Below are 72,089 nucleotides of genomic sequence, written 5' to 3' on the forward strand. Positions count from 1 at the left end.
TCATCAGTAGAGATAAGTAATGAGGCCGCTGAGTAGGCTGCCCAACAACAGTCGATGGCTTTGATGCTTCCCGGGCGCGCACGTGCAGCACCACTAGCTCGTCAGCTAGGGAGGCTCACGGGAGCCCTTAAGTAGTACAACAGGACTAGGCGCACCCTAATCCACCTCTCAGCTGGATTGCCCCTGTGCATACTGGGCCATGCAGTTCGTTAGTCTTCACAAGTGGAAAAGAAAGGGTTTGTAAGTTTTTTACCAGGTTTGGTGCACGTAGTTACTTGTAGTCTACAGACATCTCTATACACGAGCATGGACTCGTGTTTCTGTATCAATATCCTTCATCAGTAGAGAAAAGTAAGGAGGCCGCTGAGTAGGCTGCCCAACAACAGTCGCTGGCTTCGATGCCTCCCGGGCGGGCAGGTGCAGCACCACTAGCTCGTCAGCTAGGGAGGCTCACGGGAGCCCTTAAGTAGTACAACAGGACTGGGCGCACGCTGCTCCACCTTTCAGCTGGATTGCCTCTGTGCATACTGGGACATGCAGTTTGTTAGTCTTCGCAAGTGGAAAAGAAAGGGTTTGTAAGTGTTTCACCAGGTTTGGTGCAAGTAGTTTCTTGTAGTCTCCAGACATCTCTAGACATGAGCATCGACTCGTGTTTCTGGATCAATATCCTTCATCAGTATAGATAAGTAATGAGGCCGCTGAGTAGGCTGCCCAACAACAGTCGCTGGCTTCGATGCCTCCCGGGAGCTCAGGTGCAGCACCACTAGCTCGACAGCTAGGGAGGCTCACGGGAGCCTTAAGTAGTCCAACAGGACTGGGCTCACGCTGCACCACTTCTCAGCTGGATTGCCCCTGTGCATACTGGGTCATGCAGTTCGTTAGTCTTCGCAAGTGGAAAAGAAAGGGTTTGTAAGTGTTTCACCAGGTTTGGTGCAAGTAGTTACTTGTAGTCTACAGACATGTCTATACACGAGCTTGGACTCGTGTTTCTGGATGAATATCCTTCATCAGTAGAGATAAGTAATGAGGCCACTGAGTAGGCTGCCCAACAACAGTCGCTGGCTTCGATGCCTCCCGTGCGCGCTGGTGCAGCACCACTAGCTCGTCAGCTAGGGAGGCTCACGGGAGCCCTTATGTAGTACAACAGGACTGGGCGCAAGCTGCTCCACCTCTCAGCTGGATTGCCCCTGTGCATACTGGGTCATGCAGTTCGTTAGTCTTCGTAAGTGGAAAAGAAAGGGTTTGTAAGTGTTTCACCAGGTTTGGTGCAAGTAGTTACTTGTAGTATCCAGACATCTCTAGACACGAGCATCGACTCGTGTTTCTGGATCAATATCCTTCATCAGTAGAGATAAGTAATGAGGCCGCTGAGTAGGCTGCCCAACAACAGTCGCTGGCTTCGATGCCTCCCGGGCGCGCAGGTGCAGCACCACTAGCCCGACAGCTAGGGAGGCTCACGGGAGCCTTAAGTAGTCCAACAGGACAGGGCGCACGCTGCTCCACCTCTCAGCTGGATTGCCCCTGTGCATACTGGGTCATGCAGTTCGTTAGTCTTCGCAAGTGGAAAAGAAAGGGTTTGTAAGTGTTTCACCAGGTTTGGTGCAAGTAGTTACTTGTAGTCTCCAGACATCTCTAGACACGAGCATCGACTCGTGTTTCTGGATCAATATCCTTCATCAGTAGAGATAAGTAATGAGGCCGCTGAGTAGGCTGTCCAACAACAGTCGATGGCTTTGATGCTTCCCGGGCGCGCACGTGCAGCACCACTAGCTCGTCAGCTAGGGAGGCTCACGGGAGCCCTTAAGTAGTACAACAGGACTAGGCGTACCCTAATCCACCTCTCAGCTGGATTGCCCCTGTGCATACTGGGCCATGCAGTTGGTTAGTCTTCACAAGTGGAAAAGAAAGGGTTTGTAAGTGTTTTACCAGGTTTGGTGCAAGTAGTTACTTGTAGTCTACAGACATCTCTATACATGAGCATGGACTTGTGTTTGTGGATCAATATCCTTCATCAGTAGAGATAAGTAATGAGGCCACTGAGTAGGCTGCCCAACAACAGTCGCTGGCTTCGATGCCTCCCGGGCGCGCAGGTGCAGCACCACTAGCTCGTCAGCTAGGGAGGCTCACGGGAGTCCTTAAGTTGTACAACAGGACTGGGCGCACGCAGCTCCACCTCTCAACTGGATTGCCCCTGTGCATACTGGGTCATTCAGTTCGTTAGTCTTCGCAAGTGGAAAAGAAAGGGTTTGTAAGTGTTTCACCAGGTTTGGTGCAAGTAGTTACTTGTAGTCTCCAGACATCTCTAGACACGTGTATCGATTAGTTTTTCTGGATCAATAACCTTCATCAGTAGAGATGAGTAATGAGGCCGCTGAGTAGGCTGCCCAACAACAGTCGCTGGCTTCGATGCCTCCCGGGTGCGCAGGTGCAGCACCACTAGCTCGTCAGCTAGGGAGGCTCACGGGATCCCTTAAGTAGTACAACAGGACAGGGCGCACGCTGCTCCACCTCTCAGCTGGATTTCCCCTGTGCATACTGGGTCATGCAGTTCGTTAGTCTTCGCAAGTGGAAAAGAAAGGGTTTGTAAGTGTTTCACCAGGTTTGGTGCAAGTAGTTACTTGTAGTCTTCAGACATCTCTAGACACGAGCATCGACTCGTTTTTCTGGATCAATATCCTTCATCAGTAGTGATAAGTAATGAGGCCGCTGCGTAGTCTGCCCAACAACAGTCGCTGGCTTCGATGCCTCACAGGCACGCAGGTGTAGCAACACTAGTTCGTCAGCTAGGGAGGCTCACGGGAACCTTAAGTAGTCCAACAGGACTGGGCGCACGCTGCTCCACCTCTCAGCTGGATTGCCCCTGTGCATACTGGGTCATGCAGTTCGTTAGTCCTCGCAAGTGGAAAAGAAAGGGTTTGTAAGTGTTTCACCAGGTTTGGTGCAAGTAGTTACTTGTAGTCTCCAGACATCTCAAGACACGTGTTTCGACTTGTTTTTCTGGATCAATATCCTTCATCAGTAGAGATGATTAATGAGGCCGCTGAGTAGGCTGCCCAACAACAGTCGCTGGCTTCGATGCCTCCCGGGCGCGCAGGTGCAGCACCACTAGCTCGTCAGCTAGGGAGGCTCACGGGAGCCCTTAAGTAGTACAATAGGACAGGGCGCACGCTGCTCCACCTCTCAGCTGGATTTCCCCTGTGCATACTGGGTCATGCAGTTCGTTAGTCTTCGCAAGTGGAAAAGAAAGGGTTTGTAAGTGTTTCACCAGGTTTGGTGCAAGTAGTTACTTGTAGTCTCCAGACATCTCTAGACATGAGCATCGACTTGTTTTTCTGGATCAATATCCTTCATCAGTAGAGATAAGTAATGAGGCCACTGAGTAGGCTGCCCAACTACAGTCGCTGGCTTCGATGCCTCCCGGGCGCGCAGGTGCAGCACCACTAGCTCGTGAGCTAGGGAGGCTCACGGGAATCCTTAAGTAGTACAACAGGACTGGGCGCACGCTGCTCCACCTCTCAGCTAGATTTCCCCTGTGACTACTGGGTCATGCAGTTCGTTAGTCTTCGTAAGTGGAAAAGAAAGGGTTTGTAAGTGTCTCACCAGGTTTGGTGCAAGTAGTTATTTGTAGTCTACTGACATCTCTATACACAAGCATTGACTCGTGTTTCTGGATCAATATCCTTCATCAGTAGAGATAAGTAATGAGGCCGCTGAGTAGGCTGCCCAACAACAGTCGCTGGCTTCGATGCCTCCCGGGCGCGCAGGTGCAGCACCACTAGCTTGTCAGCTAGGGAGGCTCACGGGAGACCTTTAGTAGTACAACCGGACTGGGCGCAAGCTGCTCCAACTCTCAGCTGGATTGCCCCTGTGTATACTGGGTCATGCAGTTCGTTAGTCTTCGCAAGTGGAAAAGAAAGGGTTTGTAAGTGTTTCACCAGGTTTGGTGCAAGTAGTTACTTGTAGTCTCCAGACATCATTAGACACGAGTATCGACTCCTTTTTCTGGATCAATATCCTTCATCAGTAGAGATAAGTAATGAGGCCGCAGAGGAGGCAGCCCAACAACAGTCGCTGGCTTCGATGCCTCCCGGGCGCGCAGGTGCAGCACCACTAGCTCATCAGCTAGGGAGGCTCACGGGAGCCCTTAAGTAGTACAACAGGACTGGGCACACGCTGCTCCACCTCTCAGCTGGATTTCACCTGTGCATACTGGGTCATGCAGTTCGTTAGTCTTCGCAAGTGGAAAAGAAAGGGTTTGTAAGTGTTTCACCAGGTTTGGTGCAAGTAGTTACTTGTAGTCTCCAGACATCTCTAGACACGAGCATCGACTCGTTTTTCTGGATCAATATCCTTCATGAGTAGAGATAAGTAATGAGGCCGCTGAGTAGGCTACCCAACAACAGTCGCTGGCTTCGATGCTTCCTGGGCGCGCAGGTGCAGCACCACTAGCTCGTCACCTAGGGAGACTCACGGGAGCCCTTAAGAAGTACAACAGGACTGGTCGCACACTGCTCCACCTCTCAGCTGGATTGCCCCTGTGCATACTGGGTCATGCAGTTCGTTAGTCTTCGCAAGTGGAAAACAAAGGGTTTCTAATTGTTTCACCAGGTTTGGTTCAAGTAGTTACTTGTAGTCTCCAGACATCTCTAGACACGAGCATTGACTTGTGTTTCTGGATCAATATGCTTCATCAGTAGAGATAAGTAATGAGGCCGCTGAGTAGGCTACCCAACAACAGTCGATGGCTTCGATGCCTCCCGGGCGCGCAGGTGCAGCACCACAAGCTTGTCAGCTAGGGAGGCTCACGGGAGCCCTTAAGTAGTACAACAGGACTGGGCGCACGCTGCTCCACCTCTCAGCTGGATTGCCCCTGTGCATACTGGGTCATGCAGTTCGTTAGTCTTCGCAAGTGGAAAAGAAAGGGTTTGTAAGTGTTTCACCAGGTTTGGTGCAAGTAGTTACTTGTAGTCTCCAGACATCTCTAGACACGAGCATCGACTCGTGTTTCTGGATCAATATCCTTCATCAGTAGAGATAAGTAATGAGGCCGCTGAGTAGGCTGCCCAACAACAGTCGCTGGCTTCGATGCCTCCAGGGCGGGCAGGTGCAGCACCACTAGCTCGTCAGCTAGGGAGGCTCACGGGAGCCCTTAAGTAGTACAACAGGACTGGGCGCACGCTGCTCCACCTCTCAGCTGGATTGCCTCTGTGCATACTGGGACATGCAGTTTGTTAGTCTTCGCAAGTGGAAAAGAAAGGGTTTGTAAGTGTTTCACCAGGTTTGGTGCAAGTAGTTACTTGTAGTCTCCAGACATCTCTCGACATGAGCATCGACTCGTGGTTCTGGATCAATATCCTTCATCAGTAGAGATAAGTAATGAGGCCGCTGAGTAGGCTGCACAACAACAGTCGCTGGCTTCGATGCCTCCCGGGCGCTCAGGTGCAGCACCACTAGCTCGACAGCTAGGGAGGCTCACGGGAGCCTTAAGTAGTCCAACAGGACTGGGCTCACGCTGCACCACCTCTCAGCTGGATTGCCCATGTGCATACTGGGTCATGCAGTTCGTTAGTCTTCGCAAGTGGAAAAGAAAGTGTTTGTAAGTGTTTCACCAGGTTTGGTGCAAGTAGTTACTTGTAGTCTCCAGACATCTCTAGACACGAGCATCGACTCGTGTTTCTGGATCAATATCCTTCATCAGTAGAGGTAAGTAATGAGGCCGCTGAGTAGGCTGCCCAACAACAGTCGATGGCTTTGATGCTTCCCGGTCGCGCAGTTGCAGCACCACTAGCTCGTCAGCTAGGGAGGCTCACGGGAGCCCTTAAGTAGTACAACAGGACTGGGCGCACGCTAATCCACCTCTCAGCTGGATTGCCCCTGTGCATACTGGGCCATGCAGTTCGTTAGTCTTCACAAGTGGAAAAGAAAGGGTTTGTAAGTGTTTTACCAGGTTTGGTGCAAGTAGTTACTTGTAGTCTACAGACATCTCTATACACGAGCATGGACTCGTGTTTCTGGATCAATATCCTTCATCAGTAGAGATAAGTAATGAGGCCACTGAGTAGGCTGCCCAACAACAGTCGCTGGCTTCGATGCCTCCCGTGCGCGCAGGTGCAGCACCACTAGCTCGTCAGCTAGGGTGGCTCACGGGAGCCCTTATATAGTACAACAGGACTGGGCGCAAGCTGCTCCACCTCTCAGCTGAATTGCCCCGTGCATACTGGGTCATGCAGTTCGTTAGTCTTCGCAAGTGGAAAAGAAAGGGTTTGTAAGTGTTTCACCAGGTTTGGTGCAAGTAGTTACTTGTAGTCTCCAGACATCTCTAGACACGAGTATCGACTTGTTTTTCTGGATCAATATCCTTCATCAATAGAGATAAGTAATGAGGCCACTGAGTAGGCTGCCCAACTACAGTCGCTGGCTTCGATGCCTCCCGGGCGCGCAGGTGCAGCACCACTAGCTCGTGAGCTAGGGAGGCTCACGGGAATCCTTAAGTAGTACAACAGGACTGGGCGCACGCTGCTCCACCTCTCAGCTAGATTTCCCCTGTGACTACTGGGTCATGCAGTTCGTTAGTCTTCGTAAGTGGAAAAGAAAGGGTTTGTAAGTGTCTCACCAGGTTTGGTGCAAGTAGTTATTTGTAGTCTACTGACATCTCTATACACAAGCATTGACTCGTGTTTCTGGATCAATATCCTTCATCAGTAGAGATAAGTAATGAGGCCGCTGAGTAGGCTGCCCAACAACAGTCGCTGGCTTCGATGCCTCCCGGGCGCGCAGGTGCAGCACCACTAGCTTGTCAGCTAGGGAGGCTCACGGGAGACCTTTAGTAGTACAACCGGACTGGGCGCAAGCTGCTCCAACTCTCAGCTGGATTGCCCCTGTGTATACTGGGTCATGCAGTTCGTTAGTCTTCGCAAGTGGAAAAGAAAGGGTTTGTAAGTGTTTCACCAGGTTTGGTGCAAGTAGTTACTTGTAGTCTCCAGACATCATTAGACACGAGTATCGACTCCTTTTTCTGGATCAATATCCTTCATCAGTAGAGATAAGTAATGAGGCCGCAGAGGAGGCAGCCCAACAACAGTCGCTGGCTTCGATGCCTCCCGGGCGCGCAGGTGCAGCACCACTAGCTCATCAGCTAGGGAGGCTCACGGGAGCCCTTAAGTAGTACAACAGGACTGGGCACACGCTGCTCCACCTCTCAGCTGGATTTCACCTGTGCATACTGGGTCATGCAGTTCGTTAGTCTTCGCAAGTGGAAAAGAAAGGGTTTGTAAGTGTTTCACCAGGTTTGGTGCAAGTAGTTACTTGTAGTCTCCAGACATCTCTAGACACGAGCATCGACTTGTTTTTCTGGATCAATATCCTTCATCAGTAGAGATAAGTAATGAGGCCGCTGAGTAGGCTGCCCAACAACAAGCACTGGCTTCGATGCCTCCTGGGCGCGCAGGTGCAGCACCACTAGCTCGTCACCTAGGGAGACTCACAGGAGCCCTTAAGTAGTACAACAGGACTGGGCGCACGCTGCTCCACCTCTCAGCTGGATTGCCCCTGTGCATACTGCGTCATGCAGTTCGTTAGTCTTCGCAAGTGGAAAACAAAGGGTTTCTAAGTGTTTCATCAGGTTTGGTGCAAGTAGTTACTTGTAGTCTCCAGACATCTCTAGACACGAGCATCGACTTGTGTTTCTGGATCAATATCCTTCATCAGTAGAAATAAGTAATGAAGCCGCTGAGTAGGCTGCCGTACAACAGTCGCTGGCTTCGATGCCTCCCGGGCGCGCAGGTGCAGCACCACTAGCTTGTCAGCTAGGGAGGCTCACGGGAGACCTTTAGTAGTACAACCGGACTGGGCGCAAGCTGCTCCAACTCTCAGCTGGATTGCCCCTGTGTATACTGGGTCATGAAGTTCGTTAGTCTTCGCAAGTGGAAAAGAAAGGGTTTGTAAGTGTTTCACCAGGTTTGGTGCAAGTAGTTACTTGTAGTCTCCAGACATCATTAGACACGAGTATCGACTCCTTTTTCTGGATCAATATCCTTCATCAGTAGAGATAAGTAATGAGGCCGCAGAGGAGGCAGCCCAACAACAGTCGCTGGCTTCGATGCCTCCCGGGCGCGCAGGTGCAGCACCACTAGCTCATCAGCTAGGGAGGCTCACGGGAGCCCTTAAGTAGTACAACAGGACTGGGCGCACGCTGCTCCACCTCTCAGCTGGATTTCACCTGTGCATACTGGGTCATGCAGTTCGTTAGTCTTCGCAAGTGGAAAAGAAAGGGTTTGTAAGTGTTTCACCAGGTTTGGTGCAAGTAGTTACTTGTAGTCTCCAGACATCTCTAGACACGAGCATCGACTTGTTTTTCTGGATCAATATCCTTCATCAGTAGAGATAAGTAATGAGGCCGCTGAGTAGGCTGCCCAACAACAAGCACTGGCTTCGATGCCTCCTGGGCGCGCAGGTGCAGCACCACTAGCTCGTCACCTAGGGAGACTCACAGGAGCCCTTAAGTAGTACAACAGGACTGGGCGCACGCTGCTCCACCTCTCAGCTGGATTGCCCCTGTGCATACTGCGTCATGCAGTTCGTTAGTCTTCGCAAGTGGAAAACAAAGGGTTTCTAAGTGTTTCATCAGGTTTGGTGCAAGTAGTTACTTGTAGTCTCCAGACATCTCTAGACACGAGCATCGACTTGTGTTTCTGGATCAATATCCTTCATCAGTAGAAATAAGTAATGAAGCCGCTGAGTAGGCTGCCGTACAACAGTCGCTGGCTTCGATGCCTCCCGGGCGCGCAGGTGCAGCACCACTAGCTCGTCAGCTAGGGAGGCTCACGGGAGCCCTTAAGTAGTACAACAGGACTGGGCGTACGCTGCTCCACCTCTCAGCTGGATTGCCCCTGTGCCTACTGGGTCATGCAGTTCGTTAGTCTTCGCAAGTGGAACAGAAAGGGTTTGTAAATGTTTCACCAGATTTGGTGCAAGTAGTTACTTGTAGTCTCCAGACATCTCTAGACACAAGTATCGACTCGTTTTTCTGGATCAATATCCTTCATCAGTACAGATAAGTAATGAGGCCGCTGAATAGGCTGCCCAACAACAGTCGCTGGCTACGATGCCTTACCGGGCGCAGGTGCAGCACCACTAGCTCGTCAGCTAGGGAGGCTCACGGGAGCCCTTAAGTAGTACAACAGGACTGGGCGCACGCTGCTCCACCTCTCAGCTGAATTTCCGCTGTGCATACTGGATCATGCAGTTCGTTAGTCTTCGCAAGTGGAAAAGAAAGGGTTTGTAAGCGTTCCACCAGGTTTGGTGCAAGAAGTTACTTGTAGTCTCCAGACATCTCTAGACACGAGCATCGACTCATTTTTCTGGATCAATATCCTTCATCAGTAGAGATAAGTAATGAGGCCGCTGAGTAGGCTACCCAACAACAGTCGCTGGCTTCAATGCCTCCTGGGCGCGCAGGTGCAGCACCACTAGCTCGTCACCTAGGGAGACTCACGGGAGCCCTTAAGTAGTACAACTGGACTGGTCGCACGCTGATCCACCTCTCAGCTTGATTGCCCCTGTGCATACTGGGTCATGCAGTTCGTTAGTCTTCGCAAGTGGAAAACAAAGGGTTTCTAAGTGTTTCACCAGGTTTGGTGCAAGTAGTTACTTGTAGTCTCCAGACATCTCAAGACACGAGCATCGACTCGTGTTTCTGGATCAATATCCTTCATCAGTAGAGATAAGTAATGAGGCCGCTGAGTAGGCTACCCAACAACAGTCGATGTCTTCGATGCCTCCCGGGCGCGCAGGTGCAGCACCACTAGCTTGTCAGCCAGGAAGGCTCACGGGAGCCCTTAAGTAGTACAACAGGACTGGGCGGATGCTGCTCCACCTCTCAGCTGGATTGCCCCTGTGCATACTGGGTCATGCAGTTTGTTACTCTTCGCAAGTGGAAAAGAAAGGGTTTGAAAGTGTTTCACCAGGTTTGGTGCAAGTAGTTACTTGTAGTCTCCAGACATCTCTAGACACGAGCATCGACTCGTGTTTCTGGATCAATATCCTTCATCAGTAGAGATAAGTAATGAGGCCGCTGAGTAGGCTGCCCAACAACAGTCGCTGGCTTCGATGCCTCCCGGGCGCGCAGGTGCAGCACTACTAGCTCGTCAGCTAGGGAGGCTCACGGGAGCCCTTAAGTAGTACAACAGGACTGGGCGCACGCTGCTCCACCTCTCAGCTGAATTTCCCCTGTGCATACTGGGTCATGCAGTTCGTTACTCTTCGCAAGTGGAAAAGAAAGGGTTTGTAAGTGTTTCACCAGGTTTGGTGCAAGTAGTTACTTGTAGTCTCCAGACATCTCTAGACACGAGCATCTACTTGTGTTTCTGGATCAATATCCTTCATCAGTAGAAATAAGTAATGAAGCCGCTGAGTAGGCTGCCGTACAACAGTCGCTGGCTTCGATGCCTCCCGGGCGCGCAGGTGCAGCACCACTAGCTCGTCAGCTAGGGAGGCTCACGGGAGCCCTTAAGTAGTACAACAGGACTGGGCGTACGCTGCTCCACCTCTCAGCTGGATTGCCCCTGTGCCTACTGGGTCATGCAGTTCGTTAGTCTTCGCAAGTGGAACAGAAAGGGTTTGTAAATGTTTCACCAGATTTGGTGCAAGTAGTTACTTGTAGTCTCCAGACATCTCTAGACACAAGTATCGACTCGTTTTTCTGGATCAATATCCTTCATCAGTACAGATAAGTAATGAGGCCGCTGAATAGGCTGCCCAACAACAGTCGCTGGCTACGATGCCTTACCGGGCGCAGGTGCAGCACCACTAGCTCGTCAGCTAGGGAGGCTCACGGGAGCCCTTAAGTAGTACAACAGGACTGGGCGCACGCTGCTCCACCTCTCAGCTGAATTTCCGCTGTGCATACTGGATCATGCAGTTCGTTAGTCTTCGCAAGTGGAAAAGAAAGGGTTTGTAAGCGTTCCACCAGGTTTGGTGCAAGAAGTTACTTGTAGTCTCCAGACATCTCTAGACACGAGCATCGACTCATTTTTCTGGATCAATATCCTTCATCAGTAGAGATAAGTAATGAGGCCGCTGAGTAGGCTACCCAACAACAGTCGCTGGCTTCAATGCCTCCTGGGCGCGCAGGTGCAGCACCACTAGCTCGTCACCTAGGGAGACTCACGGGAGCCCTTAAGTAGTACAACTGGACTGGTCGCACGCTGATCCACCTCTCAGCTTGATTGCCCCTGTGCATACTGGGTCATGCAGTTCGTTAGTCTTCGCAAGTGGAAAACAAAGGGTTTCTAAGTGTTTCACCAGGTTTGGTGCAAGTAGTTACTTGTAGTCTCCAGACATCTCAAGACACGAGCATCGACTCGTGTTTCTGGATCAATATCCTTCATCAGTAGAGATAAGTAATGAGGCCGCTGAGTAGGCTACCCAACAACAGTCGATGTCTTCGATGCCTCCCGGGCGCGCAGGTGCAGCACCACTAGCTTGTCAGCCAGGAAGGCTCACGGGAGCCCTTAAGTAGTACAACAGGACTGGGCGGATGCTGCTCCACCTCTCAGCTGGAATGCCCCTGTGCATACTGGGTCATGCAGTTTGTTACTCTTCGCAAGTGGAAAAGAAAGGGTTTGTAAGTGTTTCACCAGGTTTGGTGCAAGTAGTTACTTGTAGTCTCCAGACATCTCTAGACACGAGCATCGACTCGTGTTTCTGGATCAATATCCTTCATCAGTAGAGATAAGTAATGAGGCCGCTGAGTAGGCTGCCCAACAACAGTCGCTGGCTTCGATGCCTCCCGGGCGCGCAGGTGCAGCACTACTAGCTCGTCAGCTAGGGAGGCTCACGGGAGCCCTTAAGTAGTACAACAGGACTGGGCGCACGCTGCTCCACCTCTCAGCTGAATTTCCCCTGTGCATACTGGGTCATGCAGTTCGTTACTCTTCGCAAGTGGAAAAGAAAGGGTTTGTAAGTGTTTCACCAGGTTTGGTGCAAGTAGTTACTTGTAGTCTCCAGACATCTCTAGACACGAGCATCGACTCGTGTTTCTGGATCAATATCCTTCATCAGTAGAGATAAGTAATGAGGCCGCTGAGTAGGCTGCCCAACAACAGTCGCTGGCTTCGATGCCTCCCGGGCGCGCAGGTGCAGCACTACTAGCTCGTCAGCTAGGGAGGCTCACGGGAGCCCTTAAGTAGTACAACAGGACTGGGCGCACGCTGCTCCACCTCTCAGCTGAATTTCCCCTGTGCATACTGGGTCATGCAGTTCGTTACTCTTCGCAAGTGGAAAAGAAAGGGTTTGTAAGTGTTTCACCAGGTTTGGTGCAAGTAGTTACTCGTAGTCTCCAGACATCTCTAGACACGAGCATCGACTCGTGTTTCTGGATCAATATCCTTCATCAGTAGAGATAAGTAATGAGGCCGCTGAGTAGGCTGCCCAACAACAGTCGCTGGCTTCGATGCCTCCCGGGCGCGCAGGTGCAGCACCACTAGCTCGTCAGCTAGGGAGGCTCACGGGAGCCCTTAAGTAGTACAACAGGACTGGGCGCACGCTGCTCCACCTCTCAGCTGGATTGCCTCTGTGCATACTGGGAGATGCAGTTCGCTAGTCTTCGCAAGTGGAAAAGAAAGGGTTTGTAAGTGTTTCACCAGGTTTGGTGCAAGTAGTTACTTGTAGTCTCCAGACATCTCTAGACACGAGCATCGACTCGTGTTTCTGGATCAATATCCTTCATCAGTAGAGATAAGTAATTAGGCCGCTGAGTAGGCTGCCCAACAACAGTCGCTGGCTTCGATGCCTCCCGGGCGCGCAGGTGCAGCACCACTAGCTCGACAGCTAGGGAGGCTCACGGTAGCCTTAAGTAGTCCAACAGGACTGGGCGCACGCTGCTCAACCTCTCAGCTGGATTGCCCCTGTGCATACTGGGTCATGCAGTTCGTTAGTCTTCGCAAGTGGAAAAGAAAGGGTTTGTAAGTGTTTCACCAGGTTTGGTGCAAGTAGTTACTTGTAGTCTCCAGACATCTCTAGACACGAGCATCGACTCGTGTTTCTGGATCAATATCCTTCATCAGTAGAGATAAGTAATGAGGCCGCTGAGTAGGCTGCCCAACAACAGTCGATGGCTTTGATGCTTTCCGGGCGCGCGGGTGCAGCACCACTAGCTCGTCAGCTAGGGAGGCTCACGGGAGCCCTTAAGTAGTACAACAGGACTGGGCGCACGCTAATCCACCTCTCAGCTGGATTGCCCCTGTGCATACTGGACCATGCTGTTCGTTAGTCTTCACAAGTGCAAAAAAAAGGGTTTGTAAGTTTTTTACCAGGTTTGGTGCAAGTAGTTACTTGTAGTCTACAGACATCTCTATACACGAGCATGGACTCGTGTTTCTGGATCAATATCCTTCATCAGTAGAGAAAAGTAATGAGGCCGCTGAGTAGGCTGCCCAACAACAGTCGCTGGCTTCGATGCCTCCCGGGCGCAGGTGCAGCACCACTAGCTCGTCAGCTAGGGAGGCTTACGGGAGCCCTTAAGTAGTACAACAGGACTGGTCGCACGCTGCTCCACCTCTCAGCTGGATTGCCCCTGTGCATACTGGGTCATGCAGTTCGTTAGTCTTTGCAAGTGGAAAACAAAGAGTTTCTAATTGTTTCACCAGGTTTGGTTCAAGTAGTTACTTGTAGTCTCCAGACATCTCTAGACACGAGCATCGACTCGTGTTTCTGGATCAATACCCTTCATCAGTAGAGATAAGTAATGAGGCCGCTGAGTGGGCTACCCAACAACAGTCGATGGCTTCGATGCCTCCCGGGCACGCAGGTGCAGCACCACTAGCTTGTCAGCTAGGGAGGCTCACGGGAGCCCTTAAATAGTACAACAGGACTGGGCGCACTCTGCTCCACCTCTCAGCTGGATTGCCCCTGTGCATACTGGGTCATGCAGTTCGTTAGTCTTCGCAAGTGGAAAAGAAAGGGTTTGTAAGTGTTTCACCAGGTTTGGTGCAAGTAGTTACTTGTAGTCTCCAGACATCTCTAGACACGAGCATGGACTCGTGTTTCTGGATCAATATCCTTCATCAGCAGAGATAAGTAATGAGGCCGCTGAGTAGGCTGCCCAACAACAGTCGCTGGCTTCGATGCCTCCCGGGCGCGCAGGTGCAGCACCACTAGCTCGTCAGCTAGGGAGGCTCACGGGAGCCCTTATATAGTACAACAGGACTGGGCGCAAGCTGCTCCACCTCTCAGCTGGATTGCCCCTGTGCATACTGGGTCATGCAGTTTGTTAGTCTTCGCAAGTAGAAAAGAAAGGGTTTGTAAGTGTTTCACCAGGTTTGGTGCAAGTAGTTACTTGTAGTCTCCAGACATCTCTAGACACGAGTATCGACTTGTTTTTCTGGATCAATGGTAAATAAATAATTAATTACCGGTTCTATTTTTCAGGATACTCTAATAACAGATAGCTCAATAAAATAAGAGTCAAGATTCGAGGTAGCTGAAGTATACAGGCTTTAATCAGACATAAAGGACAGGAACAGGACAGCCTGCATGGGAATGGGATGGCAGCTGCCGGGGGCAGGATCTGGGAATTGGCTAGCTTTTAATAACAGTGCACAATATTTATAGTTAAACAAATACATTATATTCAATACAGGGGGCGTAGCAGTAGGCGTGGTTTGTAGCAGTCGCGAAAGATAAGGGCAAAATGATGTAACAAGAAGGCGTGTACAGGGCGTATACATAGACATGTGATGTAAACGTAACAGAATATGTCATAAAAAGGGGCGGAAACATGGAGGGGGCTACCTGAGCAGCTGGGACCTCTAACCTAGTGGTGCGCGCAAACTGGCAATGACGTGTTACCAGGGAGAACTGGGGGCTATGACTTCTGCCCTAGAAGAGGAGACTAAAGTCTGGAGGGTCAGAGCGACATGTACCCAGGCATATCTAGTATCTGGTGTTTAGAGTACATGTTGATAGAATCCAAAAGTTATCAGGGCAAAGGCTAACAGACACTAAGACTGGTGCATGCATAATTCTGCATATAGTTCGTGTGCGAGGAATATTCTATGAATATAAATACAGTATTTCTCTTACATGGAGACATAAAGGCTAGACCATGACGGAAACTATTGATGTGATTCAGTAGCTTAGGAATGCAGAGAAGGAGGGCTGGACTGATAACTAGAAACATAACATACTCTTGGCAGACTGGGAGGCAGAGCCAGGCCGGGCCGGGCACTGCGAGGCATGAAGTAAGTGAAGGGTCAGGGATACAGGTGGGGGCTGTATCGCTCCTCGGAGAGGTTTCAGGAGACAGGAGCTGAATCTGAGTCCGGGCCCTTTTGAGGCCTAGAAACGGGGACAATTCAATGAATTAACGTGCACACTGTGAAACGTGGCAACGTAGGTTTACATAGGCCTAATATTCGTTGTTTTCACGAGGACTGGAAACTGGCATACTAGAGATGGACACAACTGTAATTGCGTCTTTAATCGATCAGAAAGGGGATACATGCATATCGATCATGCACATATGACATAACATGGGGAACACGTAGGCACATATGACATGGCAAAATTTACTTTTCCACATTCCCTCCTTGTGCCCTACGCTTCCATCAGGAAACATCAATATTCATGATACCATCTATCATTTCATATAGCATCATTTGCTCGTCTCGAATTGTCTTGGAACGGGATTTAGGACTAGGAATACAAGAGGTAGCACACATGCCGCAAATCGCAGGGCCACATTGTATACAGAGGCAGCAACTGAATATGATCATTACTGCAATACCTAGGAATGACAATACTTTCCATCCCCAGGCAGATATAATACTCCAGAGCCAACTGGACCATGTCCAGGTGCCTGGATTCTGGTGTAACTGATGGGCAATTTTATGAAGTCTGGTTATAGCTGAATAAACAGACGGCGCGTTATTAGGAATGAAAATGCAACAACTAGATCCGATGACTCTACATGCTCCTCCTCTATCGGCCAGTATGACGTCAAGAACGAGACGATTTTGGAGCACGACAAATCTCATAGCAGATTGCTCTTCGGTTAAGTTACCTAGAGCAGAAGTAGTCTCATTCACTACTGCTTCGAGGGTTCTGGTTAACCTACGTATTAACTTACTATTCTGGACAGGGCCTATAAAGAAGAAGAAACCTTTATTGAAGTCTTGATACTGTTCTAGAGTAGTTTCAGTTTGATCGACAATTGGGGACTCGATCTCCCTTCTATGTCTGACGTGTACTAGATGTGTGTTTCTATGATAATCAGATGGGGCTAGAAAAACTGGTGGCAGTAGGAAGGCAATGTAACATGTTCCATCCCAATCGAGGGGCAGACGAATATATGCGGTCTGACCACAAACAAAATAATAATGACGTGAGGCTTTGAAAATAGATTTCCCACTGTCACTATACTCGACAGTAGTAGTACAATCACTATGTCCTACATGTGCGGAACCATTCTTTCTGACACATAATTCGCCTTTGACTGGTAGTACTGAAATAGCAGGTAAGTCTGGAGTAGTATCAGACTGAACATTCAGGACCATAAAATTCGAAGAATAATTACCTAAATTATAAACTTCATTTTCTAGATCTAACCCTGTTCTATGGGGGAGACCTTGCTTGTCTGGAAAACATGTTCTATTCAGAAGGGACATATCATTGGAGGATGACGTTAACGTGGACCATGCTCCACACGAACCATTATGTGAAAACGGATAAGGAAAGAGTGGCAGAACTCCCTTCGGTGTCTGGAAAGGGGGGAGTCGACCACACACCCAACAATTAGTGGCATTGCTGGTCTGGTGTGAATAGTGTAACATTCGGATGAATGTATTATTACGCATAGCAAGACGATAGGATAGCTCGTGAGGAGGCAGATCACTAAATGTGTGCTCTACTGTAGCATTAGCAAACTTATTTACATGAGAAATTGGAAAACATAAATGTAATGCATAACTTGTGCAGGTAACCATTAAACTTAGAAACATTAAGAAACTTAAAATGACGATACATCGTATAGAGTTTTGACTAACTCTCTCACTATGGGGGTCTATCTCATACATGTCAGATACCTGTCTAACCGTTTCACCCGAGAGGGACTTAGACAATTAAACTGGCTGACTTATTTTACTAGACCTCAACTTTGCTTTATACTCCTGTTGCGGAGTTTCCTCTAACAGGGAAGGCTTGAGTTCAGAGTCTGTTTTTAGGCAGTCCTTAGAAATGGAACAGTCCTTTGCAAAAGATTTTTCACGAAGTCCATGGAATTTCTTGATATGGGACAGATGGACCCACCCCTTGCGGCCCTCCAACTTCACGGCCGTGCGGGTGGTCAGGAGAACAAGTCGCGGCTCCTTCCAACGAGGCTCCAGCGGACTTGAACGATCAAAGTTCCTTACAAGGACGAGGTCGCCTGGAATGACCTCATGCGGTTTCACTTCAGTATTGTCTGGAAATGCAGCGGCAACCTGCGAACGACAAGAGTGTAGGGCAGACATCAAGGAAGCTAGGTAATCTGTCAACATATTACTGGAAACATCTGTGATACTGCGGGGTCTAGGTGTACCCCACATATTTGGGGGGCGGCCGAATACGACCTCATAAGGGGACAGACCTGATCTGGAATGTGCAACCATCCTCATGAAGAATAAAGCAACTGGCAGGGCAACTAGCCAGTCTACACCTTTCTCTTTACAAACTTTCGCAATACGGACTTTCAGAGTTTGATTATGTCTCTCTACGAGACCGGCTGCTTCAGGATGGCGCACACAATGGAACTTCCACTGGTATCCTAACAAAAGGGAAACATGTTTCATTAACTCGGATGAGAATGGCTGGCCGTTATCTGAATACACGACCCTAGGGAGTCCATAACGGGGAAAGAATTCACGAACCAACTGCCTGGCAGTGGTCGCAGCTGTGTAATCTGGAACTGGAAATGCTTCTGTCCACCTGGACAAAGCGCATACAACTACGAGGACATACTTGAAACCTCGACATCGCTCCATCTGAATATAATCCATCTGGAGGACTTCAAAAGGGTGGTCAGGAGGTTGGAATCCACCTTGTTCCACCGGAACACTTTTACCTGGATTGAACTGACAACAGATCATACAGGTACGGACTTTCTGCTTGGCTGCAGCTCGTAAATGCTTATTGAACCAAACGTTCTGTATACTGTCTAACATGGCTCTTTCTTCTAGATGTGCTGGACTATGTGCGGTGTTAATAATGACTTGAACCATAGAGTCGGGGAGAAACCATGAGGCTTTTCCCTTCGTCACCCATCCTTGATCTGTCTGGACCCCTCCTTGTTCGGACCATTTCTTGATTTCTTCGGGAGTAGCATGTAACTGTATGTCTATGACATCTTGTGTAGGGTCCTTAACTGTCATACAAGTAGTCGGATCTAGAGTGAGTGTCTGTGTCGTGTTAACTGGAATGTCTGGGGTCTGAGCTGTAAGCTTGGCTGTTCGATCTGCTAGATCGTTACCCTGGGAAATGATGTCAGTAACTTTCGTATGTGCCTTGCACTTCATGATAGCAATAGCTGTCGGTAAATGTATTGCATCTAACAGAGCTTGAATGAGGAGACCATGCTGAATCTTGGTTCCATGAGAAGTCATGAAACCTCTCTCCTGCCAGAGCACTCCGAAGTCGTGTACAACTCCGAATGCGTAACGTGAATCTGTATATATGTTTACTTTCAGGTCCTTGGCACGTATGCAGGCTTGGGTCAGAGCAACTAGCTCTGCTGCTTGAGCAGACAGGGTGTCAATACGGTGTGTTTCAATAACTTCGGTGTCAGTAGTCACTGCATACGCGGCTACTAGTTCTCCTGTACTAGTTCTCATACATGAACCATCCACATAAAGCGTAAGGTCGGGATTAGGTAATGCAATGTCTGTCAGGTCTTGTCTTGGCTTAGTCATAGTGTTAATGACTTCCACACAGTTATGTGTGGCAGGATTTGAAGTAACTGACGGTAACAGTGTAGCAGGATTTAGAATGTTGCAGCGTCTGATTTCTATGTGTGGCTGGAACAGTGTCAGTTCATAACCTGTTAAACGTGCAATTGTCAAGTGCTGAGTCTGTGTTCGGTTTAAAAGAACTTCCACGGAGTGTGGAACTTGTACTGTCAGGGAGTGTCCTAATACTATGGAATCACTTTGTCTGATAGCTAGAGCTGTGGCTGGAACTGACTTGAGGCACGCAGGCAAAGCCTGGGCTACTGGATCTAGTGTGCTCGAAAAATAAGCACAGGGCTTGTACTGTCCGGCTTGATCTTGTGTGAGAACAGATAATGCAGTACCATCACGTTCTGTGACAAAAAGTGTAAAAGGCTTACTGTAGTTCGGTGTAGTTAGAACAGGTGCTTGGCATAAGGCTTTCTTTAATTCATTAAAAACAAGTGTATGTTCAGATGTCCAAGGGAGGACAGTCGATACGGCTGCCTCCTGTGTTGTTAACTGTATCAGTGGCTTAGCTAGAAATGCATACTGAGGAATCCATTGTCTGCAGTAAGAAGTGAGGCCAATAAAAGCTCGTACCTCCTTCTGTGTCTTGGGCTGTGGAAGACTCGCTATTAACTGGATACGATCTGGTGTCAACTGCCTACCCCACTTGGACAGCAAGTGGCCTAAGTAGATCACTTGCTGGACACAGAATTGTAATTTGGAAGGGGACACCTTGTGCCCCTGCTCGGCCAGAAAATACAGGACTGTAAGTGACGCATGCTCGCAGTCACGTTCAGAACGGGCTGTGATCAATAGATCATCGACATACTGGAGCAGGGCAGTGTCAGTTGGCATGTGAATATTGTCTAGCTGTCTTTTAAGTGCTTGACTGTAAATACTAGGACTTTCTGTGAAACCTTGAGGAGCTCGTGTGAATTTATAGCTCCTTCCATTTAAACAGAATCCGAAAAGGTACTGGCTGTCTGGATGAATGGGAACACTGAAAAATGCATTCTTGAGGTCTATAACAGTGAAAAACGTAGCTTCAGAATCAATAGCTGTCAATAGGGATGAAATATCTGGGACTACTGGGTACTGGGGTATGATACATTTATTAAGTTCTCGAAGGTCAATCACTAATCGATATACTGGAGGTGCATTTGGATCAGTGCGTTTCATGACTGGAATGATAGGAGAATTACATACATTGGAGTCAGTTTCTACAACCACTCCTTGAGCAATGAGCTCATCAATAATTTTGGATAAGGCTGTTACAGCCTCAGGTGGCAATCTGTACTGTCTGATTCGTGGCAAGACTATACCTTGCTTGAGAGTCACACGATGGGGTGTGATGTGCATAAAACCTACATCAGTTGGACCTTGCGCCCATAAATGCTGCGGTACATTTGATAGTCTTGGATCAAAATCACGCAATACATAGTGACCTTTAAAGTCACGCAAAAACAATCGGACTCCTTCTGGGGAACAGCATATCACTGCACCTAATTCTTTCAATGTTTTAATGCCTAATAAATTTTCTGGACATGCTTTCGTGAGTAACAAATCAGTAGTTCGGGACAATGAACCAACTTCTAGAGAAACTGGTTTTGAAATCTCGTTCACAATAGGCTTTCCTGAAAATCCAAGGGAAACATTTCTAGAGCCTGAGAGAGGAGCCCCTGGAACCTCGTCATGACTGATAGTAGTCCTACTTGCCGCTGTATCAATCAAAAACTTTCTGTCTTTCCCTAATACTTGACTGTGTACATAGGGACCCTCTTGATCTACAGGTATCTCGATGAGAGGCAAGCCTACCTCCCTCTCTAGGCTGTTTCATGAATACTGTTGATACTCTGGATACTCTGTCTGGGCATACTGGTACATCTGCTGTGTAACATGCTGTGTTGCAGCGATAGGCTGCGGTGCTGGAACTGTCTGTTGTGCATTCTGTGGTGACTGAGAAGTCTGTGAAACTTGTTCTTGTCTAGGCGGACGTGGTCTTTCTTTAGTCTTACCAGTTGCTATATTGTGTTTCAGAACTGCACACTCGTTTATAAAATGACCTGGCTGTTTACAATAATTGCATGTCCCTTTAACGGGAGCTGCAGGATGACTGGCTTGATTCGGACCCCTCTTCTGACTGTCTTGTGGAACAGATTGTGCAACTAATACTTTCATTTTCGTGTCTTTCATACGTCTTCTTTCGTGATCTTGCTCTTCCCTGATTCTATTCTGGTGATACTGGAGCATCTGAAGCATTTGTGACGGGGTACTAGCTTGCCAGGTACTTTCGACTTTCAAAACTCGATTTTTAACTTGTGGACTTGAATTCTCGACTAGTTTAGTAACAAAAAGATGAGGGTATGACTCGCTACTCGTCTTCAGACCACTGTTAATAATAAAACATTTTTCAAATCTAGAATAAAAATCACTAGTGTCTTCATCCTGTTTCTGTTTGCATGCTGAGATTGCATCCCAATCTTCCTTTTTCGTGGCTAGTAACCTTGGCAAAACTTGTATCAATAACTCGGGCAATTCTTTACATTTGTCCCCAAGACCGGTACCTGGTACTCGTATATTATCTTCAGCTTCTAGAGCTGTCCAATCTATCTTTTTCTCTCCCACCTCCCATTCTTTTTCCTTGAGTTTTTCATATACCCCTGCGGGCAACAGGACTTTTAGCATTTTAATGATATCTGGATACGTGTATTCTCCCATACGGAGCATGTCTTTTAATTCTCGATGGAACCCTGCTGGGTCTTTGTCGTGACAGGGAATTAACTTTTTCATCTCTAAGAGTTCCATCTTTGTGATAGGGGTGTAAACAAATACTCGTTGCATTTCACCACCCGCTGTCTTAACTGGGTGTACTTCTCGTAACGGATGCTGTCTATCTATGTAGAATGGTTTACTTCCTGGGGGTGAGACGTGAACAAAATGCGGATTCAGTAACGTTCTATATTTTTGGCGCTGTTCTAGAATGACACTAATTAAATCGGTACCTAAACCTCTCCATCTATATTGGAGTAACTCGTTCAGAACATCGTGTAACGGACCTGGGTCAGAATGTTGCCCCTCATACAGTGTAATGAGGTGCTGGATCATATACATACCCACCAGTCGCTGCTCGGCTGGGGGCAGTTTCAGAAACATTTGTGCCACTATTTCATCTGGAAAAGTGGTAGAATCAGTAGTCCATCGGACTGCTGATCGGGCTAGTTCTTGTTCATGCATAGTACTAAGTTCACTATAACCGATTCGTGATTTCAGAATGTGATCGGTAACTTGAAATACTTGTTCAAGAGAGCCTTGTTCTGGTGTTGGAGGAGGAAAGACTTTCTTGTGTTCTAGGCGTGAATGTCGGTCGGGAAGTCTAGATTTACCTACATACGCTATTCTGGTAGGATTCTCGACGTCTACCTCTTCAGTATCAGAGTCGTCTTCTTTCTCGGACACTTGTACTGCTTTGCGTTTCTCGTGTAACCTTATTATTTCCTTACGAGTTTTCTTGTACATACTCTCTATACTACCTAGTGTCTTGTGTCTTCCCTCGGCTATATGATCACTCCACTTTGTCAGGACTCTCATTTCGGTCGGATCTTTAGTCGGATAATCTTGTTCCCTTATTAAACAATTAATTAGAAACTTTAATAGCATGAGCTGAGTCTCAGCTTTCCTTAGAGACATGATTTCGCCAATACTTTCTGGATCCTCTCCTGTACGGATGAAACGATATATTCTGTCTAGATCTTCTTTCATATTCGGTAGGGTGTCCAAATACTCGGTCACCCGTCTTACGCGCAATGAATATATAACCATATTATCATCGCCTGGGACTGGATCATAACGGCATTCGGTAAGAGCTCGCTTGATATCTGCAACGGACTGATGTTTGGGCGTACGCTGTAACGCACGTTCATGTAACTCGACTAACGTTACACGTTTGTGTGGTGGCGGGGTACCAGGAGGACCTCCCCCCGCAGCTCCTAAACTAGAATCGTCGACTGGTACTATTCGTGCTGGGAGAGTGACTGATGTAGCGGGTACTTGTACTGTGGGCTGGACCGGGGGTACCGTAACAGGTGCTGTAACAGGTGCCCCGGTGGCTGGAGGAACAGGAATTACATTATTTACAGGAGCGGGCGGAACAGGATTTGCATATTCTGGGACCGTGTCGTCCAAATAGGACGAGAGAAAAATATCAGCTGCGGTCGGTTTGTGACGTAGCTTAATCGGAACTAATGGCGGCGGGAAATTACATGGTGCTTCCGGGGTTGCTCTCGACAAGCCCTCGGCAAGAAGAGGATACATACCCTTAATAAGGGCATTTCTCTGTCTGTCTGACTGTTCGGCTTTTACTCGTTCACCTAGTTCGATTAATTCCCTTTCTTGGGCTCTTTCTGAGGATTACCTACTTAATTCTAACTTTCTGATTTCTTTTTCGGTTCTTTTATGAGATTCTTTGCGCCATAACTCGATGGCATCTTTCTGGGACTGTCTGGATTTCTTTTTCCATAATGCTTCTTCTACTCGCATGATGCACTCGGCATCCCATGTACCTGATACAGGCCATCTATATTTCTCTTCTAGATCTTTAGTATACTCGACCCATAAGTCTAGATATAATATGGCACTTATGCCATGTTTATGATACATAAAATGACCTGGACTGTCCCTAGGCGGGACAGGAACTGCTTCTTCGAGCAGACCTTTTCTGGTTTTTAACTGACGTAATTTCGAGAACAGAGGCATGACTTAGACTGGAATCTGGACACAATACAATACACGATAAACACAATAATAACTTGAAAAACAAATCACTCATACCACGACACTGAAAACACATGAATTGACATTTAACAGTTCGGACAGAATATCACCTGGAATACTGAGAACAGAACACATGAATTTCTCGAGAACAGAACAGAACTTACTGGAATGACTAGATGCACTGCTAAAACAGTACGAAACTTACCGGTCTCATAAAGAGACACGTCAGGACCCGCATCCACCTAGGTGGACACTTCGTGTTGGATCTGTGTACCCAAACCCACGGACCAGAGACAAATTAATTGACCCTGTCTAGATACTACCCCAGCAATGGTACTCACCGGGCAGCAAGAACGGAAGGCCTCGGACTGGACTGGACTGCTACGACGACGGACGGACGAACTTCGGACTTCAGTTACAGGTGGGCCTCCGGATACCTCGGACCTTGGACTCTCGGCTTGGGCTCTGGTCGGGACTCGCCGCGTTCCTCCACCGCCTCGTCTGGACGCTGGACCACAACCTCCGTCTCCTCCGTGGGCCTGAGGGATACTTGAAGCAGACATATCTGCACGTGGCCGGTATGGTTCTGTGGAAAAGTAAATTTTGCCATGTTATATGTGCCTACGTGTTCCCCATGTTATGATATATGTGCATGATCGATATGCATGTATTCCCCTCTGATCAATTAAAGACGCAATTACAGTTGTGTCCATCTCTAGTATGCCAGTTTCCAGTCCTCGTGAAAACAACGAATATTAGGCCTATGTAAACCTACGTTGCCACGTTTTACAGTGTGCACGTTAATTCATTGAATTGTCCCCGTTTCTAGGCCTCAAAAGGGCCCGGACTCAGATTCAGCTCCTGTCTCCTGAACCCTCTCCGAGGAGCGATACAGCCCCCACCTGTATCCCTGACCCTTCACTTACTTCATGCCTCGCAGTGCCCGGCCCGGCCTGGCTCTGCCTCCCAGTCTGCCAAGAGTATGTTATGCTTCTAGTTATCAGTCCAGCCCTCCTTCTCTGCATTCCTAAGCTACTGAATCACATCAATAGTTTCCGTCATGGTCTAGCCTTTATGTCTCCATGTAAGAGAAATACTGTATTTATATTCATAGAATATTCCTCGCACACGAACTATATGCAGAATTATGCATGCACCAGTCTTAGTGTCTGTTAGCCTTTGCCCTGATAACTTTTGGATTCTATCAACATGTACTATAAACACCAGATACTAGATATGCCTAGGTACATGTCGCTCTGACCCTCCAGACTTTAGTCTCCTCTTCTAGGGCAGAAGTCATAGCCCCCAGTTCTCCCTGGTAACACGTCATTGCCAGTTTGCGCGCACCACTAGGTTAGAGGTCCCAGCTGCTCAGGTAGCCCCCTCCATGTTTCCGCCCCTTTTTATGACATATTCTGTTACGTTTACATCACATGTCTATGTATACGCCCTGTACACACCTCTTGTTACACCCACTTTATGCCTTATCTTTCGCGACTGTTACAAACCACGCCTACTGCTACGCCACCTGTATTGAATGTAATGTATTTGTTTAACTATAAATATTGTGCACTGTTATTAAAAGCTAGCCAATTCCCAGATCCTGCCCCCGGCAGCTGCCATCCCATTCCCATGCAGGCTGTCCTGTTCCTGTCCTTTATGTCTGATTAAAGCCTGTAGACTCCAGCTACCTCGAATCTTGACTCTTATTTATTGAGCTATCTGTTTATATGAGTATCCTGAAAAAGAGAACCGGTAATTAATTATTTATTTACCACATAATGGCGCCCGAATAGGGACTTGCCCTTTCCCCACGCGCCGGAGAAGCCACGCAGGCCCCCTGATCCTCTGCAGCCGTGACGGAACCATACCGGCCACGTGCAGATATTTCTGCTTCAAGTATCCCTCAGGCCCACGGAGGAGACGGAGGTTGCGGTCCAGCGTCCAGACGAGGCGGTGGAGGAACGCGGCGAGTCCCGACCAGAGCCCAAGCCGAGAGTCCAAGGTCCGAGGTATCCGGAGGCCCACCTGTAACTGAAGTCCGAAGTTCGTCCGTCCGTCGTCGTAGCAGTCCAGTCCAGTCCGAGGCCTTCCGTTCTTGCTGCCCGGTGAGTACCGTTGCTGGGGTAGTATCTAGACAGGGTCAATTAATTTGTCTCTGGTCCGTGGGTTTGGGTACACAGATCCAACACGAAGTGTCCACCTAGGTGGATGCGGGTCCTGACGTGTCTCTTTATGAGACCGGTAAGTTTTCGTACTGTTTTAGCAGTACATCTAGTCAGTCCAGTCAGTTCTGTTCTCGAGAAATTCATGTGTTTCTGTTTTCAGTATTTCAGGTAATATTCTGTCCGAACTGTTATTTTAAATGTTATTTCATGTGTTTTCAATGTCGTGGTATGAGTGATTTGTTTTCAAGTTATTATTGTGTTTATCGTGTATTGTATTGTGTCCAGATTCCAGTCTAAGTCATGCCTCTGTTCTCGAAATTACGTCAGTTAAAAACCAGAAAAGGTCTGCTCGAAGAAGCAGTTCCTGTCCCGCCTAGGGACAGTCCAGGTCATTTTATGTATCATAAACATGGCATAAGTGCCATATTATATCTAGACTTATGGGTCGAGTATACTAAAGATCTAGAAGAGAAATATAGATGGCCTGTATCAGGTACATGGGATGCCGAGTGCATCATGCGAGTAGAAGAAGCATTATGGAAAAAGAAATCCAGACAGTCCCAGAAAGATGCCATCGAGTTATGGCACAAAGAATCTCATAAAAGAACCGAAAAAGAAATCAGAAAGTTAGAATTAAGTAGGGAATCCTCAGAAAGAGCCCAAGAAAGGGAATTAATCGAAATAGGTGAACGAGTTAAAGCCGAACAGTCAGACAGACAGAGAAATGCCCTTATTAAGGGTATGTATCCTCTTCTTGCCGAGGGCTTGCCAAAAGCAACCCCGGAAGCACCATGTAATTTTCCGCCGCCATTAGTTCCGATTAAGCTACGTCACAAACAGACCGCAGCTGATATTTTTCTCTCGTCCTATTTGGACGACACAGTCCCAGAATATGCAAATCCTGCTCCGCCAGCTACTGTAAATAATGTAATTCCTGTTCCTCCAGCCACCGGGGCACCTGTCACAGTACCTGTTACGGTACCCCCGGTCCAGCCCACAGTACAAGTACCCGCTACATCAGTCACTCTGCCAGCCCGTACGATACCCGTCGATGATTCTAGTCTAGGGGCCACGGGGGGAGGTCCTCCTGGTACCCCGCCGCCACACAAACGTGTAACGTTAGTCGAGTTACATGAACGTGCGTTACAGCGTACGCCCAAATATCAGTCCGTTGCAGATATCAAGCGAGCTCTCACCGAATGCCGTTATGATCCAGTCCCAGGCGATGATAATATGGTTATATATTCATTGCGCGTAAGACGGGTGACCGAGTATTTGGACACCCTACCGAATATGAAAGAAGATCTAGACAGAGTATATCGTTTCATCCGTACAGGGGATGATCCAGAAAGTATTGGCGAAGCCATGTCTCTAAGGAAAGCTGAGACTCAGCTCATGCTATTAAAGTTTCTAGTTAATTGTTTAATAAGGGAACAAGATTATCCGACTAAAGATCCGACCGAAATGAGAGTTCTGACAAAGTGGAGTGATCATATAGCCGAGGGAAGACACAAGACACTCAGTAGTATAGAGAGTATGTACAAGAAAATTCGTAAGGAAATAATAAGGTTGCACGAGAAACGCAAAGCAGCACAAGTAAGCGAGAAAGAAGACGACTCTGATACTGAAGAGGTAGACGACGAGAATCCTACCAGAATAGCGTATGTAGGTAAAACTAGACTTCCCGACCGACATTCATGCCTAGAACACAAGAAAGTCTTTCCTCCTCCAGCACCAGAACAAGGCTCTCTTGAACAAGTATTTCAAGTTACCGATCACATTCTGAAATCACGAATCGGTTATAGTGAACTTAGTACAATGCATGAACAAGAACTAGCCCGATCAGCAGTCCGATGGACTACTGATTCTACCACTTTTCCAGACGAAATAGTGGCACAAATGTTTCTGAAACTGCCCCCAGCCGAGCAGCGACTGGTGGGTATGTATATGATCCAGCACCTCATTACACTGTATGAGGGACAACATTCTGACCCAGGTCCGTTACACGATGTTCTGAACGAGTTACTCCAATATAGATGGAGAGGTTTAGGTACCGATTTAATTAGTGTTATTCTAGAACAGCGCCACAAATATAGAACGTTTCTGAATCCGCATTTTGTTCACGTCTCACCTCCAGAAAGTAAACCATTTTACATAGATAGACAGCATCCATTACGGGAAGTACACCCAGTTAGGACAGAGGGTGGTGAAATGCAACGAGTATTTGTTTACACCCCTATCACAAAGATGGAACTCTTAGAGATGAAGAAATTAATTCCTTGTCACGACAAAGATCCAGCAGGGTTCCATCGAGAATTAAAAGACAAGCTCCGTATGGGAGAATACACGTATCCAGATATCATTAAAATGCTAAAGGTCCTGTTGCCCGCAGGGGTATATGAAAAACTCAAGGAAAAAGAATGGGAGGTGGGAGAGAAAAAGATTGATTGGACAGCTCTAGAAGCTGAAGATAAAATACGAGTACCAGGTACCGGTCTTGGGGACAAATGTAAAGAATTGCCCGAGTTATTGATACAAGTTTTGCCAAGGTTACTAGCCACGAAAAAGGAAGATTGGGATGCAATCTCAGCATGCAAACAGAAACAGGATGAAGACACTAGTGATTTTTATTCTAGATTCAAGAAATGTTTCATTATTAACAGTGGTTTGAAGACAGGTAGCGAGTCATACCCTCATCTTTTTGTTACTAAACTAGTCGAGAATTCAAGTCCACAAGTTAAAAATCGAGTTTTGAAGGTCGAAAGTACCTGGCAAGCTAATACCCCGTCACAAATGCTCCAGATGCTCCAGTATCACCAGAATAGAATCAGGGAAGAGCAAGAACACGAAAGGAGACGTATGAAAGACAGGAAAATGAAAGTACTAGTTGCACAATCCGTTCCACAAGACAGTCAGAAGAGGGGTCCGAATCAAGCCAGTCATCCTGCAGCTCCCGTTAAAGGGACATGCAATTATTGTAAACAGCCAGGTCATTTTATAAACGAGTGTGCAGTTCTGAAACACAACATAGCTACTAGTAAGACTAAAGAAAGACCACGTCCGCCTAGACAAGAACAAGTTTCACAGATTTCTCAGTCACCACAGAATGCACAACAGACAGTTCCAGCACCGCAGCCTATTGCTGCAACACAGCATGTTACACAGCAGATGTACCAGTATGCTCAGTCAGAGTATCCAGAGTATCAACAGTATTCATGAAACAGCCTAGAGAGGGAGGTAGGCTTGCCTCTCATCGAGATACCTGTAGATCAAGAAGGTCCCTATGTACACAGTCAAGTATTAGGGAAAGACAGAAAGTTTCTGATTGATACAGGGGCAAGTAGGACTACTATCAGTCATGACGAGGTTCCAGGGGCTCCGCTCTCAGGCTCTAGAAATGTTTCCCTTGGATTTTCAGGAAAGCCTATTGTGAACGAGATTTCAAAGCCAGTTTCCCTAAAAGTTGGTCCATTGTCCCGAACTACTGATTTGTTACTCACGAAAGCATGTCCCGAAAATTTGTTAGGCATCAAACCGTTAAAAGAATTAGGAGCAGTGATCTGCTGTTCCCCAGAAGGAGTCCGATTGTTTTTAAGAGACTTTAAAGGTCACTATGTATTACGTGATTTTGATCCAAGATTACTGAATGTTCCACAGCATTTATGGGCGCAAGGTCCAACTGATGTAGGTTTTATGCAAATCACACCCCATCGTGTGACTCTCAAGCAAGGTATAGTTTTACCACGAATCAGACAGTACAGATTGCCACCTGAGGCTGTAGCAGCCTTATCCAAAATTATTGACGAGCTTATTGCTCAAGGAGTGGTTGTAGAAACTGACTCCAATGTATGTAATTCTCCTATCATTCCAGTCATGAAACGTACTGATCCAAATGCACCTCCAGTATATCGATTAGTGATTGACCTTCGAGAACTTAATAAATGTATCATACCCCAGTATCCAGTAGTCCCAGATATTTCTTCCCTATTGACAGCCATTGATTCTGAAGCTACATTTTTCACTGTTATCGACCTCAAGAACGCATTTTTTAGTGTTCCCATTCATCCAGACAGCCAGTACCTTTTTGGTTTTTGTTTAAATGGAAGGAGCTATAAATTCACACGAGCTCCTCAAGGTTTCACAGAAAGTCCTAGTATTTACAGTCAAGCACTTAAAAGACAGCTAGACAATATTCACATGCCAACTGACACTGCCCTGCTCCAGTATGTCGATGATCTATTGATCACAGCCCGTTCTGAACATGACTGCGAGCATGCGTCACTTACAGTCCTGTATTTCCTAGCCGAGATGGGGCACAAGGTGTCCCCTTCCAAATTACAATTCTGTGTCCAGCAAGTGATCTACTTAGGCCACTTACTGTCCAAGTGGGGTAGGCAGTTGACACCAGATCGTATCCAGTTAATAGCGAGTCTTCCACAGCCCAAGACACAGAAGGAGGTACGAGCTTTTATTGGCCTCACTTCTTACTGCAGACAATGGATTCCTCAGTATGCATTTCTAGCTAAGCCACTGATACAGTTAACGACACAGGAGGCAGCCGTATCGACTGTCCTCCCTTGGACCCAAGAACATACGCTTAGTTTTAATGAGTTAAAGAAAGCCTTATGCCAAGCACCTGTTCTAGCTACACCGAACTACAGTAAGCCTTTTACACTTTTTGTCACAGAACGTGATGGTACTGCATTATCTGTTCTCACACAAGATCAAGCAGGACAGTACAAGCCCTGTGTTTATTTTTCGAGCACACTAGATCCAGTAGCCCAGGCTCTGCCTGCGTGCCTCAAGTCAGTTGCAGCCACAGCTCTAGCTATCAGACAAAGTGATTCCATAGTATTAGGACACTCCCTGACAGTACAAGTTCCACATTCCGTGGAAATTCTTTTAAACCGAACACAGACTCAGCACTTGACAATTGCACGTTTAACAGGTTATGAACTGACACTGTTCCATCTTAAACAACAAGAAAAGAGAGGTCTGGTCAGTCATCAGGCTGCCAGGAATATGGAGCAAGGAGATAAGTGGGTTTCTCTGTTTGTACACAGTCACTCTGATTGAGTAGGAAAGCCCTCACACACCGACCTGGTCAGTGTCATGCTTCATCATCGGGCCCCACCGAAGAGACCGAGTGCCTCTTCGGTGTGCTACGACGCCAGAAAGACTGCGGAGCTGGTCGTGTGGGGAGGACGTGATGTGAAAATTAGAAACTTAAAAGTGCCTAACAGGGTATCAAAAAAATTTTTTTTAATGAGTGATCCCTAAGACACGTATAGGTGGTTTTATGTGTCTGAATTTACGTGCCAAGGTTATTACGAGTTGGAATAAATTCAGCTAAATACCACGCATTTGGAATAAATCAGTCAACATGTTTCTGCCGTACTTGTGGTATATATTCACCAAGGCATTCTTCAGGACTATACCCCGGCGGTATGGACACTCTAATAGTCCACCCGGACCTGGGGGCGTGAAAGTGAAAAAGAAAAAAGGGTGAAAAAGTGCTTAAAAATTAGAAGAGCAATTGCTCATTCTAAAAAAGCCCCAAAATTCAGGGGTGTGTCAGCACCTGTAAGAGAAAGTATACGGACAAACAGATACAGACAAACATACAATTAGTATATGCCAGAATACACTTATCATAGTGCTCCTAAGATGGTGACAAGCTTTTGTGTGCACACAATAAATGATATCTTATGCACCATCCAAGTAGCCCTTAGGGATATTGTATACGCTAGGAGGTGGAGTGCTAAAGGTGGGTTTTTAAATAAAAGCTACTGTTGTAGCAGGGGAAGTAAAAACACGATGTGAATTCTCCATGAGCAGGGATCAATTTGACCAGGTGGTCGGTGACCCCCCTAAGCTTGTAAATATGGAGAAAATCTCACTTTAAAATAGGGCGCTACTAGCACCATGGGTCTCGGGAGGAGGATTGGAGCGCGCCTGGCACATCCTATGGAGTGAAAGAGTTAAATGTCAGAATGACCCAAGCATACAGTTACTTAGCTCGTGATGATCGCAAAAAGTCGTTCCGCCGGAGATGCAGACTCACGCCCTCAGCGTTCGCAATCCGCTTCTAAACCTGCAAGAAGCCTCTAAACCGGACCCCGACGATAGAGAGCGGGGCCGGTAAATGCGTTTAAAAGCACTTTGTTTCTTGTTTGCGCGCCCGTTTCCTGGTTGGGCGTGTCTCGTCCAGAGCGAGGCCTGGAGCGCACACGCCCACCTGGGCGCGGTGCGCTTCATTTCAAAGTGAGGCTTGGAGTCGCGAGCCTCTCTTCGAGCCATCCATGAAGGGGAATTTTGGACGCGCTAATGGTTGCTAAGGTGATCCTCTTAAATGGGTGGTAGTCTAGTCTTGGTCAATAAATGACTATTAATCAGAAGTATTTGTGCTTCGATGATGTAAGGGACACAAAAGTCATATTCTAGTAAAAGTGCACATACAGTTTAACCATTAAGGTTTTCTTGACGGACATAAATCCCCTTTGGGGTCTTTTTCAAAGGGCACAAGATTTGAAAAATGCGGTGAATGCTAGTGTTTAGTTTTTAGAAATTCACAGACAGTAGTTAAATTTCAAACATTAATGATTAATGTTTGATAGACGGACATAGTTCCTCTTTTTTTGCTCAATGTGCATAGGATGTGAAAAACGTGGCGATTGTTTGATATTTGGTGATATATTAATTCAGATCACCCAGTATAGCTCATTGGAAGGCAGGTAGTTCGGGAGTTCATGATAGGACTGTGTTCCACGGGATATCGTCATTGAGGCCGTTGGTATTTGTCCCCAGACGGTACACCCAACGCTGTTCTTTCTCAAACAGTCTATTTTGTACATTCCTGGTACCTTCGATAGCTTCAATCACAGTCCACCTCATATCGTTGGTGGTGTGGTTTTTTTCTAGGAAGTGACGACTCAGTTTTGTTGTTACTTTTTTGCACCTTATATTGCTGCGGTGCTCACAGATCCGTTGTTTCACTTTTCTGGTGGTCATACCTATGTATCGGAGCTGGCAAGAACAGGTGATTAGGTAGATCACATTGTTCGAGTTACAATTGGTATGTCCACGTTGGGTCCAGATTTTCCCTTCTTCTAGAGCCAATGTTTTGGTGGCTTGTGTTAGGTGGCACACACTGCAATCCGAACATGGGTAGTGTCCGGTAATTTTGGGGAGACCCCATGTTGTTGTCACTGATGGTGTCATGGTTTGTGGTTTCTCTTTTGGGCGTGTGTGTACCAAGGCGTCCCTCAAGCTGCGTCCCTTTTTGAAGGAGAACAGGGGTTTTTCCCAGTCCTTTTTAAGGGTTTTTACAATGCTCCAGTGTTTGTTTACGCTCTTTTTCAAAATGTTTGAGAGACTGCTGTACGTGGTGACACATGTAAGTGGGATCTGGTCTGGTTTGTTAGTCCTTTCTTCCAGAAGTGCCTCCCTTGGCTGATTTTTAGCTCTTTTAAATCCTTTGTTAAGGGTGGTTACAGGGTAGCCTCTACTTTTTAGTTTTTCCGTTAGGTTGGCTGATTGGACTTTGAAATCTGTGGTCATGCTGCAGTTCCTTCGTAGCCTTAGGTACTGCCCATAAGGGAGATTTTCCTTTAGCGGACGCGGATGGAAACTGTTAAATTCCAGGAGGTTGTTCTTTGCTGTTGGTTTGTTGTGGGTCTTAGTGGCGAGTGTCGTTCCACTAATTGCGATGACCACATCTAAGAACACAATTTCTCTTTTGCTTTTGGTGTTAGTGAATCTTAGGTTGGGGTCTAGAGTGTTGATCCATGCGAGGAAATTTTCCAGATCATTATCACTGCCTTTCCAGATGAGCAGAATGTCGTCAATGTAGCGTTTCCACAATAACATTGACGAAAAGAAGGGTGCACTGGGTGATAAGATATGTTTAGCTTCGAAGTCTGCCACATACAGCCCTGCCACGCTCGGCGCGAAAGTACTGCCCATGGATGTCCCAGAGCATTGGAGGTACAGTTGGTCTTTGAACGCGAAAAAATTCTCTTTCAGTGCTAGAGTGGCACACTCAATAATGAATTTTTTCGGGGTCTGAAATTCCCAGTTGGTTGAATCCAGTGCCTTAGTGAGGACCTTGATTGTGTCGTCCTGTGGAATGCTTGTATAGAGGCTTTCCACATCTAAAGTTACCAGAGTGATTGAGTTTTCAGGGAAGGTGATCTCTGCCAGCAGACGCAACAGACTTTTTGTGTCCTTTAAATAAGTTGGTGTGGATTGGACTAATGGTTTTAGAAATTGATCGCAGAATTGTGATAACGGCTCTAGGAGCGAGCCAATGCCTGAGACGATTGGACGTCCAGGTGGTGGTAGTTTATTCTTGTGCATTTTCGGCAGAGTATAGAAGTAGGGTATTACACTACTTTTATTGTACAGAAAAGCCGCTTCATTCTTAGATATATGGTCTTGATCCTCTGCTTGTTTAACCAAGGAACTGATTCTTTTAGAGAGGTCCGGAGTCGGATCTGATGTCAGTGGAGTATAGTTTCTGGCATCACCAAGTAGATTTTTACAGGTGATCTCATAGTCAATTGTGTCCTGGATAATGATCCCTCCGCCCTTGTCCGCAGGCTTGATGGTTACGGAGGTGTCATTTTGTAGTTGTTGTAATGCCTCAAATTCCGCAGTACTGAAGTTACCGAATGTTTTCGGGTTTTGGCAATGTTCTAGGTCTTTAAACACAGCTTGCTCAAAAGCAGTTATTGCCGCTGGTATAGTATGTGGAGGCGGGATGAAAGTAGAGCTCGGTCTTAGACCTGTGTCACCTTTCCTAACTGATTCCATGGGGTCTGTTTTCCCATCAAAAAACGCTTTTAGTTTTAGTTTGCGAAAAAATGCTGCCAGCTCGCAGTGTAGCTTGAATTTATCTGGTTTTGCCGTGGGGACAAAGCCTAGCCCTTTTTCCAGTACTTGAGTCTCCGCCGGAGTGAGTGTTCTGGAAGAGAGATTAGTTACTAAACTTAGACTCCGCTCGTGCCCGGTTGCTGATTGCTCCGTGTGTGGTTCGCTACTGAGTCGTCTTCTTGCCAGGTTACTCTGGTGTTCCCTCTCCTTTTGCCTCGGCCTCTCCGTCCACTCTCTAAAAAAGGCTGTCTATACTGCTGTTGAAAATTGGCCGGGGGCATGAAGCCCGGGTTCCAGCCCATGAATGGGTAGGGTGGCTGTTGGAAGGCATAAGGGTGTGTACCCATCCCCATTTGTGGGGGATACCACTGTTGGTGGTTGCCTTGATTACCTTGCCCGCTTCTGTTGGTTCTATTGCCTCGGTTCCCTCTTCTTTTTGTTTGTTTGAAGGAGTTATTGCTGGAACCACTGCTATTAGATGAATCTTCATCTGAGTAGTCTGAGTTGTTAGTATTGCGTGCTGGTGGAGTGAACGAAACTGCAGAGTAAGGATATACTTTCTCGAATACAAACTTCTTTTGGTCCTTTTGAAGTTTGGTCACCTTAGATTGCATTAGGTTATCTTTATATTCGTTCATCTCTTTATTAAGTTCATCTAGTCGTTTTTTGTAGCCGGTGATGGTGGCTTTGAAGTGAGACTCTGTTTCTCTAATTTCTATCATGAGGGTCTCCGAGAGTCTCAAAGCTGTCTTAATAATTAAGACCATCCAATCGCGTGTGCAGTGCCATGCGATTGCGGCCCAGTCCTTCCGAAAGGCAGCATCATTCAGAAAGATGCGTGGGGCATTTGCCACTAGAAGGCCCTTCGGGGCTGTGTCGGTTGTTAGATAGCCCTTAAGGATCGTACCATGGAGGACAGTACGTATGTGCTCTTTCTTTTTCTCTGACAGGTTGTCCCATTCAGCAGTGTTGGCTATTGCTTGTGATATATGAGGATCTGCGAAGATTGCGGCATCCGACATTAACTCCTCGATTTCCGCCTCAGAGTATGTTAGACCCAGGTTCGCCATAGTGAGACTTTTTTGTTAAAAAAGCAAGCAACGGGGGATTGTTATTGACTTGCTTAGAGTAAAAATTGCTCTCACAGCTGTGCGCTGCTATAATATATGTCAACAAAGAGAGAGGTAGGGAAAGCAAGGACACTCTCTTAGTCCCCGGTTAAATCTTAAACAACAAGAAAAGAGAGGTCTGGTCAGTCATCAGGCTGCCAGGAATATGGAGCAAGGAGATAAGTGGGTTTCTCTGTTTGTACACAGTCACTCTGATTGAGTAGGAAAGCCCTCACACACCGACCTGGTCAGTGTCATGCTTCATCATCGGGCCCCACCGAAGAGACCGAGTGCCTCTTCGGTGTGCTACGACGCCAGAAAGACTGCGGAGCTGGTCGTGTGGGGAGGACGTGATGTGAAAATTAGAAACTTAAAAGTGCCTAACAGGGTATCAAAAAAATTTTTTTTAATGAGTGATCCCTAAGACACGTATAGGTGGTTTTATGTGTCTGAATTTACGTGCCAAGGTTATTACGAGTTGGAATAAATTCAGCTAAATACCACGCATTTGGAATAAATCAGTCAACATGTTTCTGCCGTACTTGTGGTATATATTCACCAAGGCATTCTTCAGGACTATACCCCGGCGGTATGGACACTCTAATAGTCCACCCGGACCTGGGGGCGTGAAAGTGAAAAAGAAAAAAGGGTGAAAAAGTGCTTAAAAATTAGAAGAGCAATTGCTCATTCTAAAAAAGCCCCAAAATTCAGGGGTGTGTCAGCACCTGTAAGAGAAAGTATACGGACAAACAGATACAGACAAACATACAATTAGTATATGCCAGAATACACTTATCATAGTGCTCCTAAGATGGTGACAAGCTTTTGTGTGCACACAATAAATGATATCTTATGCACCATCCAAGTAGCCCTTAGGGATATTGTATACGCTAGGAGGTGGAGTGCTAAAGGTGGGTTTTTAAATAAAAGCTACTGTTGTAGCAGGGGAAGTAAAAACACGATGTGAATTCTCCATGAGCAGGGATCAATTTGACCAGGTGGTCGGTGACCCCCCTAAGCTTGTAAATATGGAGAAAATCTCACTTTAAAATAGGGCGCTACTAGCACCATGGGTCTCGGGAGGAGGATTGGAGCGCGCCTGGCACATCCTATGGAGTGAAAGAGTTAAATGTCAGAATGACCCAAGCATACAGTTACTTAGCTCGTGATGATCGCAAAAAGTCGTTCCGCCGGAGATGCAGACTCACGCCCTCAGCGTTCGCAATCCGCTTCTAAACCTGCAAGAAGCCTCTAAACCGGACCCCGACGATAGAGAGCGGGGCCGGTAAATGCGTTTAAAAGCACTTTGTTTCTTGTTTGCGCGCCCGTTTCCTGGTTGGGCGTGTCTCGTCCAGAGCGAGGCCTGGAGCGCACACGCCCACCTGGTCAGTTCCAGCCACAGCTCTAGCTATCAGACAAAGTGATTCCATAGTATTAGGACACTCCCTGACAGTACAAGTTCCACACTCCGTGGAAGTTCTTTTAAACCGAACACAGACTCAGCACTTGACAATTGCACGTTTAACAGGTTATGAACTGACACTGTTCCAGCCACACATAGAAATCAGGCGCTGCAACATTCTAAATCCTGCTACCCTGTTACCATCAGTTACTTCAAATCCTGCCACACATAACTGTGTGGAAGTCATTAACACTATGATTAAGCCAAGACAAGACCTGACAGACATTGCATTACCTAATCCCGACCTTACACTTTATGTGGATGGTTCATGTATGAGAACAAGTACAGGAGAACTAGTAGCCGCGTATGCAGTGACTACTGAAACTGAAGTTATTGAAACACACCGTATTGACACCCTGTCTGCTCAAGCAGCAGAGCTAGTTGCTCTGACCCAAGCCTGCATACGTGCCAAGAACCTGAAAGTAAACATATATACAGATTCACGTTACGATTCTGAGTTGTACACGACTTCGGAGTGCTCTGGCAGGAGAGAGGTTTCATGACTTCTCCTGGAACCAAGATTCAGCATGGTCTCCTCATTCAAGCTCTGTTAGATGCAATACATTTACCGACAGCTATTGCTATCATGAAGTGCAAGGCACATACGAAAATTACTGACATTATTTCGCAAGGTAATGATCTAGCAGATCGAACAGCCAAGCTTACAGCTCAGACACCAGACATTCCAGTTAACAAGACACAGACATCCACTCCAGAACAGACTACTTTTATGACAGTTAAGGACCCTACACAAGATGTCATAGACATACAGTTACATGCTACTCCCGAAGAAATCAAGAAATGGTCTGAACAAGGAGGGGTCCAGACAGATCAGGGATGGGTGACGAAGGGAAAAGCCACATGGTTTCTCCCCGACTCTATGGTTCAAGTCATTATTAACACCGCACATAGTCCAGCACATCTAGGAGAAAAAGCTATGTTAGACAGTATCCAGAACCTTTGGTTCAACAAGCACTTACGAGCTGCAGCCAAGCAGAAAGTCCGTACCTGTATGATATGTTGCCAGTTCAATCCAGGTAAAAGTGTCCCGGTGGAACAAGGTGGATTCCAACCTCCTGACCACCCTTTTGAAGTCCTCCAGATGGATTATATTCAGATGGAGCGATGTCGAGGTTTCAAGTATGTCCTCGTAGTTGTATGCGCTTCGTCCAGGTGGACAGAAGCATATCCAGTTCCAGATTACACCGCCGCGACCACTGCCAAGCAGTTGGTTCGTGAATTCTTTCCCCGCTATGGACTCCCTAGGGTCGTGTATTCTGATAACGGCCAGCCATTCTCATCCGAGTTAATGAAACATGTTTCCCTTCTGTTAGGGTACCAGTGGAAGTTCCATTGTGTGCGCCATCCTGAAGCAGCCGGTCTCGTAGAGAGACATAATCAAACTCTGAAAGTCCGTATTGCTAAGACATGTAAAGAGAAAGGTGTAGACTGGCTAGTTGCCCTGCCAGTTGCTTTATTCTTCATGAGGATGGTTGCACATTCCAGATCAGGTCTGTCCCCTTACGAGGTCGTATTCGGCCGCCCCCCAAATATGTGGGGTACACCTAGGCCCCGCAGTATTACAGATGTTTCCAGTAATATGCTGACAGATTACCTAGCTTCCTTGATGTCTGCCCTACACTCTTGTCGTTCACAGGTTGCCGCTGCATTTCCAGACAATACTGAAGTGAAACCGCATGAGGTCATTCCAGGCGACCTCGTGTTGGTGCGGAATTTTGATCGTTCAAGTCCGCTGGAGCCTCGCTGGAAGGAGCCTCGACTTGTTTTATTAACTACAAGGACAGCCGTGAAGTTGGAGGGCAGGAAAGGATGGGTCCATCTGTCCCACACCAAGAAATTCCATGGACTTCGTAAAAAGACATTCGAAAAGGACTGTTCCATTTCTAAAGACTGCCTGAAACCAGAACTTAAATCTGAATTAAAAGTTCCTCTGTTAGAGGAAACTCCGCAACAGGAGTATAAAAAGAAACTCCGGTCTAGCAAAATAAGTCAGCCAGTTTAATTGTCTAAGTCCCTCTCGGGTGAAACGGTTAGACAGGTCCCTGACATGTATGAGATAGACCCCCATAGTGAGAGAGTTAGTCAAAACTCTATCAGATGTATCGTTTTTCTAAGTTTCTTATTGTTTCTAAGTTTGATGGTTACCTGCACAAGTTATGCATTGCATTTATGTTTTCCAATTTCTCATATAAATAAGTTTGCTAATGCTACAGTAGAGCACACATTTAGTGATCTGCCTCCTCACGAGCTATCCTATCGTCTTGCTATGCGTAATAATACATTCATCAGAATGTTACACTATTCACACCAGACCAGCAATGCCACTAATTGTTGGGTGTGTGGTCGACTCCCCCCTTTCCAGACACCAAAGGGAGTTCTGCCACTCTTTCCTTATCCATTTTCACATAATGGTTCGTGTGGAGCATGGTCCACGTTAACGTCATCCTCTAATGATATGTCCCTTCTGAATAGAACATGTTTTCCAGACAAACAAGGTCTCTCCCATAGAACAGGGTTAGATCTAGAAAATGAAGTTTATAATTTAGGTAATTATTCTTCGAATTTTATGGTCCTGAATGTTCAGTCTGATACTACTCCAGACTTACCTGCTATTTCAGTACTACCAGTCAAAGGCGAATTATGTGTCAGAAAGAATGGTTCCGCACATGTAGGACATAGTGATTGTACTACTACTGTCAAGTATAGTGACAGTAGGAAATCTATTTTCAAAGCCTCACGTCATTCTTATTTTGTTTGTGGTCAGACCGCATATATTCGTCTGCCCCTCGATTGGGATGGAACATGTTACATTGCCTTCCTACTGCCACCAGGTTTTCTAGCCCCATCTGATTATCACAGAAACACACATCTAGTACACGTCAGACATAGAAGGGAGATCGAGTCCCCAATTGTCGATCAAACTGAAACTGCTCTAGAACAATATCAAGACTTCAATAAAGGTTTCTTCTTCTTTATAGGCCCTGTCCAGAATAGTAAGTTAATACGTAGGTTAACCAGAACTTAACTGAAGAGCAATCTGCTATGAGATTTGTCGTGCTCCAAAATCGTCTCGTTCTTGACGTCATACTGGCCGATAGAGGAGGAGCATGTAGAGTCATCGGATCTAGTTGCTGCATTTTCATTCCTAATAACGCGCCGTCTGTTTATTCAGCTATAACCAGACTTCATAAAATTGCCCATCAGTTACACCAGAATCCAGGCACCTGGACATGGTCCAGTTGGCTCTGGAGTATTATATCTGCCTGGGGATGGAAAGTATTGTCATTCCTAGGTATTGCAGTAATGATCATATTCAGTTGCTGCCTCTGTATACAATGTGGCCCTGCGATTTGCGGCATGTGTGCTACCTCTTGTATTCCTAGTCCTAAGTCCCGTTCCAAGACAATTCGAGATGAGCAAATGATGCTATATGAAATGATAGATGGTATCATGAATATTGATGTTTCCTGATGGAAACGTAGGGCACAAGGAGGGAATGTGGAAAAGTAAATTTTGCCATGTTATATGTGCCTACGTGTTCCCCATGTTATGATATATGTGCATGATCGATATGCATGTATTCCCCTCTCACGCTTAGAGATAAGTAATGAGGCCACTGAGTAGGCTGCCCAACAACAGTCGCTGGCTTCGATGCCTCCCGGGCGAGCAGGTGCAGCACCACTAGCTCGTCAGCTAGGGAGGCTCACGGGAGCCCTTAAGTAGTACAACAGGACTGGGCGCACGCTGCTCCACCTCTCAGCTGGATTTCCCCTGTGACAACTGGGTCATGCAGTTCGTTAGTCTTCGCAAGTGGAAAAGAAAGGGTTTGTAAGTGTTTCACCAGGTTTGGTGCAAGTAGTTATTTGTAGTCCATTGACATCTCTATACACAAGCATGGACTCGTGTTTCTGGATCAATATCCTTCATCAGTAGAGATAAGTAATGAGGCCGCTGAGTAGGCTGCCCAACAACAGTCGCTGGCTTCGATGCCTCCCGGGCGCGCAGGTGCAGCACCACTAGCTTGTCAGCTAGGGAGGCTCACGGGAGACCTTAAGTAGTACAACAGGACTGGGCGCAAGCTGCTCCAACTCTCAGCTGGATTGCCCCTGTGCATACTGGGTCATGTAGTTCGTTAGTATTCGCAAGTGGAAAAGAAAGGGTTTGTAAGTGTTTCACCAGGTTTGGTGCAAGTAGTTACTTGTAGTCTCCAGACATCATTAGACACGAGTATCGACTCGTTTTTCTGGATCAATATCCTTCATCAGTAGAGATAAGTAATAAGGCTGCAGAGTAGGCTGCCCAACAACAGTCGCTGGCTTCGATGCCTCACGGGCGCGCTGGTGCAGCACCACTAGCTCATCAGCTAGGGAGGCTCACGGGAGCCATTAAGTAGTACAACAGGACTGGGCGCACGCTGCTCCACCTCTCAGCTAGATTTCCCCTGTGCATACTGGGTCATGCAGTTCGTTAGTCTTCGAAGTGGAAAAGAAAGGGTTTGTAAGTGTTTCACCAGGTTTGGTGCAAGTAGTTACTTGTAGTCTGCAGACATCTCTAGACACGAGCATCGACTTGTTTTTCTGGATCAATATCCTTCATCAGTAGAGATAAGTAATGAGGCCGCTGAGTAGGCTGCCCAACAACAGTCACTGGCTTCGATGCCTCCTGGGCGCGCAGGTGCAGCACCACTAGCTCGTCACCTAGGGAGACTCACAGGAGCCCTTAAGTAGTACAACAGGACTGGGCGCACGCTGCTCCACCTCTCAGCTGGATTGCCCCTGTGCATACTGGGTCATGCAGTTCGTTAGTCTTCGCTAGTGGAAAACAAAGGGTTTCTAAGTGTTTCACCAGGTTTGGTGCAAGTAGTTACTTGTAGTCTCCAGACATCTCTAGACACGAGCATCGACTTGTGTTTCTGGATCAATATCCTTCATCAGTAGAGATAAGTAATGAAGCCGCTGAGTAGGCTGCCCAACAACAGTCGCTGGCTTCGATGCCTCCCGGGCGCGCAGGTGCAGCACCACTAGCTCATCAGCAAGGGAGGCTCACGGGAGCCCTTAAGTAGTACAACAGGACTGGGCGCACGCTGCTCCACCTCTCAGCTGGATTGCCCCTGTGCATACTGGGTCATGCAGTTCGCTAGTCTTCGCAAGTGGAACAGAAAGGGTTTGTACGTGTTTCACCAGATTGGTGCAAGTAGTTACTTGTAGTCTCCAGACATCTCTAGACACGTGTATCAATTAGTTTTTCTGGATCAATATCCTTCATCAGTAGAGATGAGTAATGAGGCCGCTGAGTAGGCTGCCCAACAACAGTCGCTGGCTTCGATGCCTCCCGGGTGCGCAGGTGCAGCACCACTAGCTCGTCAGCTAGGGAGGCTCACGGGATCCCTTAAGTAGTACAACAGGACAGGGCGCACGCTGCTCCACCTCTCAGCTGGATTTCCCCTGTGCATACTGGGTCATGCAGTTCGTTAGTCTTCGCAAGTGGAAAAGAAAGGGTTTGTAAGTGTTTCACCAGGTTTGGTGCAAGTAGTTACTTGTAGTCTTCAGACATCTCTAGACACGAGCATCGACTCGTTTTTCTGGATCAATATCCTTCATCAGTAGTGATAAGTAATGAGGCCGCTGCGTAGTCTGCCCAACAACAGTCGCTGGCTTCGATGCCTCCCGGGCGCGCAGGTGCAGCAACACTAGTTCGTCAGCTAGGGAGGCTCACGGGAACCTTAAGTAGTCCATCAGGACTGGGCGCACGCTGCTCCACCTCTCAGCTGGATTGCCCCTGTGCATACTGGGTCATGCAGTTTGTTAGTCCTCGCAAGTGGAAAAGAAAGGGTTTGTAAGTGTTTCACCAGGTTTGGTGCAAGTAGTTACTTGTAGTCTCCAGACATCTCAAGACACGTGTTTCGACTTGTTTTTCTGGATCAATATCCTTCATCAGTAGAGATGATTAATGAGGCCGCTGAGTAGGCTGCCCAACAACAGTCGCTGGCTTCGATGCCTCCCGGGCGCGCAGGTGCAGCACCACTAGCTCGTCAGCTAGGGAGGCTCACGGGAGCCCTTAAGAAGTACAATAGGACAGGGCGCACGCTGCTCCACCTCTCAGCTGGATTTCCCCTGTGCACACTGGGTCATGCAGTTCGTTTATTCTTCGCAAGTGGAAAAGAAAGGGTTTGTAAGTGTTTCACCAGGTTTGGTGCAAGTAGTTACTTGTAGTCTCCAGACATCTCTAGACATGAGCATCGACTTGTTTTTCTGGATCAATATCCTTCATCAGTAGAGATAAGTAATGAGGCCGCTGAGTAGTCTGCCCAACAACAGTCGCTGGCTTCGATGCCTCCTGGGCGCGCAGGTGCAGCAACACTAGTTCGTCAGCTAGGGAGGCTCAAGGGAGCCTTAAGTAGTCCAACAGGACTGGGCGCACGCTGCTCCACCTCTCAGCTGAATTGCCCCTGTGTATACTGGGTCATGCAGTTCGTTAGTCCTCGCAAGTGGAAAAGAAAGGGTTTATAAGTGTTTCACCAGGTTTGGTGCAAGTAGTAACTTGTAGTCGGATGTATGACATTACAACGCATACTTTTACCACGCATACCTTTACAACGCGGTTTTTACCACGCATAACATTACAACGCATAGCGCTTAGAGGTGCTGGATAGTGGTAAGTATAATTTTCTATTCCAACTCCAGTCCCCGTGGACACTAGGTAAGGTGTTGGATAGAAAATTAAACTTATTCCCTACCCTAGAGCGCCCCCCAGCGCAATGCGTTGTAATGGTTTGCGTGGTAATACCTGCGTTGTAATGGTAGTGCGTTGTAAAAATTTCGTTGTAAACGTTGCATACCCTTGTAGTCTCCAGACATCTCTAGACACGAGCATCGACTCGTGTTTCTGGATCAATATCCCTCATCAGTAGAGATAAGTAATGAGGCCGCTGAGTAGGCTGCCCAACAACAGTCGCTGGCTTCGATGCCTCCCGGGTGCGCAGGTGCAGCACCACTAGCTCGTCAGCTAGGGAGGCTCGCGGGAGCCTTAAGTAGTCCAACAGGACTGGGCGCACGCTGCTCCACCTCTCAGCTGGATTGCTCCTGTGCATACTGGGTCATGCAGTTCGTTAGTCTTCACAAGTGGAAAAGAAAGGGTGTGTAAGTGTTTCACCTGGTTTGGTGCAAGTAGTTACTTGTAGTCTCCAGACATCTCTAGACACGAGCATCGACTCGTGTTTCTGGATCAATATCCTTCATCAGTAGAGATAAGTAATGAGGCCGCTGAGTAGGCTGCCCAACAACAGTCGCTAGCTTCGATGCCTCCTGGGCGCGCAGGTGCAGCACCACTAGCTTGTCACCTAGGGAGACTCACAGGAGCCCTTAAGTAGTACAACAGGACTGGGCGCACGCTGCTCCACCTCTCAGCTGGATTGCCCCTGTGCATACAGGGTCATGCAGTTCGTTAGTCTTCGCAAGTGGAAAACAAAGGGTTTCTAAGTGTTTCACCAGGTTTGGTGCAAGTAGTTACTTGTAGTCTCCAGACATCTCTATACACGAGCATGGACTCGTGTTTCTGGATCAATATCCTTCATCAGTAGAGAAAAGTAATGAGGCCGCTGAGTAGGCTGCCCAACAACAGTCGCTGGCTTCGATGCCTCCCGGGCGCAGGTGCAGCACCACTAGCTCGTCAGCTAGGGAGGCTTACGGGAGCCCTTAAGTAGTACAACAGGACTGGGCGCACCCTGCTCCACCTCTCAGCTGGATTTCCCCTGTGCATACTAGGTCATGCAGTTCGTTAGTCTTCGCAAGTGGAAAAGAAAGGGTTTGTAAGTGTTTCACCAGGTTTGGTGCAAATAGTTACTTGTAGTCTCCAGACATCTCTAGACACGAGCATCGACTCGTTTTTTTGGGTCAATATCCTTCATGAGTAGAGATAAGTAATGAGGCCGCTGAGTAGGCTACCCAACAACAGTCGCTGGCTTCGATGCTTCCTGGGCGCGCAGGTGCAGCACCACTAGCTCGTCACCTAGGGAGACTCACGGGAGCCCTTAAGTAGTACAACAGGACTGGTCGCACACTGCTCCACCTCTCAGCTGGATTGCCCCTGTGCATACTGGGTCATGCAGTTCGTTAGTCTTCGCAAGTGGAAAACAAAGGGTTTCTGATTGTTTCACCAGGTTTAGTTCAAATAGTTACTTGTAGTCTCCAGACATCTCTAGACACGAGCATCGACTTGTGTTTCTGGATCAATATGCTTCATCAGTAGAGATAAGTAATGAGGCCACTGAGTAGGCTACCCAACAACAGTCGATGGCTTCGATGCCTCCCGGGCGCGCAGGTGCAGCACCACAAGCTTGTCAGCTAGGGAGGCTCACGGGAGCCCTTAAGTAGTACAACAGGACTGGGCGCACGCTGCTCCACCTCTCAGCTGGATTGCCCCTGTGCATACTGGGTCATGCAGTTCGTTAGTCTTCGCAAGTGGAAAAGAAAGGGTTTGTAAGTGTTTCACCAGGTTTGGTGCAAGTAGTTACTTGTAGTCTCCAGACATCTCTAGACACGAGCATCGACTCGTGTTTCTGGATCAATATCCTTCATCAGTAGAGATAAGTAATGAGGCCGCTGAGTAGGCTGCCCAACAACAGTCGCTGGCTTCGATGCCTCCAGAGCGGGCAGGTGCAGCACCACTAGCTCGTCAGCTAGGGAGGCTCACGGGAGCCCTTAAGTAGTACAACAGGACTGGGCGCACGCTGCTCCACCTCTCAGCTGGATTGCCTCTGTGCATACTGGGACATGCAGTTTGTTAGTCTTCGCAAGTGGAAAAGAAAGGGTTTGTAAGTGTTTCACCAGGTTTGGTGCAAGTAGTTACTTGTAGTCTCCAGACATCTCTCGACATGAGCATCGACTCGTGGTTCTGGATCAATATCCTTCATCAGTAGAGATAAGTAATGAGGCCGCTGAGTAGGCTGCACAACAACAGTCGCTGGCTTCGATGCCTCCCGGGCGCTCAGGTGCAGCACCACTAGCTCGACAGCTAGGGAGGCTCACGGGAGCCTTAAGTAGTCCAACAGGACTGGGCTCACGCTGCACCACCTCTCAGCTGGATTGCCCCTGTGCATACTGGGTCATGCAGTTTGTTAGTCTTCGCAAGTGGAAAAGAAAGTGTTTGTAAGTGTTTCACCAGGTTTGGTGCAAGTAGTTACTTGTAGTCTCCAGACATCTCTAGACACGAGCATCGACTCGTGTTTCTGGATCAATATCCTTCATCAGTAGAGGTAAGTAATGAGGCCGCTGAGTAGGCTGCCCAACAACAGTCGATGGCTTTGATGCTTCCCGGTCGCGCAGTTGCAGCACCACTAGCTCGTCAGCTAGGGAGGCTCACGGGAGCCCTTAAGTAGTACAACAGGACTGGGCGCACGCTAATCCACCTCTCAGCTGGATTGCCCCTGTGCATACTGGGCCATGCAGTTCGTTAGTCTTCACAAGTGGAAAAGAAAGGGTTTGTAAGTGTTTTACCAGGTTTCGTGCAAGTAGTTACTTGTAGTCTACAGACATCTCTATACACGAGCATGGACTCGTGTTTCTGGATCAATATCCTTCATCAGTAGAGATAAGTAATGAGGCCACTGAGTAGGCTGCCCAACAACAGTCGCTGGCTTCGATGCCTCCCGTGCGCGCAGGTGCAGCACCACTAGCTCGTCAGCTAGGGTGGCTCACGGGAGCCCTTATATAGTACAACAGGACTGGGCGCAAGCTGCTCCACCTCTCAGCTGAATTGCCCCTGTGCATACAGGGTCATGCAGTTCGTTAGTCTTCGCAAGTGGAAAAGAAAGGGTTTGTAAGTGTTTCACCAGGTTTGGTGCAAGTAGTTACTTGTAGTCTCCAGACATCTCTAGACACGAGTATCGACTTGTTTTTCTGGATCAATATCCTTCATCAATAGAGATAAGTAATGAGGCCACTGAGTAGGCTGCCCAACAACAGTCGCTGGCTTCGATGCCTCCCGGGCGCGCAGGTGCAGCACCACTAGCTCGTGAGCTAGGGAGGCTCACGGGAATCCTTAAGTAGTACAACAGGACTGGGCGCACGCTGCTCCACCTCTCAGCTAGATTTCCCCTGTGACTACTGGGTCATGCAGTTCGTTAGTCTTCGTAAGTGGAAAAGAAAGGGTTTGTAAGTGTCTAACCAGGTTTGGTGCAAGTAGTTATTTGTAGTCTACTGACATCTCTATACACAAGCATTGACTCGTGTTTCTGGATCAATATCCTTCATCAGTAGAGATAAGTAATGAGGCCGCTGAGTAGGCTGCCCAACAACAGTCGCTGGCTTCGATGCCTCCCGGGCGCGCAGGTGCAGCACCACTAGCTTGTCAGCTAGGGAGGCTCACGGGAGACCTTTAGTAGTACAACCGGACTGGGCGCAAGCTGCTCCAACTCTCAGCTGGATTGCCCCTGTGTATACTGGGTCATGCAGTTCGTTAGTCTTCGCAAGTGGAAAAGAAAGGGTTTGTAAGTGTTTCACCAGGTTTGGTGCAAGTAGTTACTTGTAGTCTCCAGACATCATTAGACACGAGTATCGACTCCTTTTTCTGGATCAATATCCTTCATCAGTAGAGATAAGTAATGAGGCCGCAGAGGAGGCTGCCCAACAACAGTCGCTGGCTTCGATGCCTCCCGGGCGCGCAGGTGCAGCACCACTAGCTCATCAGCTAGGGAGGCTCACGGGAGCCGTTAAGTAGTACAACAGGACTGGGCGCACGCTGCTCCACCTCTCAGCTGGATTTCACCTGTGCATACTGGGTCATGCAGTTCGTTAGTCTTCGCAAGTGGAAAAGAAAGGGTTTGTAAGTGTTTAGCCAGGTTTGGTGCAAGTAGTTACTTGTAGTCTCCAGACATCTCTAGACACGAGCATCGACTTGTTTTTCTGGATCAATATCCTTCATCAGTAGAGATAAGTAATGAGGCCGCTGATTAGGCTGCCCAACAACAAGCACTGGCTTCGATGCCTCCTGGGCGCGCAGGTGCAGCACCACTAGCTCGTCACCTAGGGAGACTCACAGGAGCCCTTAAGTAGTACAACAGGACTGGGCGCACGCTGCTCCACCTCTCAGCTGGATTGCCCCTGTGCATACTGGGTCATGCAGTTCGTTAGTCTTCGCAAGTGGAAAACAAAGGGTTTCTAAGTGTTTCATCAGGTTTGGTGCAAGTAGTTACTTGTAGTCTCCAGACATCTCTAGACACGAGCATTGACTTGTGTTTCTGGATCAATATCCTTCATCAGTAGAGATAAGTAATGAAGCCGCTGAGTAGGCTGCCGTACAACAGTCGCTGGCTTCGATGCCTCCCGGGCGCGCAGGTGCAGCACCACTAGCTCGTCAGCTAGGGAGGCTCACGGGAGCCCTTAAGTAGTACAACAGGACTGGGCGTACGCTGCTCCACCTCTCAGCTGGATTGCCCCTGTGCCTACTGGGTCATGCAGTTCGTTAGTCTTCGCAAGTGGAACAGAAAGGGTTTGTAAATGTTTCACCAGGTTTGGTGCAAGTAGTTACTTGTAGTCTCCAGACATCTCTAGACACAAGTATCGACTTGTTTTTCTGGATCAATATCCTTCATCAGTACAGATAAGTAATGAGGCCGCTGAATAGGCTGCCCAACAACAGTCGCTGGCTACGATGCCTTACCGGGCGCAGGTGCAGCACCACTAGCTCGTCACCTAGGGAGACTCACGGGAGCCCTTAAGTAGTACAACTGGACTGGTCGCACGCTGATCCACCTCTCAGCTGGATTGCCCCTGTGCATACTGGGTCATGCAGTTCGTTAGTCTTCGCAAGTGGAAAACAAAGGGTTTCTAAGTGTTTCACCAGGTTTGGTGCAAGTAGTTACTTGTAGTCTCCAGACATCTCAAGACACGAGCATCGACTCGTGTTTCTGGATCAATATCCTTCATCAGTAGAGATAAGTAATGAGGCCGCTGAGTAGGCTACCCAACAACAGTCGATGTCTTCGATGCCTCCCGGGCGCGCAGGTGCAGCACCACTAGCTTGTCAGCCAGGGAGGCTCACGGGAGCCCTTAAGTAGTACAACAGGACTGGGCGGATGCTGCTCCACCTCTCAGCTGGATTGCCCCTGTGCATACTGGGTCATGCAGTTTGTTACTCTTCGCAAGTGGAAAAGAAAGGGTTTGTAAGTGTTTCACCAGGTTTGGTGCAAGTAGTTACTTGTAGTCTCCAGACATCTCTAGACACGAGCATCGACTCGTGTTTCTGGATCAATATCCTTCATCAGTAGAGATAAGTAATGAGGCCGCTGAGTAGGCTGCCCAACAACAGTCGCTGGCTTCGATGCCTCCCGGGCGCGCAGGTGCAGCACAACTAGCTCGTCAGCTAGGGAGGCTCACGGGAGCCCTTAAGTAGTACAACAGGACTGGGCGCACGCTGCTCCACCTCTCAGCTGAATTTCCCCTGTGCATACTGGGTCATGCAGTTCGTTACTCTTCGCAAGTGGAAAAGAAAGGGTTTGTAAGTGTTTCACCAGGTTTGGTGCAAGTAGTTACTTGTAGTCTCCAGACATCTCTAGACACGAGCATCGACTCGTGTTTCTGGATCAATATCCTTCATCAGTAGAGATAAGTAATGAGGCCGCTGAGTAGGCTGCCCAACAACAGTCGCTGGCTTCGATGCCTCCCGGGCGCGCAGGTGCAGCACCACTAGCTCGTCAGCTAGGGAGGCTCACGGGAGCCCTTAAGTAGTACAACAGGACTGGGCGCACGCTGCTCCACCTCTCAGCTGGATTGCCTCTGTGCATACTGGGAGATGCAGTTCGCTAGTCTTCGCAAGTGGAAAAGAAAGGGTTTGTAAGTGTTTCACCAGGTTTGGTGCAAGTAGTTACTTGTAGTCTCCAGACATCTCTAGACACGAGCATCGACTCGTGTTTCTGGATCAATATCCTTCATCAGTAGAGATAAGTAATTAGGCCGCTGAGTAGGCTGCCCAACAACAGTCGCTGGCTTCGATGCCTCCCGGGCGCGCAGGTGCAGCACCACTAGCTCGACAGCTAGGGAGGCTCACGGTAGCCTTAAGTAGTCCAACAGGACTGGGCGCACGCTGCTCAACCTCTCAGCTGGATTGCCCCTGTGCATACTGGGTCATGCAGTTCGTTAGTCTTCGCAAGTGGAAAAGAAAGGGTTTGTAAGTGTCTCACCAGGTTTGGTGCAAGTAGTTATTTGTAGTCTACTGACATCTCTATACACAAGCATTGACTCGTGTTTCTGGATCAATATCCTTCATCAGTAGAGATAAGTAATGAGGCCGCTGAGTAGGCTGCCCAACAACAGTCGCTGGCTTCGATGCCTCCCGGGCGCGCAGGTGCAGCACCACTAGCTCATCAGCTAGGGAGGCTCACGGGAGCCCTTAAGTAGTACAACAGGACTGGGCGCACGCTGCTCCACCTCTCAGCTGGATTTCACCTGTACATACTGGGTCATGCAGTTCGTTAGTCTTCGCAAGTGGAAAAGAAAGGGTTTGTAAGTGTTTCACCAGGTTTGGTGCAAGTAGTTACTTGTAGTCTCCAGTCATCTCTAGACACGAGCATCGACTTGTTTTTCTGAATCAATATCCTTCATCAGTAGAGATAAGTAATGAGGCCGCTGAGTAGGCTGCCCAACAACAAGCACTGGCTTCGATGCCTCCTGGGCGCGCAGGTGCAGCACCACTAGCTCGTCACCTAGGGAGACTCACAGGATCCCTTAAGTAGTACAACAGGACTTGGCGCACGCTGCTCCACCTCTCAGCTGGATTGCCCCTGTGCATACTGGGTCATGCAGTTCGTTAGTCTTCGCAAGTGGAAAACAAAGGGTTTCTAAGTGTTTCTCAGGTTTGGTGCAAGTAGTTACTTGTAGTCTCCAGACATCTCTAGACACGAGCATCGACTTGTGTTTCTGGATCAATATCCTTCATCAGTAGAGATAAGTAATGAAGCCGCTGAGTAGGCTGCCGCACAACAGTCGCTGGCTTCGATGCCTCCCGGGCGCGCAGGTGCAGCACCACTAGCTCGTCAGCTAGGGAGGCTCACGGGAGCCCTTAAGTAGTACAACAGGACTGGGCGTACGCTGCTCCACCTCTCAGCTGGATTGCCCCTGTGCCTACTGGGTCATGCAGTTCGTTAGTCTTCGCAAGTGGAACAGAAAGGGTTTGTAAATGTTTCACCAGGTTTGGTGCAAGTAGTTACTTGTAGTCTCCAGACATCTCTAGACACAAGTATCGACTCGTTTTTCTGGATCAATATCCTTCATCAGTACAGATAAGTAATGAGGCCGCTGAATAGGCTGCCCAACAACAGTTGCTGGCTACGATGCCTTACCGGGCGCAGGTGCAGCACCACTAGCTCGTCAGCTAGGGAGGCTCACGGGAGCCCTTAAGTAGTACAACAGGACTGGGCGCACGCTGCTCCACCTCTCAGCTGAATTTCCCCTGTGCATACTGGATCATGCAGTTCGTTAGTCTTCGCAAGTGGAAAAGAAAGGGTTTGTAAGCGTTCCACCAGGTTTGGTGCAAGAAGTTACTTGTAGTCTCCAGACATCTCTAGACACGAGCATCGACTCGTTTTTCTGGATCAATATCCTTCATCAGTAGAGATAAGTAATGAGGCCGCTGAGTAGGCTACCCAACAACAGTCGCTGGCTTAAATGCCTCCTGGGCGCGCAGGTGCAGCACCACTAGCTCGTCACCTAGGGAGACTCACGGGAGCCCTTAAGTAGTACAACTGGACTGGTCGCACTCTGATCCACCTCTCAGCTGGATTGCCTCTGTGCATACTGGGAGATGCAGTTCGCTAGTCTTCGCAAGTGGAAAAGAAAGGGTTTGTAAGTGTTTCACCAGGTTTGGTGCAAGTAGTTACTTGTAGTCTCCAGACATCTCTAGACACGAGCATCGACTCGTGTTTCTGGATCAATATCCTTCATCAGTAGAGATAAGTAATTAGGCCGCTGAGTAGGCTGCCCAACAACAGTCGCTGGCTTCGATGCCTCCCGGGCGCGCAGGTGCAGCACCACTAGCTCGACAGCTAGGGAGGCTCACGGTAGCCTTAAGTAGTCCAACAGGACTGGGCGCACGCTGCTCAACCTCTCAGCTGGATTGCCCCTGTGCATACTGGGTCATGCAGTTCGTTAGTCTTCGCAAGTGGAAAAGAAAGGGTTTGTAAGTGTCTCACCAGGTTTGGTGCAAGTAGTTATTTGTAGTCTACTGACATCTCTATACACAAGCATTGACTCGAGTTTCTGGATCAATATCCTTCATCAGTAGATATAAGTAATGAGGCCGCTGAGTAGGCTGCCCAACAACAGTCGCTGGCTTCGATGCCTCCCGGGCGCGCAGGTGCAGCACCACTAGCTTGTCAGCTAGGGAGGCTCACGGGAGACCTTTAGTAGTACAACCGGACTGGGCGCAAGCTGCTCCAACTCTCAGCTGGATTGCCCCTGTGTATACTGGGTCATGCAGTTCGTTAGTCTTCGCAAGTGGAAAAGAAAGGGTTTGTAAGTGTTTCACCAGGTTTGGTGCAAGTAGTTACTTGTAGTCTCCAGACATCATTAGACACGAGTATCGACTCGTTTTTCTGGATCAATATCCTTCATCAGTAGAGATAAGTAATGAGGCCGCAGAGGAGGCTGCCCAACAACAGTCGCTGGCTTCGATGCCTCCCGGGCGCGCAGGTGCAGCACCACTAGCTCATCAGCTAGGGAGGCTCACGGGAGCCCTTAAGTAGTACAACAGGACTGGGTGCACGCTGCTCCACCTCTCAGCTGGATTTCACCTGTGCATACTGGGTCATGCAGTTCGTTAGTCTTCGCAAGTGGAAAAGAAAGGGTTTGTAAGTGTTTCACCAGGTTTGGAGCAAGTAGTTACTTGTAGTCTCCAGACATCTCTAGACACGAGCATCGACTTGTTTTTCTGAATCAATATCCTTCATCAGTAGAGATAAGTAATGAGGCCGCTGAGTAGGCTGCCCAACAACAAGCACTGGCTTCGATGCCTCCTGGGCGCGCAGGTGCAGCACCACTAGCTCGTCACCTAGGGAGACTCACAGGAGCCCTTAAGTAGTACAACAGGACTGGGCGCACGCTGCTCCACCTCTCAGCTGGATTGCCCCTGTGCATACTGGGTCATGCAGTTCGTTAGTCTTCGCAAGTGGAAAACAAAGGGTTTCTAAGTGTTTCTCAGGTTTGGTGCAAGTAGTTACTTGTAGTCTCCAGACATCTCTAGACACGAGCATCGACTTGTGTTTCTGGATCAATATCCTTCATCAGTAAAGATAAGTAATGAAGCCGCTGAGTAGGCTGCCGTACAACAGTCGTTGGCTTCGATGCCTCCCGGGCGCGCAGGTGCAGCACCACTAGCTCGTCAGCTAGGGAGGCTCACGGGAGCCCTTAAGTAGTACAACAGGACTGGGCGCACGCTGCTCCACCTCTCAGCTGAATTTCCCCTGTGCATACTGGATCATGCAGTTCGTTAGTCTTCGCAAGTGGAAAAGAAAGGGTTTGTAAGCGTTCCACCAGGTTTGGTGCAAGAAGTTACTTGTAGTCTCCAGACATCTCTAGACACGAGCATCGACTCGTTTTTCTGGATCAATATCCTTCATCAGTAGAGATAAGTAATGAGGCCGCTGAGTAGGCTACCCAACAACAGTCGCTGGCTTCAATGCCTCCTGGGCGCGCAGGTGCAGCACCACTAGCTCGTCACCTAGGGAGACTCACGGGAGCCCTTAAGTAGTACAACTGGACTGGTCGCACGCTGATCCACCTCTCAGCTGGATTGCCCCTGTGCATACTGGGTCATGCAGTTCGTTAGTCTTCGCAAGTGGAAAACAAAGGTTTTCTAAGTGTTTCACCAGGTTTGGTGCAAGTAGTTACTTGTAGTCTCCAGACATCTCAAGACACGAGCATCGACTCGTGTTTCTGGATCAATATCCTTTATCAGTAGAGATAAGTAATGAGGCCGCTGAGTAGGCTGCCCAACAACAGTCGCTGGCTTCAAAGCCTCCCGGGCGCGCAGGTGCAGCACCACTAGCTTGTCAGCCAGGGAGGCTCACGGGAGCCCTTAAGTAGTACAACAGGACTGGGCGGATGCTGCTCCACCTCTCAGCTGGATTGCCCCTGTGCATACTGGGTCATGCAGTTTGTTACTCTTCGCAAGTGGAAAAGAAAGGGTTTGTAAGTGTTTCACCAGGTTTGGTGCAAGTAGTTACTTGTAGTCTCCAGACATCTCTAGACACGAGCATCGACTCGTGTTTCTGGATCAATATCCTTCATCAGTAGAGATAAGTAATGAGGCCGCTGAGTAGGCTGCCCAACAACAGTCGCTGGCTTCGATGCCTCCCGGGCGCGCAGGTGCAGCACTACTAGCTCGTCAGCTAGGGAGGCTCACGGGAGCCCTTAAGTAGTACAACAGGACTGGGCGCACGCTGCTCCACCTCTCAGCTGAATTTCCCCTGTGCATACTGGGTCATGCAGTTCGTTACTCTTCGCAAGTGGAAAAGAAAGGGTTTGTAAGTGTTTCACCAGGTTTGGTGCAAGTAGTTACTTGTAGTCTCCAGACATCTCTAGACACGAGCATCGACTCGTGTTTCTGGATCAATATCCTTCATCAGTAGAGATAAGTAATGAGGCCGCTGAGTAGGCTGCCCAACAACAGTCGCTGGCTTCGATGCCTCCCGGGCGCGCAGGTGCAGCACCACTAGCTCGTCAGCTAGGGAGGCTCACGGGAGCCCTTAAGTAGTACAACAGGACTGGGCGCACGCTGCTCCACCTCTCAGCTGGATTGCCTCTGTGCATACTGGGAGATGCAGTTCGCTAGTCTTCGCAAGTGGAAAAGAAAGGGTTTGTAAGTGTTTCACCAGGTTTGGTGCAAGTAGTTACTTGTAGTCTCCAGACATCTCTAGACACGAGCATCGACTCGTGTTTCTGGATCAATATCCTTCATCAGTAGAGATAAGTAATTAGGCCGCTGAGTAGGCTGCCCAACAACAGTCGCTGGCTTCGATGCCTCCCGGGCGCGCAGGTGCAACACCACTAGCTCGACAGCTATGGAGGCTCACGGTAGCCTTAAGTAGTCCAACAGGACTGGGCGCACGCTGCTCAACCTTTCAGCTGGATTGCCCCTGTGCATACTGGGTCATGCAGTTCGTTAGTCTTCGCAAGTGGAAAAGAAAGGGTTTGTAAGTGTTTCACCAGGTTTGGTGCAAGTAGTTACTTGTAGTCTCCAGACATCTCTAGACACGAGCATCGACTCGTGTTTCTGGATCAATATCCTTCATCAGTAGAGATAAGTAATGAGGCCGCTGAGTAGGCTGCCCAACAACAGTCGATGGCTTTGATGCTTCCCGGGCGCGCAGGTGCAGCACCACTAGCTCGACAGCTAGGGAGGCTCACGGGAGCCTTAAGTAGTCCAACAGGACTGGGCTCACGCTGCACCACCTCTCAGCTGGATTGCCCCTGTGCATACTGGGTCATGCAGTTCGTTAGTCTTCGCAAGTGAAAAAGAAAGTGTTTGTAAGTGTTTCACCAGGTTTGGTGCAAGTAGTTACTTGTAGTCTCCAGACATCTCTAGACACGAGCATCGACTCGTGTTTCTGGATCAATATCCTTCATCAGTAGAGGTAAGTAATGAGGCCGCTGAGTAGGCTGCCCAACAACAGTCGATGGCTTTGATGCTTCCCGGTTGCGCAGTTGCAGCACCACTAGCTCGCCAGCTAGGGAGGCTCACGGGAGCCCTTAAGTAGTACAACAGGACTGGGCGCACGCTAATCCACCTCTCAGCTGGATTGCCCCTGTGCATACTGGGCCATGCAGTTCCTTAGTCTTCACAAGTGGAAAAGAAAGGGTTTGTAAGTGTTTTACCAGGTTTGGTGCAAGTAGTTACTTGTAGTCTACAGACATCTCTATACACGAGCATGGACTCGTGTTTCTGGATCAATATCCTTCATCAGTAGAGATAAGTAATGAGGCCACTGAGTAGGCTGCCCAACAACAGTCGCTGGCTTCGATGCCTCCCGTGCGCGCAGGTGCAGCACCACTAGCTCGTCAGCTAGGGTGGCTCACGGGAGCCCTTATATAGTACAACAGGACTGGGCGCAAGCTGCTCCACCTCTCAGCTGAATTGCCCCTGTGCATACTGGGTCATGCAGTTCGTTAGTCTTCGCAAGTGGAAAAGAAAGGGTTTGTAAGTGTTTCACCAGGTTTGGTGCAAGTAGTTACTTGTATTCTCCAGACATCATTAGACACGAGTATCGACTCCTTTTTCTGGATCAATATCCTTCATCAGTAGAGATAAGTAATGAAGCCGCAGAGGAGGCTGCCCAACAACAGTCGCTGGCTTCGATGCCTCCCGGGCGCGCAGGTGCAGCACCACTAGCTCATCAGCTAGGGAGGCTCACGGGAGCCCTTAAGTAGTACAACAGGACTGGGCGCACGCTGCTCCACCTCTCAGCTGGATTTCACCTGTGCATACTGGGTCATGCAGTTCGTTAGTCTTCGCAAGTGGAAAAGAAAGGGTTTGTAAGTGTTTCACCAGGTTTGGTGCAAGTAGTTACTTGTAGTCTCCAGACATCTCTAGACACGAGCATCGACTTGTTTTTCTGGATCAATATCCTTCATCAGTAGAGATAAGTAATGAGGCCGCTGAGTAGGCTGCCCAACAACAAGCACTGGCTTCGATGCCTCCTGGGCGCGCAGGTGCAGCACCACTAGCTCGTCACCTAGGGAGACTCACAGGAGCCCTTAAGTAGTACAACAGGACTGGGCGCACGCTGCTCCACCTCTCAGCTGGATTGCCCCTGTGCATACTGGGTCATGCAGTTCGTTAGTCTTCGCAAGTGGAAAACAAAGGGTTTCTAAGTGTTTCATCAGGTTTGGTGCAAGTAGTTACTTGTAGTCTCCAGACATCTCTAGACACGAGCATCGACTTGTGTTTCTGGATCAATATCCTTCATCAGTAGAGATAAGTAATGAAGCCGCTGAGTAGGCTGCCGTACAACAGTCGCTGGCTTCGATGCCTCCCGGGCGCGCAGGTGCAGCACCACTAGCTCGTCAGCTAGGGAGGCTCACGGGAGCCCTTAAGTAGTACAACAGGACTGGGCGTACGCTGCTCCACCTCTCAGCTGGATTGCCCCTGTGCCTACTGGGTCATGCAGTTCGTTAGTCTTCGCAAGTGGAACAGAAAGGGTTTGTAAATGTTTCACCAGGTTTGGTGCAAGTAGTTACTTGTAGTCTCCAGACATCTCTAGACACAAGTATGGACTCGTTTTTCTGGATCAATATCCTTCATCAGTACAGATAAGTAATGAGGCCGCTGAATAGGCTGCCCAACAACAGTCGCTGGCTACGATGCCTTACCGGGCGCAGGTGCAGCACCACTAGCTCGTCAGCTAGGGAGGCTCACGGGAGCCCTTAAGTAGTACAACAGGACTGGGCGCACGCTGCTCCACCTCTCAGCTGAATTTCCCCTGTGCATACTGGATCATGCAGTTCGTTAGTCTTCGCAAGTGGAAAAGAAAGGGTTTGTAAGCGTTCCACCAGGTTTGGTGCAAGAAGTTACTTGTAGTCTCCAGATATCTCTAGACACGAGCATCGACTCGTTTTTCTGGATCAATATCCTTCATCAGTAGAGATAAGTAATGAGGCCGCTGAGTAGGCTACCCAACAACAGTCGCTGGCTTCAATGCCATCTGGGCGCGCAGGTGCAGCACCACTAGCTCGTCACCTAGGGAGACTCACGGGAGCCCTTAAGTAGTACAACTGGACTGGTCGCACGCTGATCCACCTCTCAGCTGGATTGCCCCTGTGCATACTGGGTCATGCAGTTCGTTAGTCTTCGCAAGTGGAAAACAAAGGGTTTCTAAGTGTTTCACCAGGTTTGGTGCAAGTAGTTACTTGTAGTCTCCAGACATCTCAAGACACGAGCATCGACTCGTGTTTCTGGATCAATATCCTTCATCAGTAGAGATAAGTAATGAGGCCGCTGAGTAGGCTACCCAACAACAGTCGATGTCTTCGATGCCTCCCGGGCGCGCAGGTGCAGCACCACTAGCTTGTCAGCCAGGAAGGCTCACGGGAGCCCTTAAGTAGTACAACAGGACTGGGCGGATGCTGCTCCACCTCTCAGCTGGACTGCCCCTGTGCATACTGGGTCATGCAGTTTGTTACTCTTCGCAAGTGAAAAAGAAAGGGTTTGTAAGTGTTTCACCAGGTTTGGTGCAAGTAGTTACTTGTAGTCTCCAGACATCTCTAGACACGAGCATCGACTCGTGTTTCTGGATCAATATCCTTCATCAGTAGAGATAAGTAATGAGGCCGCTGAGTAGGCTGCCCAACAACAGTCGCTGGCTTCGATGCCTCCCGGGCGCGCAGGTGCAGCACTACTAGCTCGTCAGCTAGGGAGGCTCACGGGAGCCCTTAAGTAGTACAACAGGACTGGGCGCACGCTGCTCCACCTCTCAGCTGAATTTCCCCTGTGCATACTGGGTCATGCAGTTCGTTACTCTTCGCAAGTGGAAAAGAAAGGGTTTGTAAGTGTTTCACCAGGTTTGGTGCAAGTAGTTACTTGTAGTCTCCAGACATCTCTAGACATGAGCATCGACTCGTGTTTCTGGATCAATATCCTTCATCAGTAGAGATAAGTAATGAGGCCGCTGAGTAGGCTGCCCAACAACAGTCGCTGGCTTCGATGCCTCCCGGGTGCGCAGGTGCAGCACCACTAGCTCGTCAGCTAGGGAGGCTCACGGGAGCCCTTAAGTAGTACAACAGGACTGGGCGCACGCTGCTCCACCTCTCAGCTGGATTGCCTCTGTGCATACTGGGAGATGCAGTTCGCTAGTCTTCGCAAGTGGAAAAGAAAGGGTTTGTAAGTGTTTCACCAGGTTTGGTGCAAGTAGTTACTTGTAGTCTCCAGACATCTCTAGACACGAGCATCGACTCGTGTTTCTGGATCAATATCCTTCATCAGTAGAGATAAGTAATGAGGCCGCTGAGTAGGCTGCCCAACAACAGTCGCTGGCTTCGATGCCTCCCGGGCGCGCAGGTGCAGCACCACTAGCTCGACAGCTAGGGAGGCTCACGGTAGCCTTAAGTAGTCCAACAGGACTGGGCGCACGCTGCTCAACCTCTCAGCTGGATTGCCCCTGTGCATACTGGGTCATGCAGTTCGTTAGTCTTCGCAAGTGGAAAAGAAAGGGTTTGTAAGTGTTTCACCAGGTTTGGTGCAAGTAGTTACTTGTAGTCTCCAGACATCTCTAGACACGAGCATCGACTCGTGTTTCTGGATCAATATCCTTCATCAGTAGAGATAAGTAATGAGGCCGCTGAGTAGGCTGCCCAACAACAGTCGATGGCTTTGATGCTTCCCGGGCGCGCAGGTGCAGCACCACTAGCTCGTCAGCTAGGGAGGCTCACGGGAGCCCTTAAGTAGTACAACAGGACTGGGCGCACGCTAATCCACCTCTCAGCTGGATTGCCCCTGTGCATACTGGACCATGCTGTTCGTTAGTCTTCACAAGTGCAAAAAAAAGGGTTTGTAAGTTTTTTACCAGGTTTGGTGCAAGTAGTTACTTGTAGTCTACAGACATCTCTATACACGAGCATGGACTCGTGTTTCTGGATCAATATCCTTCATCAGTAGAGAAAAGTAATGAGGCCGCTGAGTAGGCTGCCCAACAACAGTCGCTGGCTTCGATGCCTCCCGGGCGCAGGTGCAGCACCACTAGCTCGTCAGCTAGGGAGGCTTACGGGAGCCCTTAAGTAGTACAACAGGACTGGTCGCACGCTGCTCCACCTCTCAGCTGGATTGCCCCTGTGCATACTGGGTCATGCAGTTTGTTAGTCTTTGCAAGTGGAAAACAAAGAGTTTCTAATTGTTTCACCAGGTTTGGTTCAAGTAGTTACTTGTAGTCTCCAGACATCTCTAGACACGAGCATCGACTCGTGTTTCTGGATCAATACCCTTCATCAGTAGAGATAAGTAATGAGGCCGCTGAGTGGGCTACCCAACAACAGTCGATGGCTTCGATACCTCCCGGGCACGCAGGTGCAGCACCACTAGCTTGTCAGCTAGGGAGGCTCACGGGAGCCCTTAAATAGTACAACAGGACTGGGCGCACACTGCTCCACCTCTCAGCTGGATTGCCCCTGTGCATACTGGGTCATGCAGTTCGTTAGTCTTCGCAAGTGGAAAAGAAAGGGCTTGTAAGTGTTTCACCAGGTTTGGTGCAAGTAGTTACTTGTAGTCTCCAGACATCTCTAGACACGAGCATGGACTCGTGTTTCTGGATCAATATCCTTCATCAGCAGAGATAAGTAATGAGGCCGCTGAGTAGGCTGCCCAACAACAGTTGCTGGCTTCGATGCCTCCCGGGCGCGCAGGTGCAGCACCACTAGCTCGTCAGCTAGGGAGGCTCACGGGAGCCCTTATATAGTACAACAGGACTGGGCGCAAGCTGCTCCACCTCTCAGCTGGATTGCCCCTGTGCATACTGGGTCATGCAGTTTGTTAGTCTTCGCAAGTAGAAAAGAAAGGGTTTGTAAGTGTTTCACCAGGTTTGTTGCAAGTAGTTACTTGTAGTCTCCAGACATCTCTAGACACGAGTATCGACTTGTTTTTCTGGATCAATATCCTTCATCAATAGAGATAAGTAATGAGGCCACTGAGTAGGCTGCCCAACAACAGTCGCTGGCTTCGATGCCTCTCGGGCGAGCAGGTGCAGCACCACTAGCTCGTCAGCTAGGGAGGCTCACGGGAGCCCTTAAGTAGTACAACAGGACTGGGCGCACGCTGCTCCACCTCTCAGCTGGATTTCCCCTGTGACAACTGGGTCATGCAGTTCGTTAGTCTTCGCAAGTGGAAAAGAAAGGGTTTGTAAGTGTTTCACCAGGTTTGGTGCAAGTAGTTATTTGTAGTCTATTGACATCTCTATACTCAAGCATGGACTCGTGTTTCTGGATCAATATCCTTCATCAGTAGAGATAAGTAATGAGGCCGCTGAGTAGGCTGCCCAACAACAGTCGCTGGCTTCGTTGCCTCCCGGGCGCGCAGGTGCAGCACCACTAGCTTGTCAGCTAGGGAGGCTCACGGGAGACCTTAAGTAGTACAACAGGACTGGGCGCAAGCTGCTCCAACTCTCAGCTGGATTGCCCCTGTGCATACTGGGTCATGTAGTTCGTTAGTATTCGCAAGTGGAAAAGAAAGGGTTTGTAAGTGTTTCACCAGGTTTGGTGCAAGTAGTTACTTGTAGTCTCCAGACATCATTAGACACGAGTATCGACTCGTTTTTCTGGATCAATATCCTTTATCAGTAGAGATAAGTAATAAGGCTGCAGAGTAGGCTGCCCAACAACAGTCGCTGGCTTCGATGCCTCACGGCCGCGCAGGTGCAGCACCACTAGCTCATCAGCTAGGGAGGCTCACGGGAGCCCTTAAGTAGTACAACAGGACTGGGCGCACGCTGCTCCACCTCTCAGCTAGATTTCCCCTGTGCATACTGGGTCATGCAGTTCGTTAGTCTTCGCAAGTGGAAAAGAAAGGGTTTGTAAGTGTTTCACCAGGTTTGGTGCAAGTAGTTACTTGTAGTCTGCAGACATCTCTAGACACGAGCATCGACTTGTTTTTCTGGATCAATATCCTTCATCAGTAGAGATAAGTAATGAGGCCGCTGAGTAGGCTGCCCAACAACAGTCACTGGCTTCGATGCCTCCTGGGCGCGCAGGTGCAGCACCACTAGCTCGTCACCTAGGGAGACTCACAGGAGCCCTTAAGTAGTACAACAGGACTGGGCGCACGCTGCTCCACCTCTCAGCTGGATTGCCCCTGTGCATACTGGGTCATGCAGTTCGTTAGTCTTCGCTAGTGGAAAACAAAGGGTTTCTAAGTGTTTCACCAGGTTTGGTGCAAGTAGTTACTTGTAGTCTCCAGACATCTCTAGACACGAGCATCGACTTGTGTTTCTGGATCAATATCCTTCATCAGTAGAGATAAGTAATGAAGCCGCTGAGTAGGCTGCCCAACAACAGTCGCTGGCTTCGATGCCTCCCGGGCGCGCAGGTGCAGCACCACTAGCTCATCAGCTAGGGAGGCTCACGGGAGCCCTTAAGTAGTACAACAGGACTGGGCGCACGCTGCTCCACCTCTCAGCTGGATTGCCCCTGTGCATACTGGGTCATGCAGTTCGCTAGTCTTCGCAAGTGGAACAGAAAGGGTTTGTACGTGTTTCACCAGATTGGTGCAAGTAGTTACTTGTAGTCTCCAGACATCTCTAGACACAAGTATCGACTCGTTTTTCTGGATCAATATCCTTCATCAGTACAGATAAGTAATGAGGCCGCTGAATAGGCTGCCCAACAACAGTCGCTGGCTACGATGCCTCCCGGGCGCAGGTGCAGCACCACTAGCTCGTCAGCTAGGGAGGCTCACGGGAGCCCTTAAGTAGTACAACAGGACTGGGCGCACGCTGCTCCACCTCTCAGCTGAATTTCCCCTGTGCATACTGGGTCATGCAGTTCGTAAGTCTTCGCAAGTGGAAAAGAAAGAGTTTGTAAGTGTTCCACCAGGTTTGGTGCAAGAAGTTACTTCTAGTCTCCAGACATCTCGAGACATGAGCATCGACTCGTTTTTCTGGATCAATATCCTTCATCAGTAGAGATAAGTAATGAGGCCGCTGAGTAGGCTACCCAACAACAGTCGCTGGCTTCAATGCCTCCTGGGCGCGCAGGTGCAGCACCACTAGCTCGACAGCTAGGGAGGCTCACGGGAGCCTTAAGTAGTCCAACAGGACTGGGCTCACGCTGCTCCACCTCTCAGCTGGATTGCCTCTGTGCATACTGGGAGATGCAGTTCGCTAGTCTTCGCAAGTGGAAAAGAAAGGGTTTGTAAGTGTTTCACCAGGTTTGGTGCAAGTAGTTACTTGTAGTCTCCAGACATCTCTAGACACGAGCATCGACTCGTGTTTCTGGATCAATATCCTTCATCAGTAGAGATAAGTAATTAGGCCGCTGAGTAGGCTGCCCAACAACAGTCGCTGGCTTCGATGCCTCCCGGGCGCGCAGGTGCAGCACCACTAGCTCGACAGCTAGGGAGGCTCACGGTAGCCTTAAGTAGTCCAACAGGACTGGGCGCACGCTGCTCAACCTCTCAGCTGGATTGCCCCTGTGCATACTGGGTCATGCAGTTCGTTAGTCTTCGCAAGTGGAAAAGAAAGGGTTTGTAAGTGTTTCACCAGGTTTGGTGCAAGTAGTTACTTGTAGTCTCCAGACATCTCTAGACACGAGCATCGACTCGTGTTTCTGGATCAATATCCTTCATCAGTAGAGATAAGTAATAAGGCCGCTGAGTAGGCTGCCCAACAACAGTCGATGGCTTTGATGCTTCCCGGGCGCGCAGGTGCAGCACCACTAGCTCGTCAGCTAGGGAGGCTCACGGGAGCCCTTAAGTAGTACAACAGGACTGGGCGCACGCTAATCCACCTCTCAGCTGGATTGCCCCTGTGCATACTGGACCATGCTGTTCGTTAGTCTTCACAAGTGCAAAAAAAAGGGTTTGTAAGTTTTTTACCAGGTTTGGTGCAAGTAGTTACTTGTAGTCTACAGACATCTCTATACACGAGCATGGACTCGTGTTTCTGGATCAATATCCTTCATCAGTAGAGAAAAGTAATGAGGCCGCTGAGTAGGCTGCCCAACAACAGTCGCTGGCTTCGATGCCTCCCGGGCGCAGGTGCAGCACCACTAGCTCGTCAGCTAGGGAGGCTTACGGGAGCCCTTAAGTAGTACAACAGGACTGGTCGCACGCTGCTCCACCTCTCAGCTGGATTGCCCCTGTGCATACTGGGTCATGCAGTTTGTTAGTCTTTGCAAGTGGAAAACAAAGAGTTTCTAATTGTTTCACCAGGTTTGGTTCAAGTAGTTACTTGTAGTCTCCAGACATCTCTAGACACGAGCATCGACTCGTGTTTCTGGATCAATACCCTTCATCAGTAGAGATAAGTAATGAGGCCGCTGAGTGGGCTACCCAACAACAGTCGATGGCTTCGATACCTCCCGGGCACGCAGGTGCAGCACCACTAGCTTGTCAGCTAGGGAGGCTCACGGGAGCCCTTAAATAGTACAACAGGACTGGGCGCACACTGCTCCACCTCTCAGCTGGATTGCCCCTGTGCATACTGGGTCATGCAGTTCGTTAGTCTTCGCAAGTGGAAAAGAAAGGGCTTGTAAGTGTTTCACCAGGTTTGGTGCAAGTAGTTACTTGTAGTCTCCAGACATCTCTAGACACGAGCATGGACTCGTGTTTCTGGATCAATATCCTTCATCAGCAGAGATAAGTAATGAGGCCGCTGAGTAGGCTGCCCAACAACAGTTGCTGGCTTCGATGCCTCCCGGGCGCGCAGGTGCAGCACCACTAGCTCGTCAGCTAGGGAGGCTCACGGGAGCCCTTATATAGTACAACAGGACTGGGCGCAAGCTGCTCCACCTCTCAGCTGGATTGCCCCTGTGCATACTGGGTCATGCAGTTTGTTAGTCTTCGCAAGTAGAAAAGAAAGGGTTTGTAAGTGTTTCACCAGGTTTGTTGCAAGTAGTTACTTGTAGTCTCCAGACATCTCTAGACACGAGTATCGACTTGTTTTTCTGGATCAATATCCTTCATCAATAGAGATAAGTAATGAGGCCACTGAGTAGGCTGCCCAACAACAGTCGCTGGCTTCGATGCCTCTCGGGCGAGCAGGTGCAGCACCACTAGCTCGTCAGCTAGGGAGGCTCACGGGAGCCCTTAAGTAGTACAACAGGACTGGGCGCACGCTGCTCCACCTCTCAGCTGGATTTCCCCTGTGACAACTGGGTCATGCAGTTCGTTAGTCTTCGCAAGTGGAAAAGAAAGGGTTTGTAAGTGTTTCACCAGGTTTGGTGCAAGTAGTTATTTGTAGTCTATTGACATCTCTATACTCAAGCATGGACTCGTGTTTCTGGATCAATATCCTTCATCAGTAGAGATAAGTAATGAGGCCGCTGAGTAGGCTGCCCAACAACAGTCGCTGGCTTCGTTGCCTCCCGGGCGCGCAGGTGCAGCACCACTAGCTTGTCAGCTAGGGAGGCTCACGGGAGACCTTAAGTAGTACAACAGGACTGGGCGCAAGCTGCTCCAACTCTCAGCTGGATTGCCCCTGTGCATACTGGGTCATGTAGTTCGTTAGTATTCGCAAGTGGAAAAGAAAGGGTTTGTAAGTGTTTCACCAGGTTTGGTGCAAGTAGTTACTTGTAGTCTCCAGACATCATTAGACACGAGTATCGACTCGTTTTTCTGGATCAATATCCTTTATCAGTAGAGATAAGTAATAAGGCTGCAGAGTAGGCTGCCCAACAACAGTCGCTGGCTTCGATGCCTCACGGCCGCGCAGGTGCAGCACCACTAGCTCATCAGCTAGGGAGGCTCACGGGAGCCCTTAAGTAGTACAACAGGACTGGGCGCACGCTGCTCCACCTCTCAGCTAGATTTCCCCTGTGCATACTGGGTCATGCAGTTCGTTAGTCTTCGCAAGTGGAAAAGAAAGGGTTTGTAAGTGTTTCACCAGGTTTGGTGCAAGTAGTTACTTGTAGTCTGCAGACATCTCTAGACACGAGCATCGACTTGTTTTTCTGGATCAATATCCTTCATCAGTAGAGATAAGTAATGAGGCCGCTGAGTAGGCTGCCCAACAACAGTCACTGGCTTCGATGCCTCCTGGGCGCGCAGGTGCAGCACCACTAGCTCGTCACCTAGGGAGACTCACAGGAGCCCTTAAGTAGTACAACAGGACTGGGCGCACGCTGCTCCACCTCTCAGCTGGATTGCCCCTGTGCATACTGGGTCATGCAGTTCGTTAGTCTTCGCTAGTGGAAAACAAAGGGTTTCTAAGTGTTTCACCAGGTTTGGTGCAAGTAGTTACTTGTAGTCTCCAGACATCTCTAGACACGAGCATCGACTTGTGTTTCTGGATCAATATCCTTCATCAGTAGAGATAAGTAATGAAGCCGCTGAGTAGGCTGCCCAACAACAGTCGCTGGCTTCGATGCCTCCCGGGCGCGCAGGTGCAGCACCACTAGCTCATCAGCTAGGGAGGCTCACGGGAGCCCTTAAGTAGTACAACAGGACTGGGCGCACGCTGCTCCACCTCTCAGCTGGATTGCCCCTGTGCATACTGGGTCATGCAGTTCGCTAGTCTTCGCAAGTGGAACAGAAAGGGTTTGTACGTGTTTCACCAGATTGGTGCAAGTAGTTACTTGTAGTCTCCAGACATCTCTAGACACAAGTATCGACTCGTTTTTCTGGATCAATATCCTTCATCAGTACAGATAAGTAATGAGGCCGCTGAATAGGCTGCCCAACAACAGTCGCTGGCTACGATGCCTCCCGGGCGCAGGTGCAGCACCACTAGCTCGTCAGCTAGGGAGGCTCACGGGAGCCCTTAAGTAGTACAACAGGACTGGGCGCACGCTGCTCCACCTCTCAGCTGAATTTCCCCTGTGCATACTGGGTCATGCAGTTCGTTAGTCTTCGCAAGTGGAAAAGAAAGAGTTTGTAAGTGTTCCACCAGGTTTGGTGCAAGAAGTTACTTCTAGTCTCCAGACATCTCGAGACATGAGCATCGACTCGTTTTTCTGGATCAATATCCTTCATCAGTAGAGATAAGTAATGAGGCCGCTGAGTAGGCTACCCAACAACAGTCGCTGGCTTCAATGCCTCCTGGGCGCGCAGGTGCAGCACCACTAGCTCGTCACCTAGGGAGACTCACGGGAGCCCTTAAGTAGTACAACAGGACTAGTCGCACGCTGCTCCACCTCTCAGCTGGATTGCCCCTGTGCATACTGGGTCATGCAGTTCGTTAGTCTTCGCAAGTGGAAAACAAAGGGTTTCTAAGTGTTTCACCAGGTTTGGTGCAAGTAGTTACTTGTCGTCTCCAGACATCTCTAGACACGAGCATCGACTCGTGTTTCTGGATCAATATCCTTCATCAGTAGAGATAAGTAATGAGGCTGCTGAGTAGGCTACCCAACAACAGTCGATGTCTTCGATGCCTCCCGGGCGCGCAGGTGCAGCACCACTAGCTTGTCAGCTAGGGAGGCTCACGTGAGCCCTTAAGTAGTACAACAGGACTGGGCGCACGCTGCTCCACCTCTCAGCTGGATTGCCCCTGTGCATACTGGGACATGCAGTTCGTTAGTCTTCGCAAGTGGAAAAGAAAGGGTTTGTAAGTGTTTCACCAGGTTTGGTGCAAGTAGTTACTTGTAGTCTACAGACATCTCTATACACGAGCATGGACTCGTGTTTCTGGATCAATATCCAACATCAGTAGAGATAAGTAATGAGGCCGCTGAGTAGGCTGCCCAACAACAGTCGCTGGCTTCGATGCCTCCTGGGCACGCAGGTGCAGCACCACTAGCTCGTCACCTAGGGAGACTCACGGGAGCCCTTAAGTAGTACAACAGGACTGGGCGCACGCTGCTCCACCTCTCAGCTGGATTGCCCCTGTGCATACTGGGTCATGCAGTTCGTTAGTCTTCGCAAGTGGAAAACAAAGGGTTTCTAAGTGTTTCACCAGGTTTGGTGCAAGTAGTTACTTGTAGTCTCCAGACATCTCTAGACACAAGCATCGACTCGTGTTTCTGGATCAATATCCTTCATCAGTAGAGATAAGTAATGAGGCCGCTGAGTAGGCTACCCAACAACAGTCGATGGCTTCGATGCCTCCCGGGCGCGCAGGTGCAGCACCACTAGCTTGTCAGCTAGGGAGGCTCACGGGAGCCCTTAAGTAGTACAACAGGACTGGGCGCACGCTGCTCCACCTCTCAGCTGGATTGCCCCTGTGCATACTGGGTCATGCAGTTCGTTAGTCTTCGCAAGTGGAAAAGAAAGGGTTTGTAAGTGTTTCACCAGGTTTGGTGCAAGTAGTTACTTGTAGTCTCCAGACATCTCTAGACACGAGCATCAACTCGTGTTTCTGGATCAATAGCCTTCATCAGTAGAGATAAGAAATGAAGCAGCTAAGTAGGCTGCCCAACAACAGTCGCTGGCTTTGATGCCTCCCGGGCGCGCAGGTGCAGCGCCACTAGCTCGTCAGCTAGGGAGGCTCACGGGAGCCCTTAAGTAGTACAACAGGACTGTGCGCACGCTGCTCCACCTCTCTGCTGGATTGCCTCTGTGCATAGTGGGACATGCAGTTCGTTAGTCTTCGCAAGTGGAAAACAAAGGGTTTGTAAGTGTTTCACCAGGTTTGGTGCAAGTAGTTACTTGCAGTCTCCAGACATCTCTAGACACAAGCATCGAATCGTGTTTCTGGATCAATATCCTTCATCAGTAGAGATAAGTAATGAGGCCGCTGAGTAGGCTGCCCAACAAAAGTCGCTGGCTTTGATGCCTCCCGGGCGCGCAGGTGCAGCACCACTAGCTCGTCAGCTAGGGTGGCTCACGGGAGCATTAAGTAGTCCAACAGAACTGGGCGCACGCTGCTCCACCTCTCAGCTGGATTGCCCCTGTGCATACTGGGTCATGCAGTTCGTTAGTCTTCGCAAGTGAAAAAGAAAGGGTTTGTAAGTGTTCCACCAGGTTTGGTGCAAGAAGTTACTTGTAGTCTCCAGACATCTCTAGACACGAGCATCGACTCGTTTTTCTGGATCAATATCCTTCATCAGTAGAGATAAGTAATGAGGCCGCTGAGTAAGCTACCCAACAACAGTCGCTGGCATCGATGCCTCCTGGACGCGCAGGTGCAGCACCACTAGCTCGTCACCTAGGGAGACTCACGGGAGCCCTTAAGTAGTACAACAGGACTGGGCGCACGCTGCTCCACCTCTCAGCTGGATTGCCCCTGTGCATACTGGGTCATGCAGTTCGTTAGTCTTCGCAAGTTTAAAACAAAGGGTTTCTAAGTGTTTTACCAGGTTTGGTGCAAGTAGTTACTTGTAGTCTCCAGACATCTCTAGACACGAGCATCGACTCGTGTTTCTGGATCAATATCCTTCATCAGTAGAGATAAGTAATGAGGCCGCTGAGTAGGCTACCCAACAACAGTCGATGGCTTCGATGCTCCCGGGCACGCAGGTGCAGCACCACTAGCTTGTCAGCTAGGGAGGCTCACGGGAGCCCTTAAGTAGTACAACAGGACTGGGCGCACACTGCTCCACCTCTCAGCTGGATTGCCCCTGTGCATACTGGGTCATGCAGTTCGTTAGTCTTCGCAAGTGGATAAGAAAGGGTTTGTAAGTGTTTAACCAGGTTTGGTGCAAGTAGTTACTTGTAGTCTCCAGACATCTCTAGACACGAGCATCAACTCGTGTTTATGGATCAATAGCCTTCATCAGTAGAGATAAGTAATGAGGCCGCTGAGTAGGCTGCCCAACAACAGTCGCTGGCTTTGATGCCTCCCGGGCGCGCAGGTGCAGCGCCACTAGCTTGTGAGCTAAGGAGGCTCACGGGAGCCCTTAAGTAGTACAACAGGACTGGGCGCACGCTGCTCCACCTCTCTGCTGGATTGCCTCTGTGCATAGTGGGACATGCAGTTCGTTAGTCTTCGCAAGTGGAAAACAAAGGGTTTGTAAGTGTTTCACCAGGTTTGGTGCAAGTAGTTACTTGTAGTCTCCAGACATCTCTAGACACAAGCATCGAATCGTGTTTCTGGATCAAAATCCTTCATCAGTAGAGATAAGTAATGAGGCCGCTGAGTAGGCTGCCCAACAACATTCGCTCGCTTCGATGCCTCCCGGGCGCGCAGGTGCAGCACTACTAGCTCGTCAGATAGGGTGGCTCACGGGAGCCTTAAGTAGTCCAACAGAACTGGGCGCACGCTGCTCAACCTCTCAGCTGGATTGCCCCTGTGCATACTGGGTCTTGCAGTTCGTTAGTCTTCGCAAGTGGAAAAGAAAGGGTTTGTAAGTATTCCACCAGGTTTGGTGCAAGAAGTTACTTGTAGTCTCCAGACATGTCTAGACACGAGCATCGACTCGTTTTTCTGGATCAATATCCTTCATCAGTAGAGATAAGTAATGAGGCCGCTGAGTAGGCTACCCAACAACAGTCGCTGGCTTCGATGCCTCCTGGACGCGCAGGTGCAGCACCACTAGCTCGTCACCTAGGGAGACTCACGGGAGCCCTTAAGTAGTACAACAGGACTGGGCGCACGCTGCTCCACCTCTCAGCTGGATTGCCCCTGTGCATACTGGGTCATGCAGTTCGTTAGTCTTTGCAAGTGGAAAACAAAGGGTTTCTAAGTGTTTCACCAGGTTTGGTGCAAGTAGTGACTTGTAGTCTCCAGACATCTCTAGACACGAGCATCGACTCGTGTTTCTGGATCAATATCCTTCATCAGTAGAGATAAGTAATGAGGCCGCTGAGTAGGCTACCCAACAACAGTCGATGGCTTCGATGCCTCCCGGGCGCGCAGGTGCAGCACCACTAGCTTGTCAGCTAGGGAGGCTCACGGGAGCCCTTAAGTAGTACAACAGGACTGGGCGCACGCTGCTTCACCTCTCAGCTGGATTGCCCCTGTGCATACTGGGACATGCAGTTCGTTAGTCTTCGCAAGTGGAAAAGAAAGGGTTTGTAAGTGTTTCACCAGGTTTGGTGCAAGTAGTTACTTGTAGTCTCCAGACATCTCTAGACACGAGCATCGACTCGTTTTTCTGGATCAATATCCTTCATCAGTAGAGATAAGTAATGAGGCCGCTGAGTAGGCTACCCAACAACAGTCGCTGGCTTCGATGCCTCCTGGGCGCGCAGGTGCAGCACCACTAGCTCATCACCTAGGGAGACTCACGGGAGCCCTTAAGTAGTACAACAGGACTGGGCGCACGCTGCTCCACCTCTCAGCTGGATTGCCCCTGTGCATACTGGGTCATGCAGTTCGTTAGTCTTCGCAAGTGGAAAGCAAAGGGTTTCTAAGTGTTTCACCAGGTCTGGTGCAAGTAGTTACTTGTAGTCTCCAGACATCTCTAGACACGAGCATCGACTCGTGTTTCTGGATCAATATCCTTCATCAGTAGAAATAAGTAATGAGGCCGCTGAGTAGGCTGCCCAACAACAGTCGATGGCTTCGATGCCTCCCGGGCACGCAGGTGCAGCACCACTAGCTTGTCAGCTAGGGAGGCTCACGTGAGCCCTTAAGTAGTACAACAGGACTGGGCGCACGCTGCTCCACCTCTCAGCTGGATTTCCCCTGTGCATACTGGGTCATGCAGTTCGTTAGTCTTCGCAAGTGGAAAAGAATGGGTTTGTAAGTGTTTCACCAGGTATGGTGCAAGTAGTTACTTGTAGTCTCCAGACATCTCTAGACAAGAGTATCGACTCGTTTTTCTGGATCAATATCCTTCATCAGTAGAGATAAGTAATGAGGCCGCTGAGTAGTCTGCCCAACAACAGTCGCTGGCTTCGATGCCTCCCGGGCGCGCAGGTGCAGCAACACTAGCTCGTCAGCTAGGGAGGCTCATGGGAGTCTTAAGTAGTCCCACAGGACTGGGCGCACGCTGCTCCACCTCTCAGCTGAATTGCCCCTGTGCATACTGGGTCATGCAGTTCGTTAGTCCTCTCAAGTGGAAAAGAAAGGGTTTGTAAGTGTTTCACCAGGTTTGTTGCAAGTAGTTACTTGTAGTCTCCAGACATCTCTAGACACGAGCATCGACTCGTGTTTCTGGATCAATATCCTTCATCAGTAGAAATAAGTAATGAGGCCGCTGAGTAGGCTACCCAA

Source organism: Lissotriton helveticus, chromosome 4_2 (assembly GCF_964261635.1).
Source record: "Lissotriton helveticus chromosome 4_2, aLisHel1.1, whole genome shotgun sequence".
Taxonomy (NCBI): Eukaryota; Metazoa; Chordata; class Amphibia; order Caudata; family Salamandridae; genus Lissotriton; species Lissotriton helveticus.